This window comes from Phaethon lepturus, unplaced genomic scaffold, assembly GCF_000687285.1.
Source record: "Phaethon lepturus isolate BGI_N335 unplaced genomic scaffold, ASM68728v1 scaffold10990, whole genome shotgun sequence".
In the NCBI taxonomy this organism is placed as follows: Eukaryota; Metazoa; Chordata; class Aves; order Phaethontiformes; family Phaethontidae; genus Phaethon; species Phaethon lepturus.
Genome location: NW_010509852.1, coordinates 33,583 through 100,489, shown reverse-complemented (window position 1 = coordinate 100,489; position 66,907 = coordinate 33,583). Strand labels below are relative to the sequence as shown.

Below are 66,907 nucleotides of genomic sequence, written 5' to 3'. Positions count from 1 at the left end.
GGAGGCCGGGGCGCTGCCGATGTCCGCCTGCGAAATCCCGGGACAGCTTCTCCCTCGCCATCCCTCCCGCCTGCACCGGGCCTGCCTCATCTTAGAGGCTGAAAATCCTGCCATGAGGTGGCTGCACACAGCCTGGGCTGCCGGCCATGGTGGGCAGGCCATGGTGCTGGGGACTGCTGTCCGGCAAGGACGCCCAGCTGGAGGTCTCCGTGTGGGGCTGCTCTGCCTGGCGATGCAGCCCTGCGAGGGGCTGAGACAGAGAGCTTGATTGTTCCTGCCAGCTCAGCCAGGGGATGGGACAACTGGTTTTGTGTGGCCAATTCCAGTGAAGTAGCACAGGCAGCTTCTTTTCCTTACTGGTAATTGCCTGACAGTGCTGTTTTATGACACAATTACAAAGGAAATTTTTGTGACATCCTCTCAAATCTGACTTGGATCACCCACGGTCAGAAATGCAGAGAGTCAGAGGCCTGCATGCAAAACCTGCTGGAAGCAACAGCCCTGCCACGTGTTTGGCTGTGGGTTTGCAGCTCCAGGGCTGGCACTGGTGGCCTTGCCAAGTCGCAGTGGTCCAAACGGGAGCTTCCAAGCCAAGGTCCCCAGTCCGGGGACCTTGAACAGGAGCACTGAGGAAGGTGAGAAGTGTGGTCAATGGAGCACAGGGGACAGCTTCATGAACTGCAGTATGAAATGCTGAATGAACCTCCGTAACCATATCTCAGCCCTTTGAAAACAACGCAACACTGGAGCAAAACAACTTGTTTATGATACCAAAGGTCTGATCCAGTGAGAAATAGATGAGTACGCAGAGACCCAGGGAGTAGTTTTTCAAGATAATATCAAAGAAATCTTTTTTCAAGTGAACCATGTCACAGGCCAGGTACTTCCCTTGTGGTTTGCAGAGAGAGCATTCGAGGCTGTGGGGTATAGTCACAAGTATCACATTACCAGATCTTAATGTGACACCTAAGCTTTGGAACAAAGGGAAGTTGAAAGTTGCGTGTCCTTAAATGAACAGTCCCAGGTGACAGGTAACAGTTAAGGCATATCTCTAAAGTATCATCAATTTCTTCCATTCTGTTTAATTACATTCATGATCCAAAACTTCTGATTAATTTCAGAAGATTTTAATCCACCACCCGTTTCTGGTTCTTTCAGGTGACATCCTTAGCAAATCACTGAAATAGATTTCCCTTGTGGGGTTGCACCTGCTTACAGAAATTTGAAGAAATAGCCTGAATGGAACTAGGTAAGTATCTGCATTTATGATAATTTACTTTTTATGGACTAATAAAAAAATACAATATAAAGTTCCATTCTTAGAGCTTTATCCTGAGAAAACGCACCCACACATCCTCAGGAGATCTCTTTTTAGGATGAGCACTGAGCTGCAGAATGACTAGCTCCAGTAATAATCTCCCACAGTGGCCAGTAATAGCACACGTTTCATCAGCTATCATGTGTTTTTCCAGGGAGTGGCAATGTGTGATTCATTCCAAATGCAAGTGTCTGGTAAAGCATATTTTGAGAAATCAAGCCAGGAAGTTGCACTGAACCACATTACCATGGAAATATTCACTGTGGAGGAAGGATACAAATAAAAACAGTGAAACTTGCTAGTCATTTTAAGGATGTTACTGGTAGTTGTGTGCACGCCAAATAAAGGGTGCCCACACCAGGAACATTTCAATTTTTTTGAGAAAAAACTTCGAGCAGAAATCACCTCTCCCCTTGAAAGACACAAGCCAACGTAGGATAGTTTTCAGATGCTTCTCATTAATTAGAAGAGACAGAAGCATAGGTCTGGGTATTAGCAAACCGTTTTGGGGCTGTGCAGCAAATAACTTAGAGGCTTCTAAGACTGTTATCAAAACTGGCTGCAAAAAGGAGACATTTAGGATTGAACACCCACCTTGAGCTTTCAGTCTTTGTGGAAATGCTCTTCAGGTGTACTGCACAGTCAAAACTTACAGCACACGGTTACTTCTTGACTGACTGGGATGCCAGCAGGGAGAACATCATTTCAGAGAAATACACACTGTGAGTGTGGTCTGCGTTGGGATCTGTCTGCCACACACTCCATCTCTGGAGCTGAAGGATGAAGTGCAACATTTCTGCATTAGAAGATCCTTCTGCATTGCTCCTGCATGAGAAGATCCTCTTGCAGAAACAGCAGAAGGAGAAGACTAGAAAACTTGCCTCTGGGGCAAACTGCTTTTGGTACGGGACAAGATTTGGCTACCTCATTTAAATAAATGAGACAATCGAGATGAGAACTTCACAACCACAGCTTAAAGAAATGAGTAGTGCACATAATAAGTGAGTAATAACACAAAAGATAGTAGTCTGAAAGGAGAACAACCCCAACACAATAGTTGTATGGTCTCTGAACACCTCTGTGTGAAATTCCTCAGGTGTGATATTAAGATAAGAAATCATTGAACAGGCCACCACAAGATGTCAGCATTGCAGAATGGTTATTCCTACCAAGTACAGAAAGTCTTTGCATCCTATAAGCATTTGGCATTATTTTTTTTTTTTTGTATGATGGCATAATCCAGCCTTATTTTTTTCAACCATTGACATTAGGATATAAGTCCAAAATTGGCTGTAAAGGGGAATTTCTTAAATGGCTACTTTTTTTTTTTCCTCTTTCTCTATCTTAAAAACTTTTCTAAATGCTTTAATGGGATCAGTATTAACTGATATACTAACATATAATGCCTTGTAGCCATCGTGAGTTGTTTCAGGCTGCATCCAGCCTGGCTAGAAAGTGCTCACTGAAATTCAGCCTGTATATTGGTGTGTCAGGAGGGTGTCCAAAACTCTCTGTTGCTGCATGCTAGGCTTTTTTTAAACCCTCACACTGGCTGGAGAAGGGTCTGCTGGCTTTAGTTCTGTGGAGGAAATGGGAAGAAAATGTGGAACTATTTTGGGCTTCTATACAGAAAAGAAGGATACTTGGGGTAGCAAATTTTTTTAAAGGTGTCCAGCAACATAAGCCAAATCACCAGCAAAAGAATGAACTTCTTTTTTCCCACATTTCCATTTGCAAGAATAAGAGATCTGGGCAGTTATTTTGTTTGTTTATTTCTTTCAAATCAACTAACCAGCCTTATTTGTATTTTGCATTAGAATTCATCTCCTGTTTTGGTGGGATGCTCAGTAGTTTTTGTGTATACCATTCAGTCCCCCTGAAACATTTTCTGTTGCAAAGAACAGCTTTCTTGCTATCCTATACAGTGCCAGCAGCTAGTGACAAGCTTAGCAAACAGCAAATTACTGTGTCCTTGCTTAGGGGAGACCAGTGGGAGGGTGCATTAAGTCAGGAGGGACCGTGGGAGTTCAAAGCAGCCAGAAAGCCATTCTGCTGCATTTTCCTACCCGTTTATGTGAGATTCTGTCCATTCGGCTCTTGACAGTGGCAATGGGAAGGTGGCATCTTTAACCATCTGAAGATTTTGCCCGTGAGATGAGTTTGGCCACTGTTTAGAGGCTACCCGTTTTATTGTCACCTTTAGGGACCAATATGAGGAAGAGAAGAGTTCACTTCTGAATCTTTTAGTTGCTTAGAAGGACAACGTGAGAGTGCCATGCCAAGACGCAGAAGGCAGTAGATGTGTTCAGTATAACTCAGTGTAACCTGTTTGCTGTTAACTCAGTCAGATCTTGGTGTCTCGAGTATTGATGTTGGCATGGGGAGAACTGGCGCTGTATCTACCTTTCTGTACTAAATGTGTTGTGGTACAGGGCTCCCCTCTGTCACTGTAACAGCTCTCTTATCCCTGCAGTGACTGTGTTTTAGGGTAGCTGTAACTTTCTAAAGATATACCTACAAAAACCTTGTGATAATTTGATCATTTTCCCGTGATTTTAAGGAAATTGTCAGAGAGAGTAGGCTAGGATCATGACTAATAGACTGTGGTTATCTAAGGAGTCATCTAGTGATGTCTCTAACAGTAATAGGGAGGACACTTTGCATGAAGCTGCAGGAACGAAGTGCTTCTAACTTTAAATAGTAGATTAGATGGCAGCCACAGAACTTTATTTCTTTTACACTAATGATAAATGAAGACTTAGGAATAGCTAACGTTTCTTGCACGTTTCAAAAAGTCTTTTTCCATACTAGTTTATTATGAACCATCTGGTCTCATGAATGTTTTATGAAAAACCATCTGGCTGCTATATTGTTCAAGCTATTCAGTAGTAGGATTTATAAATTAGCCGAAAGGAATGGCTATCGAATGCTTGTGTAGGAGCCCCAAACATTTATGTAGGTCCTGTATAAACAGTTATTTTAAAAGCAGATTATTCCACATTAAACTACAAAAGTCTGAAATAAAGCTTATTCCCTATGCTTCTTAATTTTTCTTCTTTTTTTACATCTTTGGTTCTCGGACAGTTGGAACAGGACTTAGAAAGTCAAATGACAAACTGTATTAGGATAATTTTTTTTTTCAATAAAACATTGCAAACAGAGGATACCTGTCACTGAGCCTCCAAAAAATGAGCCACTTCATCTTTGTATCTCTGCACACATACACCTTTCAGACTGTAAGCACTCTGGCAGGGTTCTTTAAAATATAACTGTACAGCACATGGCAGTATTTATATTATTTATAGTATAGCTGTACAGTGCCTAGTACTATGGGCAGCTTAGGTACAACTGATGGTAAATGATTGCATAATACACATTGACTTAATAAATTGTACTTCCACTCATAATTGTTCTACTGTTACATTTTCAGATCAATAAAAAATGTGATCCTAAAATCAGTGCGGTTCATATTGATTTTGTTATTTATAGACAACCTTAAAGTTACAGTGAATGGAAGAATTAAGGAAGGCACATTTAAAAATACATAGGAAGTTTAGGACAAGATTGGCAAAACAAGAGGAGTTAAATGATCCATGGGGAAGAGCCTGTGACTGAAGGCCCCTGTTGAGAGGAAAACTGACCATAAGGAACAATGTGTTTTGATCAGCCCCCCAGGTTTATTCTGGTTCACATAGTTCCTCTTGCATCCTCTGAATGGATGTGTATGCACAAGCGCCCTCAGAACCACTCGCTATCTGACTGCAGGAGCAAATGATTTGGGCAGAATTTTCCGAAGAATCCGCAGTATGCCATTGCAGTTCCTCACAAGGCAGCCAGCCGGATGGTGACGCAGAACTGGAGCACGGCTGTAGTCAAACCTTGCAAAATGTTCAGAAGCTAACATTAATATTTCATTGAATAACACCAGATGCATGTTTTCATCTACTATAACATTTGTAGCAATAGCTTTATTATGATTTAAAACAAATTTTGTCTTTCCCTTTTGTTTTTTGTGTCTCTTTTGTTATATTTTGCTATTATTTTGCAACTCCTTAACCCCCATTCTCATTGCCTGTTAACTGTCAGCTCAGTCTCTCTTTCAGAACTGAACACCACCTGCAATTCCTGTTCCAGGAAAATCTGAAAGGGTTTTTTTCAGGAAAACAAAGTAAATGCATCTTTTAAGTACCCACAAAGATAGAAACCGAGAATTTTGTTTAGAGATCTTTGAAGCATGCCATGGCCCACACAAGTAGCAGATAGACTGAGGAGAAAACCACAAATGGCAAAGAAGCCAGTGGCTTCAGAGGGTCCTGAGGAGCTGTGAGGCTGCATTGCCACTACGGGGTGACTCAGGGCTCCCGCGGCTCCCCAGGGTCTCTGCAGCAGGAGCTGCCAGCAGCCGGCTGCACCTTCTGCTGCGGAAATGCACACCGCAAGGGAGGACGGAAAGAAAAAAACCCACCCCATTTTGCACAGGGCTGATAATTCAGCCCCACTGGGTACCAAGACTAAGGTTTCTTTTTAAAGCCATTTCATTTTTTAGCTTGCTATTGCTTCCTCTTAGTTTCAGGATGCAAAGGATCTGCTTTTCAATGTCTTGCAGACAGTGGGTTAAGAAATGTCTGCAGAACTGTCTGGGTAGAGAAGCAGGGTGAAAAGAACACCGTTGTTTTTGAAAGAAGGAGCAAGGGCTGAAAAGAACACCGTTTTGAAAGAAAGAGCAAGGGGTGGCAAGCAGCTCAAAACTGTGTAGGCTGCTAATTGCATGGGAGTTCTTTGTATGTTATGCAACAGTGTTGCCCCAAAAGACAGCACGGTACCATAAACAGGATGCTGTGGGGTCAAAACAGATTGGTAGGTGTAAGAGGCTGCAGCTGTCCTTCTGAACAGAGGGGGAACCACTACCCACCAGTGATGTCCTGCAAATTTGTACAGGTGGTGGCTAGGGCTAAAGTCACACAACCCCAGGTTATGGACGCTGTTTGTTATATTGCAGTTACACATACAGACCAGGTCTTCACTATGCTGGAAAAAAACCTCATGTATGAAACAAAGTGCTGGCCTGTTCTCTGATAGCTAAAAATGTACTTTATTTGCTCTATCATAGGACTGAAACTGGTGTTCCTTGCTGCTTGTACTGCCCCTGTTTGTCTGAATGACGCATCGCTTTGGGTGAGTAGCATCTGTAATGGGTGATGCAAATAACCTTGGGTGGATGTCTTGCTTATTGCCAGTACCACCCTCTCTGCAACTGGGAGATGGGAATGCACTTCCACCTACAATTCCGGTCGTAGTCAGCTTGAGCTGGGGCTTATTTGGTTCTTCTGCGGTTACTGTCCAGCCTCACCAGTGCCAATACACCACAGTGTGAGCAATGCAACTTCTAAGAGAGAAGGAAGACCAGCTGTGTCCTGAGAGGAAGCATTAGTGTGAAAGGAAACAATGAGGAACTGGTACGGGGAAAGCATGAACTGCAGTCAGGCTCTTGGCTAGGACCTTGTGACTGCACACTTCAGTACTGAGGATCTTATTTCAACAATACATACTCTTTCCTCTCATTCCTTTCCCCCATTATTTCAAACAAAAGAATTCCTGTTGGTATCAATTCCAAAGCATTCACATGAGTACCAGCTTTAGGAGGCTTTGCAGCTAGATAAAATACAGTGGAGCTCCTACTATGGACTTTCTTGCAATGTGGAACATCCAGATCTCTTTTCCGGTTTCTGATACCCACAAAAGGTGCGAATATAATAGCCTTGAGTTCTCTGCCCTCCATCAACTTTGGTTGAAGTTTTACTCTCTCTCCAAAACGAGGAAAGGGGACATGTTAATACAGGCTAGGCTCACCATCCCGTGGTACCTAAAGAGCTGAGAGAGAAAAAGTCAAAGTTGCTCTAATTGACCTACTTGCAGTGCTCCTTCTCAGGCAAAGTCTTCAGTAGAAGTTATTCCCACAGGGAATAAAGCCTTAAGAATTTGGTGTGCTATTTTTGAACTTCGTAAGAAAATTGATTTTCCCATCCAAAAAAACTGTATAGCTATTATATAGCTCTAGTTGCTCTCACAAGATTTGTTTCACTGACTGAAGTGCAAGTAACAATGGAATACAAGTAGGATGATCTCTTGACTTCACTCCATCTTCAGTCTGTCAATGGCTGAAATGATAACAAACCTAAGAGTAAACAAAACAGTAAATCTCTCTCAGCTATTAGACAGGTTCTCATCTATTGATAAATCTACATAATATTCTTGCTCTAGGCAGCAATCTAGGCATTGCAGACGTATCCTCATAAAACCTCAGAAGGAAAGGGTTTTTCAAGGCATGTACTGCAGTAATTCAAACTAGATTTACTGCAGCCTTTATCATGGCTTCTATATATATATTTTTTTAAACACAAGTTCAAAAGTAGGAAATTTGTAATTTAGAAAAGCAAGTTTTTATTAAAGGAATTTTAATAAAGAAAATCAATGGTAACTATGCAAAAAATCATGTTTTCAAATTCTAACAGCTGCTTTTATTACAATAGCAAGTGAAACATCAGCTCAAAAAATCCTCAGAGGGAAATAGTGCCCTAGCACATTAGAGAAAGCCAGTAGTTCCTGAAGTCTGTAAAATTACAGACAGAAAAGTCAGCTGATATTCATACACAACATCTTGTCTTCCAGGAATTTATAATTGTTCCAAGAGACTCTAAAAACCTACATCAGTGAACCCAGAGTCAAATTCTCAGTTAACTTAAGCCTCAGTTATACTCAGCTCAGTGGAGCAATGTTGATTTACCTCAAATTAGGGTTTACATGTAGCAATTTCAAATATTTCCCTTGGTACAGAGTATGCAAAGATACAAATTCGTAAGTACATAGCAGAATTTGGCATCTGGCCAGCTTTTAACCCCATTTAAAAACTCAGAGTAACCCTACAAATTCTTATGCATCTGCTGCACTAGAGGGGGCCTAAGTTAAAAATCAACAAATTGAGCATGGAGAGCAATGTATGCAAGATGGAAGAAATGTAACAGAGGCATTAAAAAAAAAAAAAGATAGAAAAAGAAGCCAAGATATGTCAGTTACTATGCAGAGCAAGCTTTGCTCAGCTGTCGGTGTTTTTCCTCACGCTATGGTGGTTTGAATCATTTTGCAGTAAGCAAAATGACTTTAAAATAGAGATTACTGTAAATGAACAGACAACTGAACTTAAACACAAATTGGATGCAAGGTCTATAGGAGACAAGTTTAACTTACACTTCTGTAGGGCAGAACAACCTGCTTTGTCTGGGTAGCACTGACCACACTGTGGGTACTTGGCATGTTATTAGCTCCAGGGGCAATCATGAGGAATTCACCCTACATTCTTTCCTCCTACTGCTCTAGGTGTTCATGATCATGGCACCAATAATGAGGATCCCTTGCCATCTTCCTCTCCCTATTATAATTACAAAAAAAAAATATTACTGCTTCTGTAAACTGCTATCCTCCCAGCAACTTGAATTAAATGCTAGTTATTTCAGGTACCAATTAAAGCACGTTATATCTCTATGAAATTAATCAGCAATGAAGTGATTCCCACTGACGTGATGAGCCGGTTCCAAAGTCCTTAACCCAATATAGAACCAAAATAGCTGGATTTCAAAAAACAGGAGCTGATTCTTCCCACTATAAAAGCTGTTTGTCTTTGGCCTCTATCCTTATTCTGCCATGTACAACAGCTGAGGAAATTTCGCGTGGTAACAGATTTATTGATCCAATTTTCCCAGCTCTTCCTGGAACCTCCACGCTCCCTCCCACCAAGTCTTTGTACCCACTGAGTCTGGGAAGTGCTGCAGAACTGCGGTCAAGAATTACAGGTTGGTCAGGAATTACACTCACTGCACTCCCACATTTTTCAAGATCCTAATCTGTCTGCATTGCATCTTACGCACATATGGTGAGACTGAGAGATATAGTCGAGTTCCGATTGGCAAAGCTGTCCTGAATCACCACCTCTGAGGAGGAAACACCACATTAATACTGTTTCCTTTCAGTTACTTATTTTATCCGGTAAATACTACATTTCCTTGTTTTTAAAAGTTGTTGTACAGAGAACATGTGGTTTGTGGTCTCCACATTGATGTTAAAGCATAACATATATGCTGCACATCTGTCTACTAAAAACTTCTTTTAATAATCAACTTCCAGCTGTAAATTAATTCCATCAGCTTACCCCTTTCCTTGCCCTGGTGTGTGACATAATAGCCATACGACAGTGCTGTACAGTGTGTGCAGGTAAGTGGTAAACAACTGGAACATTGCACAACTACCAGACAGATTGTAAGAGTGATTAAATAAGGCTTCTAGCAGATGGATGCTCTTTCGTACTTGCCATTTTGGCAAGTGTAAAAAGCACAGATCACTACAGCAGCTAGAATTACTTCAGCTGTGACTAACAATCTTTGAAGAAAGATGCTTACAACCCCTGGGAAAAAGTCAGGGTGCTCTATGACCTTTTGCAAGTATGATTTATTAACATCCAACTAAATTGGTTACAGAGACAAAAATAATAAATCAAATTGCGCGTCAAGGTGCTCCAACATTATTACAAATTTTTGCAGTAAGTGAAGCAGAAAACAGGAATGATCCTGACTACAGAAAGTTTTCTCAAAAATCTGAAAGTCAGTGATGATTGTAACACATAAGGTAATCTTTCTTCATCCTGAAATCACTAATGCCCTATCAAAACAAACAACAAATTCAGCATTTAGCAGCTTTGTGTATGTAATACCTCATACATGTGGAATGTTTTTCCAATACTGGAACTAGTAAAATACTGTTAACATAAATACAAGGCTGCCTGATTCTCAGGGATACCAGCCATCTCAAAGGTGTGCTACTGAAGGAGCTCATCACCTTTTGTGGATCAACCTCCCAAACATTCTCATAAGCTTTAATACACTTTGTTTTAGACAACAAAAACACCAAATCTGCAATTTATATAAAAAAGAAACCACTTAAAATATTTTTTTAACATACGGCAACTATTGATGTGGAAAATTTCTCTTACTGCTTTCAAAAGCTGCAGCAAGAACAGTATCTAAGAACTGAGCAGTATGATAATATATTTGGTGGTAACTTACAGCATTTACTAAGTTTCAACAGATAAGCCAGACAACGTGCAGTTTCTTATGAACCCACAGCTGCTGGAGTAAGTTGCACCTATCAGTAGCTAGAAAATAGAAAGGATGAGTTAATGAATACTATGAATTTTAGTTATAGTAGGCATAATCCATGAATGAAAACTCACTCATCCAAAAAACCCCTCCATTTTAACTTCAGTCCTTTGAATAGCACCATCTGACTCCAGCCCTTGTAAGAACTATTCAGTTATATGGAGAGGTTGGATTTCATCCTCTCTGTTATATATGCACTGTGGGCCAAGTTTTGCACTCCTCTTAAGCTTGCCCCCTCTATATGAGTTGTACACAAAAAAAAGCTGTATTGAACAAAATAATATATGCTGAAAATTTCTTGCTCTGAGAAGCTGGTCACCTAGAGAGATGACAGAAGACAGTTACATAAAAGCAGATGCAAGGACATTAATTGGAGTATGCTGAGCAGATATAGCTGCACATTTCCGTAGCATGCTACCCTTACCAGGCTGTGGTCTGACTCCAGAGTGCAAGTGGGAAGAAAATCCTGTTCACAGTCAAGGAAAAGGTACAGCAGTAGGCCACAATGTTTATGGGGAAAGTTTTTAACTACAGCTTTTAGGCATGATTTGCCATTTAAAAGCTTGTTTTAACAGTCTGTTCTGGACTGTTTTCTTATTCTTCTGATTTTTTTTTTTTTTTAATGAAGAGAAAATGGGACACGGAATAAGGACTTTGAGATATGAGGGGCCACGTAGAAAATCTAAACAGGACTGTAAACATCTGAGGGAAAGTGGGGGCATGGGAAGGGGTGAAGTTTTTCTTAGGTTGTTTTTTTTTTGGGTGTTTTTTTGTGGTTTTTTTTTTTTTTTTTTTGAGACCAGCACTGGACCTTTGTGCAACTCCAAAGCTGTCCCTGGTTGTACATTCTGGCCTCATGAATTTGTGTTCCTTTCCGTACAGTGATCCAGCTTCGACACTAAACTGCCAAATAAGGCGATTGTGTTTGCAACCACCACCTCCTTCAGGGGCTGGGTTTTACAAGAAAGGAGCAATCCTGCTTCCAGCCCCTTCGAAGAAAACTTGTTGATGGAAGAACAGATCTCTAGGATGTTTCCTTCTCAAAATTTTGGCTGTTTTCACTCTTCCTTCCATGCGTCTAATTTTCTGAGCTCTATATAAAGAATCTAAGTACTTTACCAGATCTGTATTTCAAAAAGCATCTAAAAGAAGTAGATCATGCTGGCAAACTAACACAAAAAGCTTGTTTCAGAGAGGAGAGATTAAGAAATGAATGCAATGATTAATGGAGCACTGCAGTTCCACTCAGTCTTCCAAAGTGCATTTTATGCTATCAAGAGTAGTCTCCTAAACAAGTTACACTGTTGTTTCATAATTCCAAACTTATAGTGCACCAAAATGAGAAACTAAGTGTCAGGTCTGCAAATCTGGAAGTAGAGCTGTGGGTTTCTGTTTCTATGAACACTATTTCCCTGTATTTTTTTCTTTCTTTGCTGTGTGATTTGAAAAACGAGACAGTGTTTTAACACCCAAAGGCCTGAGCTGCTCCATCGTCTTGACATTAAGTTTATAGTGAGTTTTTTACTTTGTGAATGGGTACACAAAGAAAGGCAGTGCTAGATGAGTGCTTCTCAAGCTGCCCTCCAAAGTCATATTAAGTAACGTTTATAAAGTCATCAAATAAGAGAGCTTTAACAGCAGGCAATGGTCATCAGGAAATTTTAAGACTGATCCATTGAGCTAAACAGCTTGGGGATCACTGCTGCATGTGAAAGGAAGCAGTAAGCTGCCCGGTACGTTGTTTTTACCATTCAGAGTAGAAACTGGGGGGAAAAAGTCCCTCAACGTTAGTTATTGAAAACAAGAGCTGTCTTAGTTATATTGCAGAAAGCTAATGTAAGTTTTGTACCCATTAACACATCTAAAGTTTTGGGGAAGAAAATTATCAAAATTTTGTATTTTACCAAGAATAACTGTATAGAGTATATTAAGGTTTGTGAATGATGAATATATTTTTATGCAGAAATACACAGAAGTAACATCAATACAATTTTCTTCCACTTCTTAATATACAGTTCACAGAAATTTAACAACTAAACCCAATTGTTTTGTACAAAAGTAAGCAGGGACAACTACACTGCAGTTGGAAACACGGGGTCAGACGATCTTTCACAACTGGCTACATTGTGTTTGCAGGTGTGTATCAGAGATTTACAAAAGGACCTATTACTTCTGCAATGATTTTTCTTCATGTATTTAAGAAATGTCCTGGATTACTCCCAGGCATTATTTTTCTAGAGATGATAATAAAATTCTGAAGTTTACCTTCTGGATATGGGAATTTTGCTGAAGAAAATTTTATGTAAGGCACTACTCAGCCCAATGCTTCTTGTCATTAATCAAATGTATTTTAAACATTTTAGACTGAGACATGGTTTAGTGGGCATGATGGTTGGACTGATGGTTGGACTTGGTGATCTTAAAGGTCTTTTCCAACCTTAATGATTGTGTGTGTGTGAAAGATACAAGGCAACGCTACCAGTCCAATTTCTCAAAAATCATGACTCAAACACCCAATATGACACTAGTTTTGTTTAACACCTGCTGATTTTAATGCATTACAATTCTTTAACTTCACCTTTTGGCCTCTAATCCTTTAATTTCAGATACTGTCAACTATTAGGAAATCCCCTCCATACACAGAAAATACAAATCCAGCAATCAGATCAGACAGTAATCACAGTAGCTACCAAATATGACGATAAGCAAGTTTAATGCATCCTCCACAAATTTTTCTCCCTTTCTTAAAAGCTTCCCTTACCCTCTTTTGTTGTTAAATGAATGTTATTTTTAGTATAAATGGTAATTACCAACAGCAAGGATAATTACAAATATCAACTAATTTCTGTGCCAAGTTTTGACAGTAAATACAAAAATAAAAAACAGGAAGGGAGCCAGCCATGAAGAGATCCTCACTTTCCTTGAAAAGCCAAACAGCCCCCCAAAGGCTTTCCTTTGGAACCAAAGCCCAGATTTTGTTTTCGTATTGACGCGAGCCTTGCCTTATTGTAAGCTGCTGGCATGGTAGTCAAGTCTTTAAAAGACTTCTTAAATAGAAAGAATTATGCTAACTTCTTTGGTAATAAGTTACAGAAATGATAGTGAGGCAGAGTTCCTGGGCAAAATGAAAAAAGGTGGAAAAGCATTCATCTGCCTCTAAGACAATGGGGTTTCATGGTAACCAAAAGCAAAATTCAAATATACATCTGATCTGACATCACAGATTTGGTTTAAAATGGAAGCATTCATAGTATTTCCTTCATGTTACATATAATACATGGATCAATTTTTAATGGATTTTCTTTAGAACAATGCAGCACACAGTAAAGTGCACGCTTTTCTAAGCTACTAGCCCCTCTAGGAGTCTCCCTTATCCATGCCCTGTCCAATTGTTCCAGTCATAAGCCAGTTAAACATGCCAACAGCGTTTGGGTTTATTTTGTGTCATTCAAGTGGCATGTAAGAAAAAGAAAGAGGAGGTGCAGGTGGTGATAGAATATAGGTCTAAACTTGGAAGCTGTGTTGGTGCCAGAGTGTCACAGCCACATAGAACAGATTTGAAGAATCATAGGTCAGGCTTGAGTTGCAGATAGGCAGGCATGCAAATTATTCTGTAGAACAGATCTGACGAAACATAGGGCAGGCTTTAGTTGCAGATAGGCAGGAATGCAAATTATTCTGTTAATGACTGTGGCATTGTGATTTGATGGAAAAAACCGAAATTACTGCTTGTCTCTACAATCTTCACTCAAAAGTGCCACTTCTGCTACATTTGTTTCCTGCTATATTTCTGACCTATGGTTTAGTAGTTTCATAAATCTAGCCATATGTATAAAATCACAGGAAAGAGATGCAATTGATTTAGTGCAAGACACTTGAATATTTATCTGAACGTAACAAACAAACAGAGGAAGATCAAAGACTCCATACATTTCTCCATAAGGCAGATGGTAATTTTTAAAATACAAGATCTTAAATATGCTGTTTATTTCTTAAGAGGTAGAAAATATCAAAATACTAAGAAAAAATGTCTAGCTTAAAACAATCAGTTCGCTTGCTTTTTAAAAAGTCTTACTGTTGCAAATTTCAGGTTAATAAAAACAAATGAAGCTATGGAAGCACAGGATTACATGCTCTGTATAGATTTTACTTACTGGAAAAAGAGAGCTGCTTCAACTAGTCAGTGCTCAAGCACTGACTTATGTACAAAGGATCTCCTCCTCTTGCCCTGTTAGGGGCTATAAAGTCTGAAGATTCCCAGTGGAAAATTTTGGCGATTCCTGAATTTCTAGCACTACATTAGCCGGGTACAGTTTGTGTAAGGCAATAGAACCACTGATGTAAGCTCAGAACTACTTCTTCCATAAAGCTAAGAAGAAAGCTAACAGAAATAAAAGCTTATTTAAATCTTTTTTCCGGACAGCAAAGGAAATCATACTCAGATTCCAACACCAGCTGATAGTCTGATAATAATTTATACTAGCCCAGAGACAGCTGAACTGCTCATTGAACTGTGGAAGCCTACTTACAGTTTGAGTTACGAAGGCTTGCACTCTGATTTCTCAGCACAGCTAGGAGATGCTGATGCTACTGTCTCCAATGCAATTCAATAAGGCATAAGTTAACTCAGAACTGACATTATTACACATTGGAAAAGTAGTGTAAAAGCTCCTCTTTTCCCTTTTGCTGTTAACAATCAGTACTATTTATTAAATATTTTATAAAAGGAAGTTAGGGTATTTATACATTTGAACAATCACTGCAATAGAGTAAAGAAAACAAATTAATTATCAGATTCTAAATTATGCACAATTCTGGAGATATGCACACTTACACACATAAGCATGCCCCACACATATATTTTATGTGTGTATGTGTGTGTGTGTGTATATATATGTAAATATATAGATATATTTTATATATACTTCTTTTAAATCAGATCCAAGAATACAACACGGAATATCTTCACTTGGCTCCTCTTTCACCAGAGGACAGGATTGTCCAGTTTGGAAAAACCAGGTTCTTTTCTAAGCTCCATGTAGGTTCCATTGCTCACCCAGGAGTCATCGTTGGATTTCCTATCAAAGATTAAACAAATGTCTTAAATGTAAAGCTTATATTTTCCATGCACATGCTGTGTAATGCAGTGTAGCACTATGTACCGACACCAAATCCAGCCCATGAACCAGGTGCAGTGCAATTCAGTACAGTCTTCAAACAAGGCAATATAGCTTGGGGAGTCGAACTGGTGTGTCTGCACTGGGCCTTGGAGACGCAGCTCAGTAGCCTATTGTTCAGCTGAGATCCACACTCTTATTTCACTGTCACATGCCAGTACTTAGCACTTAAAACTACAGTCCAGGTTTATTTCATGGTCTCAAAGGCAGCTTTGAGTGGACAGTGGAAACTTTCCATCTACCTCTCCAAAGATGGCTCACCATGGTAATTGCATAAAGAGAGCTAATATCTCTCAGTCAAGAGGCAAGACTCATTGCACTAGGTACCGTACCCTGAAGGAATCAGTCTGCTTTTAATCTAGTGCACAACAGCAAATTATTCTTTTAAGTAACTCAAGGCTTGTGATTTTTCAAGAGAGAAATCACTACTGAAAAGCCAAATACATAATTCATATCAACTCTAACATTGGGTGACACTTTTGCTATATAGTAATTAAATTTTTTATTCTGTTATTTAAATCTACAGCACAAATATAAATTTTCAAATTCTTATTGTGAAGGTTCAAATCCTCATTCGCATTCACAGTCCTCACTGTGAATATACAATTACGAAGGATTGGACTTTTTCTCTATCCTGTCTTTTTAGCCTGCTGGAAGCAACGTTTGCTTCTCTTTGGCAGGTGTGATAGACATGATGAGTTAGCTCACCAGCTCCTTGGACAAGTAGTGGTCTGAGGCATTTCGTTTTTGCACCTATTTTAAACGTTTCTGTGCTCGTCAGAAGGACTGTATCTACCTATCTGGAAAAAAAATAGGATCCCAGATCTGTTAACTGTAATACATAGGCCCATAGAACATTCACCTTGGCTCCAACTCTTTCACTGCAGGAGAACAGAGAAGCTGGAAGGCAAAAGGCCATGCCCTCACTAGCATTCATTTTTGTCTTTCGATGGCTGAAGTCTCCCATTAATTGATTTACAACAGGAAGAAATAAAGTGCCCTCTGAATGATAATTCTCTACCTATCACATAAAGGAAACATGTTCAAAAATAGCCCTGGAAATTAAAGGCTCCAACTGTGCACACTTCTGCACAAGGCAATCCCACTGAATTCAGCAGAAGTTCAGCAGAGGTAATTAAGCTAAATCTAGCTACTTCACCTTGCTTGAAAAAATCAAAGATGCTACATGCACTCAAGCAAATTCAAACGTAGACTAAATATCAATCACCAGCAAGGTAAAAAAATAGAAAGAAATTCAGGGATGCATTAATAGTTAAAACTCAGGGTTATATGTTGTTTTTTCAATACTGGAGTGTTCTACATTGCTGAAGTACAAAAATCAAGAATATAGAAGAAACCTGGAAAAAACTGGAGCCTACTCTATGGCAGTTTAGAACCAGAACTCTAATAAGAATTTCAATAAATGATAGTATATGCTAATCATGATATAGTACCTGAAAAATCTAGGCTGATGCTCTAGATTGTTTTCTTCCAGCACCTTCCGTCGTTCTCTCTGTAGCTGCTCGATCCTCTGCTTTTGCATTTCAGCTCCTTCAATATTCCCTTCTTCTAGAAACCTGCAGCACCAGTGGTGATAAGAGACACAATTCATGCTCCCGGCCCCCATCTTTGCCAGGTCCTCCAAAACTCCAGAATCTAATATTTACAGCAGGCAGTTCACTGGGTTTGAAAGGTAAACAGCTACATCTGCAGACAACTGCACTATCAAAAAGCACTTAAGGAAAAGTAACTCTCATAACAAGCTTGGGGTCATCACTGTATTATATTCTTTCCCTTGGAAGTTAGCAACAGCAGAAATTCCACCACAGAACGAAATTTGAAGCATCTCAGTTTTTGACTATTCAAACACAGTACACTTAACATCCAGTACCTGAAGTACTGAAGTTTTAACATCTTTGGAAAGGCAGTTACCTAAAAGCATGCAAGAGCCAATTTTAGGAAATGCTGGTCCATAATGACTAGACCATCTCTTGATAAGTGATTAAAATGTCTGTTTCAGATGTACATTAATGTAGAAGTAGAAACACACTGCAGGTATCTATACAAAATAGTCTGAACTTAGGGTAAAGTGAGCATACATAAGATTAAGAACTATGTGAGGAAGATATTTAAGTGTTAAAACTTTTTACCTTTGGTCCGGCCTAAAACGCGTATCAGTGGATGGGAGTAATGACCTAGTTTGCAGATCCAGTTCATTTAACTCAAGTGCAAATTGCGTAAATCCATACCACTGTTCATAATCTTTAGGCATCGGATCTACAAAAGAAAAAAGTACATTCAGAATTCCAGTTAAATGCTATTATCTTTAGAAGGAAAATTCCAAACTCCTCTCAGTCATCTATTCATCTCTTAAGCACAGTCTCAATTCTGGGGGAACAAGAGGTTTTAAATAATGTGACAAAAGAGAACATCCCCCTTGATAATTGTACTGCAACGAAACAGATTTCTGTTCTCTCAGCTGAATCAGAGTACAACTGTGATGAAGGCCATGGTATTACCTTAGTGCTTTTTCACACTATAGTAGACAAAACCCCACAAGTTCTGGAGAAGTTCAGATATGGCTGTCATTATAGAATCGAGCTTTGTGGGCTATTCTCCAATGTTTCATACATGAAATACACTACACTTCTCTACACAAAAAGTGGGGGGGTTTGTTCCCTTTTTTTCTCCTTTATTTCCTTTTCGAGTTCTCAGTACCCACTCCATGCCCAAATATGAAAATGAGGGAGTATGAAAATGCAGAAAGCCATGGGATTAAGTTCTCCATATTATTTAAATGATGTATTCTTCTGGTTTAAATTTTAAGTTCTTTACAAAAATCTAGTATTCCACATAGAAATAACAGGAAGTTGGGGCCTAATAAAGAGATGAAAATAGTAAGCTTGTTCTCAGGCAGATCTTAAGTTCTGTACGTTAGCCATTCTGGTCACTAACTTGCTCTCCATATGCAGTTTGAAGATGAAGTTGTTCCACAGTATAAACTTTCATGCCATTTCCCAAAGAGTCGATGCACAACTTTCCCAGCTTTATCCATGACACTGCCTTCAATCTCATGTGCATTTGGATTCCAGTACTTTGCCTAGAATTAAAAGAAACAAGGGGAAAAAAACCTAGGAGATCAAGCGTGAGTCATTTTGCCATGTCAGTAGCACCATGCTGTAGAGTGCTTTTCTGAAATGAAAACTATACACTTAGGTGCGCGTTGCAATATCCTATGCAAACAACTGCTGTTAGTACTATTAATCAGCTTATAAAAATACTAATGTTGAGAATCGTATTTATTTTGTTTGCTTTTTTGGGGGGCAGTAGTAGGTGAAGCACAGCTGGCCTTGAATTTTGCCCAATGACAGGTAACACAGACTCCTGACTTACCTACATCTTCCCCAAATTTACAGAAGAGGAAGAGAAAGAACTGATAACAGTAATCTCCACTTTAGACAATTTACAATATCAAAGGTGTAAGATTTGCAGGCTCTCATTTGAAATTTGAACTCTAAACATACATTGCAACATTGCAAATACGTTATAGTACTTTCAAATAAGTATTTGAAAATCCCACCCTAATGCTTCTTAGAAAGCACAAAGTATTCAGGAAAACAAAAAAAGGAAACTTTACTTCTGCTGCTGAGCATGCCATGCTGCGTAGGTACTTAGCTTGTATCTGTATGGTCTGTTTCTATTTAAAACACAGCCTTTCCCCATCAATCAGATACAGAAAATGCAGGTTAAGGTATGTCTCCTAGCATGCTTCGCAGAACTATTCCCCAGGTTAGAAATTCTGGCATCGTTTTAGTTTTCATTGATTTTCCTGTACTAGGAAGATGTCTATTGCCAAAAACTAATTTTAATTTCAGTTATAAGGGCATTTCCTGATGAAGTTGTATCTTGATGCCTCGTACTGAGGCAAAAGCTTTGAGTAACACCACAACCTCTCTCTTAAGCTCCTTTGAGTACCTGCAAAGGGCTAGAAAAGAGCATTGGGTGAAGCACCCCACATAAGCACAACTGGTTCTACAGTTGCTGAATGAATGCAACCACAGCACATGCCAATGCATTAGCAGGAGGTATATGGTAGACCACCTTGTGCCTACCTCTCCCATCAGACAGAGTAGGTTTTTAATCGTATTTCTTCCTTTCGCCATACTTTTCTGCATCTCAAGTGGAATCACCTGAGAAAGCTGTTGCTTCTCTTTCTTGACTGGCTCTATCTAATGAGTGGCAGTTCCTTCAGAGTTAAGGTTTCTCAAAGAATCACAGGTAATTACAGCAGAACTATAGGAAAATACAGCTTCTAAGCAGTTGTACTGAGCTTCAGTAGAGAGCATCCACCCACTGCTGTGTCTGTTAGAAAAGGCACTGCCAACATTGCTGTGGTTACTGCTCTGATTACCTTTATGAAAGTCAGTTTACAGTGGCAAGTGTCATCGTGAAGATTTTTGATGATGATCTCTCCATAGTGTTCAATCCATCTTTGCCCACTTAAGATGTTATGGATGCAAGATGTCACCTTGTTCCATGCAAAATGGTCTTTAAAACTGCAAGAAAAATACACACAAGAAAAATCTCATGCCATGTTCAAACAACCTCATAAACTTGTGAAAAAAAATTGCAGAGAACTTGTATTAGAAAAGCTCCACAAAACTATTTTTTTCTGGAATGCCTCCTCTTCTTGTCCCACACCATCTCAAAAACAAACCCTATGACAACAATACTGTCTCCCAGAAAACACTTTTCACTTCTGCTATAAACTTTGATCTTGAACTCAGTTTTCTCTCAATTTATTTGTCCCTCTTTACCAGTTTTAAGTTTCTAAAAGTAATCATTCTGATATCTTCTATTGGCTGAAATGCCCATTTCATAGCTTGTGACACAGTGACAACTGAATACACAAGGACATGAGTCACCAGAGTCATCAAAAGGCTTATTGAGTGGAATGACCTTGGCTCGGGCTCTCAAGGCTGGGAGCCTATGTGTGTGCCTCAGGCAAGAGCAAAAGTTCTCATCAGGTAGTTCAAGATAAAATTGCACACTGTGAGACAAGGAGAGATGAAAAATACCCATAGGTAATATATCATTTTACCTTTTATTAAAGAAGTATATGCTCTTATAAAACACCTTTATAAAACTTCAAGTAAAGGAAAGTCTCATGAAGACTTATATTCTAAAATTAGTTCTGGGTATTGATAGCCAAGTCGCTACTTGGTAAGGTACAGGGTAAGCTTACAAAGCACCAGTTTCCCCACAGCAACTGCCTTGCACACATCCCATGAGGATATAAGAATCTTTCCTTACCTCCCCTTAATCACTTGCTTTCACTTTCTGCTTTGTAAGAACATGCACAAGGACAGTTTTTACAGACTAGCAGATATGCAGCCAATTTAAGTTAAGCTTAAGCCACGGTAAGTTGTTTTCCTGCCCCTTCCTGCAGGTTACGGTATTTTTAGCGTGCATAATACAGCATGTATTTGCTCAAAAAATAACCTTAATACTAATGCTTCATTTTTACCTATAGCCTCAGTACCCTTTTTGTACCCAATTCTATATCAGATACACAGGGATACAAACCGGCACATGGAGACCACACATGAATCAGATAATTTTCCAGTTCATCAGCCCACCATGGGCCCTCATCCGTTAGTTACCTTGCCTCTGAACCCCCACTCACATCCTGAAGACCTTTCACTCCACGGCTTAGGCTAGCCACTATGAACACAACACATTTTATACATTACCTTTTGGATACTATCTTACTACATCGCAATTTTACCCACTTAAAAGAAAAAAGCATGCTTAGGCGCTTAGTCTGGTAAGTGCTAAGTTCTTGCGTTATTTTTCTTTTTTCAGATGTCAGAATAATTAATTTTGTAGACTCTCTTGGGAAAATAGATTTAATTGGACACTACTCAACCTTTAGATCTCTGGTTCTGCAAACACAGCCAAATTTTAAAGGATTGTAATTGTTGATCTGTAACAGGCATTCTGACAAGCCAGCATAGGAATACTGCAGATTTTTATTAAAAAAATAAATTAGACTATACTCAACACGTAATTACACTGGCTGCTCACTTCCTGGGATAATAAACACCAGGTATGCAACTGGTTCTATTTAGCACTTACAATAATTATTTATCAGCCTCACCTACAGACCAGGACCCCATGGTGTTAGGGTCCGTACAAATATAGGTACAAAAGACTGCAACAACACCACCACCCTCTCCCTCAAATACATATTCAAGCAAAAGAATTCATAGCTTCCTCTACCACACAGTTTTTCCCTGTGAGTTTAAAATGCATATGAAGCTTGAAATTCAACTGAAGTATAAAAGTACCAACTTTGCTTTTTTCAAGATACTTAGGAGTGATGTTTTTTAATTAATCTTTTGGTTTTTTATAACCCTTGGAAAGAGTTAGCACGTCTGTTATATGCTTCTGGTTTTGGTTTGTTCCCTCCTCTCCTTTCTTTTTAAATTAAATCATAATCACCAGTTCTTCCAAAGGTCTAATACAGCACAGCACAGCTTGTTCTCATTTGGACAAATGTGGCTCCAGTGTGTGCAAGTATGTCTGTGCCTGTGTGTGAACAGCAATGCACGACGCCAGCACTTACGCTGGAAGAGTCACATGTGTTGTACCAACTGGAACAATTTCCATGGACTTTCCCCAGAATTTGTTTTTCCATCTTACATCTGAAGGAGGAAAAAAAAGAAAAGGCAGGTTTAGTCATAAGCATGGGTGAATCATTCTATTTCTGGGTTCTACTTTACTTTCAAGAAAATAACAAAGTGCAACATAAAAGTGTTCAAAGAATGATGTGGACCTTCGAACATGGTTTTGTTTGGTTTTTTTTTCATTACATTATCAGTTATTAAATAGCAAAGTAAAAGAGGTTTAAAAGTTCTCTCTCAAAAACTTTTTCAGAAGAGAGGAATTTGAACAAGCTATGGACAGGATATATTTATCTACAATTCAGTTGCTACTGAATAAATGCAGATATTTCCAAAAACGAAAGCAGAATTTCAAATACAAAAATATAGCAACTAAGAACATCCACAGTGAAGAAGCAAAAGAATGTTTCAAAGGGCACAAAATTGCAGAGGGATTTAGTCCAACTTCCTCTGTAATTTAATTGGCCTTCTGAATCACAGAAAGACGTGTCCAAGCCTCATGTCATTTCTCAAAAATAATGCAAGTTTAGCCAAATTTATTGAGCAAAAACACCTGGAAGAGAAAGAAACCTGGACAGAGAAGCACAGCAGAAGGGGCATAGCATTAAATTAGACTAGATAATCAGACAGCAACTTCCATTGTAACTTCAGAGATCAGGGGAATAGTATCCTTGCTGTACTAGATGCTGGGAACTCCATCCCCTGCCCAATCTGAAAAAGAGGGAAAAAATAATCTCTAGTCTCAAAAAGATGCTAGTACTAACACAAGGAAAACCAAAACACTTTTTCCTATGCAATGTGGGGGGAAGCTGTTAAGCTGGCTGTGAGACAGATGCTCAAACCATAGTTAGGGGATTACATATCTCCTCAGTATATATGTTCATGTGATAGGACTGAGCCACACCAAGCTGCCTACCATTGCAAAGGCTTGGATGGGACATAGGGCAGAATTCCTCATGAAAAAAGTAACCCTCTTCTTATCACTTGAGAACAGGACCTTTTTTTTTTAATTTTGAAGTTTGATGTTGGGCCTGCATCCTTAGTGACAGCAATTCTTTTGTGATTCCTATACCGCACAGTAAGAGTTCCAAAACTACCTTTGACTATGATGGTGTTGAGCCAAATTCTGTACTAGCTTTCTCTCTTCTGCAGTGGGATGGAAGAGAAAGGGCAAAGGCACACCCTGCTGAGTTCAACAGTTAAAACCTATTATCAGACTGTGTTATGTTCCATGTTCTCATAAATGGCACAGCTGTCCCACAGAGATCAGTACATGGGAAACATCTTGGGAACCAGTGTGTAATTTGATTATGCAAAAATTTTAGGACAGGTAAGAAAAGTGTTATTTTCAAAGCTATGCTCAGAATAATTCAGGCACAGATGCTGTAATAGCTGGAACTTTCTATTCTGCATTTCCATTGTTCATGTATCCACACTCCTTTACAAAAGCAGAGTCACCATCGTAAGTCAGGGAACACAATTTCCAAAATAACTGTCCCTGTCGGAACCCAGTCTTCTGGCTCACTAGACATGATCAAGACGTTTCTTGATGTTGAAGCAGATGAACTGAGGTCAGCGTCTGGTGGGATGACAGAACTACTCTAGCAATGTTGCCGAGGACCGTCTCCTTTTTAGCTGAGGGGATAATACGGTAAGTGAAAAGCTCTTTGCACACAGAAAGAACTTACCTCATTGACAAGCTATCTTTATGAACTTGATATTAATCTTTCCATATAAGTTAATATAGCCCCATAACAAAAGGCCACAGCATTTACAAACTGCCCTTGCATTGGAAAAAAAATAATTGTCTAGATCTCCCATAAGCTCAGCTAGCCACATTTAAAAACAGAAGAAAACAAAACCAAACCCCAAAACCCTGCAGTACGCTGATTGAGTCTCCTGTGCTCATTAGGACCAAATCTCGGATTCTTTCTCATTGATCAGATTCTCAGCTCTCACCTTTACAGAAGAGCTTTGTTCTCTAAACAAATCTCTCTGTTGTCAAGATCTGTTAAACAAATCAGTCTCATCAGTTCTTACTAAGACAGGCTTCTATCTAGTCTCATTTATATAGTATTCAGTTACTGAATAAATTTTTGTTCATCTCTGCTTTTTGGCTAAGAACAAAAGGACTCTTGTACCTGTATTTGGTTACAAAGCAAGGAATTATATTGAATAATGAAACCCATACTAATGACAGAGTTCCAATTTCTGTTCAGTATGGCTCCATCTGTAATAACTATAATCAAGTCAGCAGAGTCAATCATAACAGAATTAAAGGTTATAATATGGCTACACTGTGAGTTGCAAACCTCTGGGTGAAGGAATTTAACTGAGTTAAAAGGCACAGTTATGTTCTATGTACGCTTCCAAAAATATCTAACCACACAGATACTGTGACTGGCTGACAACTTCACCAACATTACACAGCAAACAAAGCTCCAAAACAGTTTTTTTGAAACCGAATTTTAGTAGTCAAATAGCATAAAATCTTACATACTGTAATAATGCCAGCAGAGAAAGACATGGTAAATATATTTATCCTTTCTGTTATGCTTATTTTTGGAAATTTTTTGCAGAACAGGTTTACAAGATCTGCCAAGGTTCAGGATTTAACCTGTAGTTTTTCAAGCTGTGTTCTAGCTTGTTTGTTTTATAAATAGCTTGAGGTACAATTCTTGTTTACTAAAGACCCCCTGCAATAAACCTGATTTTAAAGAAATGCACGGCACCTCCATGAAAAAAAAAAAAATCAATGTTATTAAAAAAACTTGAATGTTTTTATAATGGCAGAAGATCCAAGTAAGAAGCATGCACGTAAGTATAAGCTAGCATTTCTTAAAGCCATTCTAATACAATTTAAGCAGGGAATTTCACCTTTTCCCAATTTCTGGATATTTCATGTTAGACATACAATGAAAATATTATGAACACTGTAAAAGTAAATGATAGACTGAAGAGTTACCTTGCCAAAAAGCAAAATTCACAGATTCAGCATGGCATGCAGAAATAGGTGGATGGTGACTGACCTAATAGCAAGACATGAAAGGAGAAAAAAAAAAAAGATGGAGATATTAACAATTGAACAGTCATTTTGGTTTGGGTTCTTTTTTTTTCCCCTTCATTTTTTGTTCATATATGGCATATTACAAATTGAACATTTATTTTCCTTTTACAGTTGTGTCCTGAAGGGGGAGTCAGTGAGATTAATAAGGTACCGAGACCTAAGAAGCCGTGAAAGAAATGGGAAGCACTTATTTTAAAAGGCCTGTGAATTTTGTTTATAGAGCGAAAATCTAATGATACATTTTGTACATTGTCTCTAATGTGATAATTACATTTAACCTTAGGGCCCCCTTAATATATTAATGGAAACCACATATAGACAAAAATAAAAAAAAAAAAGAAGGGCCAAATTCTTCTGTGCAGTAAATACCCACAAAACCCTGACTATGAAGGAGAAGACAGTGATCAGCATCTCTGAGGGGGCCACGGGTGGAGAAATCAAGCCATGAAGTCCCATCCAGCAACCTCTACTACTGCAGTCATGACACCCCAGGTGTTTCTAGTGCGAAACTCTAACCACACACACTGCATTTTATCAGCTTTGGGTAATAGCACATACATGAATTAGGGCAACCACCAAAATAGCAAAGCAAGGACTGTAAGTAAACAAACAAATACATAATGCAGACCATGAAAAGGAAATAGTAAATAATAATGTAACTGCACAAAGTCAAAGCAGCCACTCCTCCTTGGCTGTAAATTCTCCCTTCTGGGTGAACACGACTAACAGCTGACCAGGACCAACTCTTTGATGTGTAATGCTTACTGTTCTTTTGACAAAAACAACTTTATTTTCAAGTAAAATTGCTATTTCCCACCATGAATCTAATTTCTTAACCACCTACATGGCTCAAGTACAGTTTTACTTTCTTCTTTATTACTCATTTTGCAAATCTGTTACTGAGCATATTTTCCACAGGCATCCAGTTATTTACTGAACATCCTCTATTTGGTTAAAAAAAAAGAAGAGAGAACAGTACTAATTACTCTCAGCTATGCCCTAATCCACCAAGAGCAACACTCTCTCTCACATACTGCACCCAGATTAACCCCACGTCATACTATAATTCATGGGTTAAACTTAGCGCTCTCTTAAACTGTTATAATTCTAGAGTAAGGTCATGGTGCTAAGTGGAGTTATTCTAAACTCACTCTAGTAATATAACAGAATCTCTGTTATTTTATACATTTTCTCTATCTATCCATGGATTACATACTATCTGCACTAACGAGTCATCTAAATTAAGCATCAAAATGCTTGCACAAATGAGCAATAAGCAACAGCTCCTGATGCAAAGAGAAATATTTAATGCTTGCAAGCGGCATGAAATTTCTTTCCTCCTATACTGCCCTTCCTTCCTAATATTACTCCATCCCATACTATTACATAACTTCACCACTCGATAAACTCATGTCACTTATTGCATGTCTTAGAACAATAGTTGTTAACAGCCCAAGCTCCCTCATGTATTAAAATTCCTCTTTAGAAAAAATAGCCTTTGTACTGATTTATCTAATATCAGGGGAAAATCTCTTCCTTTAATTCCATCTAACATTAAGCTCAGTACCAACCTTTATTTACCACTTTGTCACTCCAGTTTGATGATACAGTGGTAACTACAGTGCTCTATACACATCACCTTAGAACTGAAGTAACACAATGAAGAACCAGATATAGGACTTGAACTTTAAATCTTATTTTTGCTTTGACTGTTTTGCCTTTTTTTTTCCTCCTTATTTTTACTCTTCCCTGTGACATTTACCAAGACTAAGGGAAGATCACATAGCACTCCTTTTTGTCAGTTCTAAAACATAATGTACAAAATGTTGTATCTTCAGAGGTGGTCTTCCTAAAGGAATCCTCTTAGAATGCTTTCTCTGATCAAATTTCTAGGTTGTACACCCTTGCCCACTGCACTTTTTGCATTTTTTGGAGGGGGTTATGTCTAGACAGAACAAGACAGCTTTCAATCATTCTTACTCTGCTAGGCACCAGATTCTTTAAGTTTTACCTCTTTTTAACATATGTGGCAAGCTTAGCAATTTTGGCAGCTTGGCTGGTTTAAATTTAGTATTTTTGATCCATACTTAATAATAATTCTCCTACTGGGGAATTATTTTCATAAACACTCAGGCCTTGATGTGTTGTACACAGCCTTCACCTACTAAGCTGCGGTACCAGATCTGAAAGACTTAGCCCACAAAGTGCTTGGACAGGAAGCAGAAATATTCATGGCACCATAGAAAATACTAGCAGTTGATTGACTCACACAAGGGATGTATTTGTTATAAAAGAAGACATTAAACAGCTGAAGATACAGTATTTTTAATGATCACACAAAAAAAAAAATGACAAGAATGTGAATGCTTGTTGCAGTTGTGATCAGATTTCAGCATGGGGAATGGCACTCTACTTAACCAAATTACCTAGTTACTGGAGTAGGCAGCCTGCCAAGCCTTTCCTTCTCGAGTGTCAGCTGTTGGTTGTCATGTTCCATCCCAGAGTTAGCAGACTTCCCTCAAAAAACAATTTCCTTCATTTATGATTCTGCAACGTCCCTTGAGTTTTGCTGGGCTTAGGTTATGTAAAGTAATTTTGTATTTTGCTATTAATTCCAGAGGATTCCAGCCATGCATTTAGAATTAAGCAGTGTATCAAGTAGCAAATCTAAGGGTTGCAGCATAACAGTACCTGTTCTGCAAAGAACTGGAAACCCTTATCTTCACGAATACATTCATAGGTTTCTCCAAGCACAGGATTAAATGGCTTACTTCCAGCTCGGTAGTAACTGGATGCATATGCAGAGACTGCAAAGGCAGCTATATACACCTGGGGATAACATATGTGGAATTCTGATTAATTAATTTACCACAGCCATGCACAATTTTTGTTATACATTCTGATTCAACAGAAGAAAAAAAAAAAAGGTCTTATCCTGACATCAGAGTCTGCATTTTTCCCATCATTTGCAGACTACAAACATGCATGCCTTTTGCAAGTTAAGCACTAGCGCACACATTAGAGAATTATTCATTTTTCAGAGAGTCATTCAATGGTCCAGGAATGGAGTTATTAGGGTCAAACACTTTCATCAACTCAAAACAGCATTTCTGAAAACTGTTCAAAACAGCTTAGCATTCTGCAACACAGTTCAAAGCAGTAACCTTAAAAAAATCACTGTTTGATTTTGGCTTTTGTAGTTATGGTCTGTGATTCTATGGATCTACCAACTGTCCTTTTCCTAAACATGGCACAGGAAGTATTGGATGAGTTTTCACCAACTTTGATATTTCTAATGCTGTCTGAATTGAATTCCCTTTTATCTACTGTGTGCTATTACCTAATTATGAAACTGTTCTTGATTATGACTGAGACACAGGTTAACCCCTTCCAAATTTTTGCAGTCAGCTCACGCATAATTCCTTCTAAACCTGAGGAATTAGAAGTTGGGGTTGTTCGGTTCAGGTCTCTTTTCTGCCACTTTTCTCCCTTTTCATTCCCCTTTCCTCATCTTGTGAAAATGTAGATGCTCTCCTTTCACAATTTCAGAAACTGAATTCACTTCGGAATGGCTCTTTTATGAACTATTGCAATTACTATGCAACAGCTAGCATTAACTTTGCCTCACGAATTTCTCAAAGGCACAGAATACTCCATTTCTGAGGTAATTTCCAGATGCTTGGGTATGGGAAGGAGGGAAAAAGCTTCTTTTCACTCCCATATGAACTGCTACTGCTCATTTCCTTTTCCTTTTAACATACGTTCTCAAGAGAACAAAAAAAGCTATGCGACGAAAACCCCAGTTAATATCCACACCCTCTGTCCTGAGAACAGACACTAAATTGTAACCCTTGCAGAGTGGCAGAATGGAGCAAGAGGCTTTTCAAACACTGTTTATAACATGACTATTTACATTCATTAATAACCTCATTTTAAGATATCTTGAGTTGAAAAGGCTTAATTCAGTTTAAGGGACAATCTATAGCTTTCTTTTAAGAGAACTTACAGAGCTTTTAATCCTTTATTTATGGGCTTACATATTAGGTAGCTCTTGTGCACCTGGAAGCAGAGCAACTGAAATGCATTTTTCTCTCATTCTTTTGCAAAATGCTGGATTTGGGGTTCTGCACTGTCAGAAGATGACCCTGTTACTTAACCAACATATATTCATATTGCATGGCTTTGAGATCCTGAACATTTTTGATCATCCCCAAAACTTCACAAAACCAGTTAATAAAACAAATGGAGCTCATTTAGTTTATATAAAAATATCACAGTAGTGTAGGGCTGGAAGATCCAGCATCCTCTACGCACAAATATGTTACCAGATTAGACACCCTTAAAAGAAGATTTATTGTACCTTTCATACTCAAGAGGGAAGTATGTACATTCAACCCCTTTCCCTTTTTGCTGTAAACTTTTAATCTTACAGAGTAAGAGCTGAAAAACAGAACTAAACTACTTCTTTGTTGTACCTTGCAGGACAGCAAGGTACTTGAAGAGAGAGACTTCCTGACAAAGCAACAGAAATTTATAGAAGAGTCAAAAATAGTGGGTATGCAAGTATGTACAGACACACATTTGGAGCCTGCCTCTCTCAGACGGGAAAAAAAGAAAAATGGAACAGAACATTTTCATTTCTTTGGCAGATTGTTTTTATATTTACTCTATTCTAATTATATGGAATGTTACTAAGTATTTGGAATAACATATTTACCATCCGTTCAAATGCGTTAGGCGTATGCGCTGCTTTATCTAGTAGTTCACTGTACTCTAGCTCCTCGCAGAGACGCTGAAGGGTGTTAAGTGGCTCATTTAATTCAACAGGCATGGCCACTTTGGAGAGATCCTTTCCTATGTTATTTCTCAGGATGTTCCATAGGCTGATGTTACTTGTATTAGGACACGGAGCTGGTAAACATGTTCTTCGTTTAGAACTGCATCCCATTTCACTTTCAGAAATACAGTCTGAAAAGGAAGGAAGTGGCAGAACAAGTCAATTCACTGTTTACTTCATTTCAACCCCTTTGCAAACATATGTTAAAACACAACCATCTTTTTTCTGTCAAAACTTCCTTCCACCCTCACAATTCATTCAAGCATTTCACTTGTGGTTTGAAGATAGTCTTTTATAAAAATAATAAAATTAAGACCAAGATTTTAATTTCTGTATGTTCACTGAGGTAAATGCCAGGTACAAAAGATGCATGAAAAAAATCACCTTCCTTCACCTTGCATGCTACAAGAAAGGTTCAGGCTTTCCACTGGATTTGAAAGAGTAAGTATTGTAACTATTTTATTTTGTAACAGACATGGATTCCTAGCTGTTTAAATGACATAAAACCTCCCTCCTTGCCAGAGCTTCAATTAAGTTGACATTTCTCAGAAGGCAATGCGTAGCTTACAGATCCAGGCATAACAACAACTCCTACATATCTTTTTCTACTTTTTTGAATACTCCTTCCAGGGAAATTTACTGCACCACAGATTTACATCAGGCTTTTCCACAGTGCTCCCCATAGTGCTTAGCATTTAAAAAATTTTAGTGATGTTAGATTTTAGATATACCCATACGTTGGCAGAGAAATGGCCTGTTTCAAACATGGAAAAGCTGAAGCAACTGTGAAGCTATGGGTTTGCTGAAGATTAAAAAAAAAGACTCATGTCAAGGGTCCTTGACATGAATATCTGAGGTCTGTGTTGCTGTATCAAAGCAACAAGAATGGGATAAATAGTTCAAAGTGTGCCATGAAATGATTTGTGGCAGGATCAAAACTAGCTCAACAGAGCTACAAGCTTCTGTAACAGGCAGTAGTCTAAAGTGATTACATTGCTTAGTTGTACATCAGTCTTGTTTCAGAGAGGAATATGGTTGCCACTACAACAACATATTTTATCTCTACATGTCTTTAGAAGCACCTAGGAAGCTCGTGCCCTAGAATCAGTTACCATTTGGAAACATTCAGGTATAGCCCCAGTCTGTCAACCGCTGTCCTCATCTGGCTTTCCTCACATAGCTTTGTCTTGGAGGAATTAAAACAGCACTGGGCAGCCCATCTTTCCTGTGCTGCACATGCCCAAAGAATCACTGCCCTTAAGCACACAATTTCAACCAGTACTTCCTCTGCCGGTCCACTGACATAAGCATGATATCAGCAGCGTTTCCAACAGTGACAAAGTACAGATAACCACAAGGGCTAACTTCTCCATCACTGCCATGTATGCTAGCCCATGCCTCAGTTGGAGGTTTTCAAGTGTAATCAGCAGCTTCAAAGTTTTGAGGAAGAAGTTTCCATCTTTCCTGCCACTCACAAACTAGAAGTCCTAAAATCTCATATGATCAAGTTACTGTAATAAGGACAGGTGAACTATTTGCAGTCTAGTGCCTCTCTCTTCCTTTTTGCATAAAAATGGCACAGGCACTACAAATCAAAAAATCTACCTGAAACATTTAGACTGTTAAGAGTTAAAAGGTTGGCTCCTACACTTCCCTCTTGGAAGAATTTATTTAATATCAGAAGAGGCCAAAAAGAAGGCTGTTCCCTTCGATACCTCTGGAGATGAAGGAGGTAAATGCTAAAAATTTATCCTTGTCCAAAAGAGCTCTCTGAAATGGGATTTGGCTATGTCCTTTGACAGCTTCTGGTTAAAAGCAGAATACTAATTGACTGAACTACATATTCTGGACTGGCCCATTAATTGAGGTAAACAGTGACAAAACAGACCAGAAAAACAACTAAGATATTCAGATACCAATTTTTCCATACAGTGAAGTTTGCCCCACCCCCCATGAAAAGAAAAGCCCGTGCGGTTCTGGTTTGCAAGAGTTGTGACAAATGGCCAGCAACAATACTGAAGGAGATCAAGACATCTGACCTCCAGCTAGACTCAATGACTTTTAAGGCCAGACTGGACCATTATCATCATCTGGTCTGACCTTATACATTGCAGTGGCCAGAGGATTTTATCATAATCCCACAATTTATGGTTCAGCTAAAGCCCTGTGGGAAAAAGACATCCAGTTTGCTATTAATGGGAGTGGCACGCTGCCCAAAGCACAGAAATAGCAGGTACCAGAAGCATGTGGAGGTGCTGCTAATACAGAAAAGCTTCAGTGATAGTCTTTGTTAAAAGAAGATGAACAGCCACACTAGTACAGTTTTCTAAGGTCCAGATCATGAAATAAATCAACCTGTATTCTTTCCCATCTTTCAAAAAATACCCTTCATTTTTAAACAGTTACAGAATACAACAGATCTCCAGGCATATCAAACTACCCAAGTTCATAGAGATCCACTGGTCCTTGAAGATGATCAGGAAACAGCTGCTAGTAAGAAACCACTGTTCAGCACTTTTGAAGTTAAAAATATATTGATAGAGTGGGAAGAACACCCTGTTTAACTGAAAGGAGTTGAAGGCACAAAGCCAATTAGTTTGTTATGACCAATTTTTCTCCCTCTTCTTTTGATTCTGTCTCTAATTAGCAAGGCAGTTAAATAAGCAAATGTACTAACAAGACTATCATGATTAAAACATGCAAAAAAGAAATCCTTATGGTCATACACCAGGCCTGCCAGCGTGTAATTATTCTCATGTTCCTTTAAACACAGAGTTCTGCTAAAAACAACAGAACTCTGACTGCAGAGTCTAAATTGCAGACTTAAAAAACACAATGACAAGAAGAAAATTACTTTTTGAAAAAAAAGAAAGCAGCTAGGCCTTGCTACTTTGAAAAATCCCATAGCCATGAGAGGAACTGAAAAAGAATGGGAGTTGCACCAAAGAAGCCAAGAAAATGGGTGTTTCTCTGCTCATACAGAACCACCATCCTGCTTAATCAACAGTGCCTGGGCCCTGTTAATCAGATTAGCCAGAATGTGCTGTTCAAAACCAATCTGAGGCTGTAAAAGAAAAAACACAGGCTGTTTACATCTCAAAACCTGTAAGATCAAATTACTTCTAGGAAGAGGGAAAAAAAATATCCCAAACAAAAAGTAACAAAGAAAAATCTCAGAACATAGTATAATGAAACACTGAAGTTACCTAAAGTTTGTCTTTCATTCTCCATGTCATTGCTTAGGTTATCTTCTGAGACATTATCACTGATATCACTTACGTATGAGTCATCATCTGATACCTGAGTGTGGGGTGGGGAAATAAGCAAGATATGTCACTCATTAAAATAACCCCATATGCACAAGTTACTTTGCACTGCAATTATTGTTTTAATAGATCTGAACTGTTTAAGCTGTGTTTCAGTATTACAGGAAAGTACTAAGAAGTCCTAAGAAGACACAGCTGAGTTTGGGAGAGATCACCATCACTGAAAATTCAACTATTCTTTTAGTGGAGTCGGGTTTCATCTTCTTGGCCCCACAGCGAATAAGGCTTTCCTCATATCAAAAGCCACGTTTTTTATGGAGTCCGAGAGAGATGACAAAATGAACCATTAAGTTTCAATATGTATGACATCAGCCCCAAGGCACCTACAGGTACCACAAGGACATGTATGAATATATATTTGTATGATACAATTTCTTAAGCACCTGTTTAACAACTCAAGGCAGACAGTACAATATATGCAGTATCTGCATACTAGCTACCTAATTGCCATTTGCCTCAATGTGCATTTAAGACTTCTCCATAATAACTGTTACATTTTACTGTGAAGAGACAATGACAACAAATACACACATGCAGAATATTAATTTCTAAATGTTTTGAAAATTTGCATTTTCTGGCAGTCTGATATGCAGTTAGCACTCAGAAAGACTGCACATCAAGTAGCAGATAAGAAACTACAAGAGAATGATGTCACTCTTAATGCTCAGACCTCATTTTCTGAAGAGCTAGCAGACAGTAGGACTTCCTGTGCATCAAAAAATTCTGTGAGAGAGTCAGCTATAGACAGTCTGCTTTCATTGGAGACCTGGTGAACCAGACCTCTGCTTTCTTCTCTTGAATTTTCCTGCTTAAAAGAAATAGAAAGTTTTGAGAGAAGAAGTACCACAAACAGCATTCATGCATGCAATTCCACAGTCACATAACTTAAAGGGCTGTAAAACACTGGAAGATTGCACATGCTCCTCTCCAATTTAGTGAAAAGTAGCATGTGTTTCAAAGAGGGATTTAAAACCAAAGTAAAACAGATCAAAGAGAAGAAGAAAAAAAGGGAAAAAAAGCAATGCATATTCAGTAAATCAGTTATGGCGCTGCATGTACCTTTTTATTAAAAAAAAAAAAAAGTAAAAATGCTTTGATATTTGAGTGATTTAGCCAGATATACAAAAATGTATCATCAAAAAGCCCCCAAAAGAACAAAACTCACATCTCTCTATATTACAACCCAGTTTCACATTCTCTTCTGATCTTAGCAAATGAATTAGTCTTTTCCTCCCAAGCCTACCTTAATGCAAAGCCTGCAGTGCAGTGGCATACAAAATTCAGAGAGGCCAGGTTGCTTTCTGTGTAACAGCAATGTTTTCCTAGCTCTCTTTCTTCACTAGATAATTTTCTATGCTGTGCTTTGTAAAGCCTTCCTTCATATCCACATCCGAGATAGCTCCATGTTAACGAAAACCAACATATTAAAGCCACATAACTGACATTGCTTTTGCTGCTGCAGGCACATTTGACTGCCATGGAGGTCTCGGTAACTCCTCTTCAGCTCTACAGATCATTGGTGTAAGCAAAGTTCCAAAAGGTGGCCTAGCAAAGGTGGGGTGACCAGTAAGACTTGGTTCATTCTGTGGATGCAGTAAAAAAATGTTGGAGAACACTGTGCACTATTGTTTTGCCTGGTAACTCCAGCAATGCTAAGGAAAAGGAGTAGCTGGCCCAAAGGAGTGTATTAGCTACTCTCAAGCTTTTCTGCCTGAGATGCTTTACTAACTTGTAACCATGACTGCCCTATCATAATTTCGCAGGAAGTCTAGTGTTTTACTTTCAGAACAACATAATGAACAATCTGACAAGTCTACAATCAAACTGACAAATCTTCTTTCAAAGCTTTTCTGCTAGTAGATTTTACTATAATACAGAATGTTATTCAGTACATGCTGATAATGATGACATGGTAACAAACCAAACTGTTATCATACAAAAGACTATTTTTAAATTTTAAAAAAATACTTCTGATATAGCAGCAAGAAAAGAGGAAACCTCAACATTGTCTGTTCTGTGGGAAGGAAGTTACACTAGCCTACAAGTAAAAAAATAAGTCTTACACGCGCAAGCATTGCTACTGGGATTGTTTCCTATCCTATTATGAACCTGAGAAGGAAAGTGAGCAGGAAAGGTTCATAAAAGAACAGCAAGTTTTTGTATCTTTCACATGAGAGTTTCAGGTGTCCTTCTTTCATGTTCCCACTCTGGCGTGATAAACTACAACATAAACTGCTCATTAGACAAACTAAACTTTCACCTTATGCAAGGGCTTGAGATACTAGTTTATACTGCTTCAATTTTCACAGGTCTGTCATAGCACCTGATGTATCATTTAGAGCCAAGCTTTGTGCAGTGGCCCTGTCTTCCTCACAGCAGCACTACTGTACATAGTCCTCAGACAATGAAACTTCTCCAGTATAAGTTACTTCATCCTTAAGTTCCATCCCAAACCATGCCAGAGGGAATTAGTGAATGAAATCTCTAAAGGACCTTTTGAAAGCTATTTTTGACTCGTGTGTATATAGTGCATGGAACAAGTTTCAGAAATAATCCACTGTCATTGCAATGACCTCCACTAAATAAGAAAAGAACTCCTGAAATTAAAAAACAATGCATTAATGCTTGTCTGGATAGCAGTGTAAGTGCTGTTCAAATTCACATGGGATTAAAAGCAAAAGGCATCAGAATAATCAACTATCTTAAAGAAAAAAAAACAAAACAAAACCTAACAGCTAGATATGACCAAAAAACAGCTCTATTAAAACTCAACCAGAAGTGAACAGACAGAATGACTAAACTGTCTTTAAAAATAAAAGGAAATAATAAGTTGTATAAAACCCCCAGTGTTACATCCACCCAAATTCTAATGAAAGACGTATACTGCAAGCACAGCAGAAGTCTCTCTGTGAGTTAACATTTAGGAAAATCCATCAGAAATAACACAGTTCTTGCTTCCCTCACTGGCACCATTAACACCTAGATCCGATGATCTATAAATGCACCATACTCACATGCATTCTGCAGCAAACCAAAAAATTGTCTGAACATCAGTACTTCTCAAACTGGCTAACTGGATATGTAGAAGACTCCCTGGCTTCACAGAAAGAAAACTAAATGGCTGAAAGGGCTCTTGTACATCTCATTTCTGTGATCCTTTCATGGAAATGTCCGATAGCTGTTCTGAACCTTACATGAGTCACACTGGTAGCCAGCGTTCTGGGCTCACAATATTTAGACAGGCAACAGAAAGAACTACAGCACTTTAAAGTTAACAAGGGAATAAGGGGGAGAGAAACAGTAGCATGAGGGTAACAAGGCGGCAGCTCTGTTCATGCTGAATGGGAAGCGAGCAGGAGGTGAGGGAGAACACCAGGAACCAGTAGCAAAAAGCAATGGAAGTGTGCTCAGGAAAACTGCTCACAAGAGAAGTCTTTGAAATCAAATACTACACAATGCATCATCAGAAATGACTCATAACCATGAAAGCGGACTCATTTTGCTAACACAATACACCATAGGGAAGACAAGAAGAGCAGGACAAGATGCAGCTATGCAGCACTGTCTAGATGTAGAGGTTTGAGGAACAGACACCACTGAAAGGGGAAATCCATACCCACCTTCACCAAATCTGGACTTGATTTTGCATTAGATGCTGAATCAAGGATCATAGATTCGGCATGTATTCTGCGTAACCGGTCTTTAAGATCTGTGTTTTGTGCTATTGCCTGGAATATTTAACAAAAATATGGGCGATATCAAGTTCTCTCAACTAACTTGAACGTGGCTTTACTATGTAAAAAGGGGCTAAGAGTATTGAAAGTGCAGTATAAAACATGACCACCACACGATTTTTTACTGGTTCAGCAAATCACTTATAAATGCTTCAAACCTTGCTCCTTATCTCTCAAATTAAAACTATTTTTGTTCAGTGTGAGGGAAAAAGACACTTAAATGGAGAAAAAAAGCCAAAGATAGCAGGGATATTTCAAGTTACTGGGTTTTGCAAGCTGATTTAATAAGTTATAAAATAATTTTGTGCATCTTTTTTCTTTTCAACCTCCCTTCCTTCACACCCCTGTTCTCCAGCCTAGCCTCTCTCAACATTAATTCTTACTCTTGCCACATCCAATTTTTTCCCATCAGCCTGGTATACTGACAGTTCCCTTTGTCTTCCACTGACAGAGAAATAAGACTTAAATTCAGACAGTTATAGATACAGTATGTATCCTATCAGCTTATAGTGGCAATGATCAGAATAAAAAGACTCTACTGCAAACTCATGTTTGTTTTATGTAATTTACTCATGCTGGGTGCATCCGATGGACAGATATTAGTTTGAGTAGACTTGTAGGAAGAGAATACTAATTTTGGAACAGTACTGAAGACTTGCTGCCCATTTTAGTGATCTGAATCTATACTAGAATGCGGAGAACCCTGCTGTTTACATACCCGTGTTGTCCCACAAATACTTCTGATTTTGATAGTAATTTTTCTTGGAAGTAGTCTTGAGGGCAGGAAAGACAGTAAGCTCAAAGTGATGATGGAGGGGAGAAAGTAATTTCTGGCTTTACATATGTGTGGTCTGAATTTGCCATACAGGCACATATCACTTCTGTGTCAAGCATTCAAAGGGACAGTACTGTGTCATACCCACAATATCAAATAAGTGCAAAAACAAATTTACACAGATTTCCTGTAATAGCATCTTCCAATTTTCATTGTTTGCTACAAGGTGCTTTCTTCCTTCTATTGTCTTCTTCCTCCCCCCAAAATAATAATATTGTACTTTTCCCCATTCTGTATTTGCTTTTCTTAGACTGTGTGTAGGTCAAGGATACTATCTTAATGAGGGAGAAGCAGAGAGAGATGCTAATTTTGTGGTGTTTTATTCACTTTAAATCTGTTCACTTTTCTTCCCCTGCCAGGCTGATGAGAGCAAAATAGACTTATGTTTGACAGCTTTCAACCTGTAAGTCTGATTTTTTGTTCCTCATGTACAGAAAACAAACTGAAATGAACAACAACAAACACTAAATCAAAGTCATCAACACAGGACTCTCTTGCAAGGTAAGTCTTAGAAATACGTCAAGTTTATCATATTTGTACTTCCATACGTCTTCAAAAGGAAGCTTATTCCTTTCTCCTGCAGGATCTCTGCTGTACAGGGTGACAAAATTTCTGTTGGCATCATGGCTTTAGAGATCTGCAGGCTAAGAATAGCTCTCACAGGTACTAACCTCTGGCTGAAACTGCCAAGGTTAACAGATTACTCCTAGATGGGCTACAAAAGGCTTATTAAGTATCAGGTAAAACCTAAAAATATGACTTTTAAAAGACATTTAGAGGATGAAGATGGACAACAGAATTTTATTGCTCAGAAAAAAAAATCATGCTGAGTGTTCACTGAGTTCAGAAATCTTAAAATTGACTTTTTCATATAAAATGGTAGGCAAATAACACTGGAAAAATAAAAGTCACCTATTCAAATATCAGAAGTGGAACATCTGAAAGCCAAAACCAAAGAAGTACAAATGACTGAATATAGTTATTGTGCAACACGTTTCAACTTTCTCTAAATACTATGAAAATATCACTGCCTCTAAAGGTCTAGGCAAAGAGGCATATTGTTCGCTTAAAAACTGTAACCATATGCAGCTTTTGTAAAGCAAAGGGAAGTTTTCATACTGAAATAATTCTAAGATGATCTATACCATGTTTATCAATGCCAGAGAGTCTCCCCTGCCTCTGATTAGGAATCTGCAACGAACACTGAAATTTAAGACCATGGTAATGATGGCCTTCGCTGCTCTGAAATCACATCACTGTCTGGTTGACATGTTCAAACATGACCAGCCTGAAAGTTCTGGTCTCAACCAATTACAAAAAACACACCAACCAAAATCCCCCTCCTTTTTAAAGAGTGCAATATTTTGTCATTTAGAACTCTGCCCTAACGGCTCCATTGCTGCTTTTAGACAACTAACAGATAATTAAGGTTGGAATTCAGTATGAACAGGTTGTACTTGAATTTGCTTTGCAGCGCCTTGGTGCAGCATGGTGAAGCTCTAGTGCATAAGAAGGGACAGCTGAGTGCTTTCAGCCACTCTCACCTCTATTTTATGCCAAGTCATACAGCGAATACTTGAGTGCTGTTTAGGAAAAGAAAAGGAAAAGGAAACCCACAACCTACAAGAACTGAGTGATTAAACAGTGTAAGTTTCGAGGAAAGTAGACTCATTGTCACAGAGCAGTCCTCTGATTCTGAACATGAAATGATACAGATTATACTATATACCTAAATCAATCTATCAAACTTCAGTGATTTCACAATACCTTTAATATTTAAGAAAGAGTCTTTGAACACCATATATAATAACTTACTATGATTCAATACTGCAAATTCTAGCACAGAACAGATACTAAAGAAACACAAATTAACTACCATAAAATTTTATGGTAGTATCTGATGACAATGAAGCTTGCTGAACTTCAGCATGTCACTTACGGATGTTAAGGCATTCTTCAAGCCAACTATTTGTGCAGACGGAGATGAGGATGCATCGTGCTCCAGCATCTGCTTCAGCTTTTCTCTCTCTGTAGATATGGTGCTGAAAGCTGACCTCAAGGTGAAGTAAACTAGAACCATTTCATAAAACGTGACAGTTAAAAACAGCTAACAATTGTATAACAACCAATTATGTAAAACTTCAATGAAACATCATTTATGGTGACAGAAACAAGAATTTAGGTTGAGAGATCCAGGATGGGTTACTAAAATATTAATAAAGGTTATGGGGTAGATTTTTTTAGTAGGAGAAATGTTTATGGTGAATGCTACTATATTAACTATATTAGCCACAGTCAAAATTACTCTGATTATTTGTGATGGATGGCAACAAAGCTAACTAACCACTTCTGCTCTTCACTTGCTTTTGTTCCCCAATTAGATTGAATCTTCAGATGGTCATGACTCGATTCCACATTCCTTTAAAATTCCAGTGGGGGAGAAGAAGAGAGGGAGGAAAAAAAAGAAAGGGGGGGGGAGGGGAGGGGGGGATCAAAAAAGCAGCTGTAACACATACTGTGCCACAGCTATAGGGTTAGTAGTTTCCCCACAAGCAAGTTCAACTTGTTAGGTGATTTAGTGACTCAAAGGGTCAGATCCTGAGTGTTGTTCACAGTATGCTGCTACTTCTACTCCTTCCTGAGCCAGTGTCACTAGCCCGAAACTTTTACATCAGACAACAGATCATGCAATTTTAAAATCACTACATTTTTAAAAGGGGAAATGCACTTTCCTCATTTTTTTTACTTTTAAGACATTTAATCTTTTCTTTAACCACAAGGAACAAATATTTATTTCAGTAATACTGGTTTATGTAGGATTTCAACATTGATCTAACTGGAGAATTAGAGAATTTCTGAAGGCCTAATCAAGCCTTGCAGTACAGTCATGAAAACTGCCAATGCAAAAACATATCCATTTACAGGGAAATTAAGATATAAAATCTGAGCATGGATTCACGGAAAGGGCAAAGAACAAGAAATTTCTGATACCTCTCTCTTCTAATCATCCACTCTGAGTTAACCTCACTTCACTGAGTATTTGATGTAACCTAATTTACTTTTCTAAGAAAATATTCTTAAGGTATGTTTCAACACTGCAAACCATTACCAAAGCTAATTCTCATACTTTAACCTACCTGAAGAAATCTTTAACAGTATGACGGGGGTGGGGAGGAAGATGTATCCACTATGATCTATTTTGTTAGCCTTTCATATGTGCATGACATGACCAGCATCTTCAGTGACCTTAATGTCATTTAGTAAATTGTATGCTAACTTAAATTTTCAAGATTACCTACTAAAGTACTAATGTTACATTTTATTTAATTTGTATCAAAAACTAAAGCAAAAGTTTTCTTCACTACCCTTTTCTGGAAACGGTGGGGTAAAAAGCAACTTTGGAAAAAAATCTTTGTACTTTTACTAAAACAACACTGTATTAAATGGTACCAAGTTAACTGTCCCCTCAAATGCATGGGTCAATCAAATGAAAATTTCCAACATGGATGTTTCAGGTAAGATGATCTTGAGTAGGTGATTTCTTTGCTCTGCTTAATAGCAACTATTCTGACTGTGCCCCACCCCCACTTCTTTTCTCTTTTTGGAAAACATACATCACATTTGGCTATAATTGACTTTATAAAGTTTACTACTTAGATACATTCCTTACATAACAGACTCAAGATACATCAGCACCAGAGGGGAAAAACAAGCAAAGAATGCTTATTGATAACATCAACCATTATCTTGTGCAAAAGGGGACGAAGTCAATACTCCCAAAAGTCTTTCAGATATAAATACTTAAGTGTCTTCCTCACCAAGACCACTTAAACAATAAAAACGTTTCTGTGGTGAGGGTGATGAAGCAAAGCACTGCTAATGAAAAATTATTTTGAAAGAAGAAAACATTTCTAGTCAAGCTGCCCCTCTGGCTGCTTTACATGATTTTACTCTTCTGTATTCACTAAAAATAGGTTACTACCATAGCAACCCTTGCATCACCAACAAATGCTGACTCTGAAATACAGTGAAGCACACCAAATAGACAAACATACATGTGCTCTTATACACACACATGCATGCAAACACAAAAGAGTATAATCTGCGGTTGTGTTTATAGCAACTGATTTGAGGCTTTATACCTTTTGGCAAAAAAATACAGTCTAGGTTTTTAGCACATAAAACAAAGGGCTGTCCTTTATTAAATAAAGTTTTTAAAATGTGATGATTAAGCCACTTTTTTCAAATTACTCAAGATCTCAACATTTGCCACTCCTCAAGTGAGTTAAAGGTAGGGAGAGCGTTTTCTGCTTTTTCTAAACATTAAACAGGAAGCATTCTCAGAAGTCACATCATTATTTAAATTGTCATGATACAAAACCACATATGAAAGATAATTTCGTTTACCTTTATGTGCAATGTGAAATAAGTCCTCTTGCATTTTAGTAAATTCTGATGATGTTTCAGAGCCATCAGAGTAATTTTTGTCCTCTACAAAATCTATTGTAGATAAGTTCGGATTGGAAGCATGCAGTCTCATAGGGGCAGAAAACACTGAAGGCACCTGTAAGGAGGACAGCCATTTGGGACGCTTTTAGAAACTGTAAAGAAAATTTTGTTTTATTGTACCCATCTGGGTTACATGTTGGAGATACGAAAAATGGAAAAAATACTGTCAGTTACCAATAGGCTTGGAATGGATGACACCTGGCAAATGAAACCACAGATATAACTTTGCCTCAGATATCATAAGTGAGGATTTGGCAAAACTCCAAGAAACAAGCCCATTAGGAGCTGTAGTATATGCTATACTATTTTTCCCCACTTGTAAGTATCTAATCACATGGCCTCTGGATGCAAACGTGCACAAAATTATCTGGAGAATTTGCAAAAATCTGTACTGATAAAAAGCTCCAATACCACAACCCCCCAAACTGCAGCGAGACTGAAAACAGCACAGATCATATTGCAGATATTAATGACAACATATTTGTGTTTTGTTTTAATATATTACCACTTAAAATGAGCTAGCACAGGACATTACTTAGAAAGGATTCTTATTTCCTAAACTGGTCACAACAGGAAGTGATCAATAACTAAGATTTGGAGAAAGATGGGCACTGAAATGACTGAAGTTACCTGTAACATTCCTTTAGCCTCCTTCCCAACAACTCTGGATCGCCACCTCCTGTGTGTTCTCTTTTCCTTCTTTGGGCTTTCGAAAGGTCCAACCTTTTAACAACACACAGGATGAAAATAATACAGATTGCCATAAAACTAGCTGAGCTAGGAAAAAATACCTTGATCCTTTAGGATTTAGGATTGTTTTTTGGAATTGCAAGGTTTTGGTTTTTAAACAACAAACCTGCATAGCATTTATAGCAGGTGCTGAATATGTCCTGTGAAGAACATCCATGCTCTGTAACAGTTGGTTCATTTCCAGTAAATATGTGTGACAGTTGGAGAGGTCTGTTTTGAAGAAGAAAATATTTTCAGTTGCCCTAAAGTAACAAACACACTGAAAGTTTTTTTCTTTGTAGGTTAGTCTTATTTTTGATTGTAGCTAGCTTAAGTTATTCACTGACTAAAAGCACATTATTTGACGACTGGATAAAAAGCTTGTATCCTTCTATGTTCAAGTTCAAATTCAAAACATTGAAAAGCACCTATATGGTGTGTATAACGATCATAATATTTTATCCTAGTTGCTTACTTATATGAGAATTGCTTATTAAAATTGCTTAAATATGCTTATTCTTATATGAGAGTAATGTGAGAATTACTGCAGTCTGGGACTAGTCAGAGCTCCTCATGGTGATGGTAAAAATGCCATAGGCATCAAGACTGAATTGTACATTCAAAGCAAGAGATGAGGCTCCTCTATATTAGAGCTGAAGCTCACTTGGTAAACTTCTGCCTAGCAGTAAGTATCACATAGACACTACCAACATGAGAAAGATCTTCATGCTCTTTGGAAAGCATGAAAACAGAAGGTGACTTTGAAGTACAAAGACTTAGAGCTTTTTGAATGACTAGATTTTGGATGCTTCTGTTTTTTGAATTCCCAGCTTAAGAAAGTTCAAATCCTGCTACTGAAGGTGATGTTTGTATATAAAAGAAAATGTACTGAAATATATAGGTTCCTTGAAGAGATGCCCACAACTGATACTCCCACATCCCAAGTCACTAGCCCTTTGAAAACGAGTAGTCAGTTAATCAACAACCACCCCTTTCCTCCTTCCATTTTTAGAGAAAACTCTAACTGAAATGACTACTTACAGTGTAGCACTCTTGTCGTCAAGAGAACTAGGGAAAATATGAGGCTACTTTCAACTGCCTTCAAATACAATTACCTCTTGAGCATTTTTCCATGTCTTCAGAGGACTGTAGCCAAGATGAAATCCTGGACTCATTACTCGAAAAGGAAAATGACAGGTTACCTCCAGTTGACAATGAATTCTGTTTGGTCAAGCTGCCCGCCTGTTCCAAAGAAGAACAAGTGGTTACTAACAAACAATATTTTAATGTTGCATGCACAAATTTTGACAACCAACAGTTGAGGTCCATGATCACAGACAAGGACTGAAGGCACCAATAACCTGGAGGAAAAACTGTTATGAACTAGACTAGGTGTACAGTCATTGAGCATAATGTCAGGATATCTAATGTAACTGTGGTCCACAAGCAGTAGAAATACTAAATGAACCATAAAAATTTGCTGAAAACTAGATTTTGAGGAAGGGCAAAATTCTGCATAAATTAAGCCAACTTAATACAATTAAAGCACCATATCAGAACAGGACCAAATTCAGACATTCTGGTCCTTCTCCATGCTCCCCAAAGAAGCCCCAAAAGTAACTTAAATGTAACATGCACGTATTTGTTAAAGCTATTTTTCAGTGAAGTAAGCAAGATCTACTAGACGTTATTTACAAATTTTACTCAAGGTTGTATGATTTTAGCATGGATTTGGCTTGACGGGCCTTAATACATCTGTGACCATACACCTCATTTGTGTAAATACTACCCTTTTACAACATCTCAGTAACCATTTTCAAACTTATCTCATTTTCAGCAGTACCCACTATCAGACACTTCAAGAGATGCTGGAAATTCTGTGTAAGAGTGAATTGAGAAGTACAATTAAGTAGATTCCAATGGGAAGAAATTTCTACCCAGTACTGTTACCAGTTGATTGTGGCCTATAATGCTGTCATCTTCTCCAATGAAACTACAAATAATAGCCATCAAAATGCCTAATTACTTTTAGACTTTACTAAACCTTTCATCTTTAATAATATCTATGTGAGGAAGTTGCACAAATTGCATGATTTGTCAACATCTTGTTTAAAATCAGTTTTAAAATGTTTCATCTCAAGTGCCATTACATGATGACTTTACTGGTTATGAGAAAAGCTTACTAAATTGTTTGTCTCTTCTCTAAAGCATACACTTTACAAATTTTGTTACCTTCTGCTCACCTTATATCAAAACTCAGGTAGTACTAGTTTTAAATCTATTCATAGGAAACACATCATCCGCATCTCAGTCAGTTGCAGTTTTCTTAGTTGGTCTTTTTAAATTTCCAATGTGAGCTCCAACTTGAGTTGCAGAATAAGATGCACTATCCATATGATGTCATTCAGTACTGTGCCAATTTTTATAATTAGTATGCAATAGTAGTAAGCATCAATAAGCACACTTATTTTTAAATTAAGCTATGTAGTTTAGCTGTTTTATTCCTACATAAAGCTGTATGAGCTTTAGTCATCTATATATGTATACCCAAATAATAATCCCAGCACCTTTAAAAGAACGAGTAAACTGAATTTAAAGATGAGCAATTGTATTGGCATTTTGTGAACAAATCCCACATTTATCTCTTCAGAAATCTGATACAACCAACTTTTCCAGAACTCATATACATAAGGGGCATGAGCAAGAGGGAGGAAGGAAGTAGGCATTGCCAAGAAACAGACAAGAGAGAGCTTGTGTAGCTCCAGTTAGCATAGTTTTGCTTTTGATGAGCACGGCTAAGCTTTAGAATCCAAGCATTCCACATAAACATATGTGTATTCATACACCTACCTCCCAACAACAACAAAACAATGTGAAAACCAATCAGCAAATAAAGGAAAAAGCAAAAAAAAAGGCGAATAAAATGCAATGAAAAGTTCACTCGATATATTTTTCTCAAAATAACCGAACTGCTGGATTGCTATCAACTAGCATCAAGCTAAGGATGGTGTAAATTGGAAAACTTCCATTTAGCTTCAGCAGAGCTAAGGTGATTAACTGCAGCTTAAGAACTATCCTCTTCTATTTTTCACATGAAAATAAGTAGGGCCTCTTTGCAGTGCAAATCTGGATTAATAAATTAGAAGTAAATTAAAGTTTTTCATGCCAAAGAAGAAATGGTTAGTTTCCTGACAGTGAGCATGGATTTTAGATATGCTGGTCATGTGGATCTCTTTTTTTTTTTTTTTGCGAGCACAGACATAGATATATCATGGGCTTTGCAATGTTCCACTTTTGCCCTCGATATTCTTCTCCCCCTCTATGTCTGCTGTCTGTTGGGAGAAAAGAACTAAATGGCTGCAGGAGGTTTGCCACTTGCCTGCAGACACAGCCTTGGAAAAGCAGGCTGTCAGAGCCTGCTGGCACCACAGAAAGCACGCAGACAGCTCTTTGCAGAACAGCCCGGTCACTGCAGGGTGAGTTACTGTTTTTTCAGCTGCCTGCTCGCACAGATCACCTCCCTCTCAGCCACTAGCAAAAAGCTGTTCATACACAATTACAGGATAGTCCTACCAAAGCGATGAACTGCACGTATTGGGTACCAAGCCCACTCAGACCATAGAGCAATATAGCCAGGGAAAAGAAAACCTTAGATAAAAGGATAACAAAGAGGTGATTGCTGCTTAGGAGACACTTCTGGAGTTGACAGAAACATATAGCTGTTTCAGTTATAGTAACACAGTATTGCTAAGACAGACATTACTCTCAAAACACATCACTGGTTCCAGACTGGAGCAGAAGAGCTTCTCTGGGTGAGCATCAGCCAGTCAATGTGCAGATTGCTGCAGGCACAGAGGTTTGTGTTCAGGCACAGAACACATTCACACTTCTGTGAGACTGCATCAAAGAGGTCAGTTACAGTGTTGGACTGAGCATTTGTCAAGTCATTTGTCAAACCAACAGTCACAGACTTCAGGTAAAGAAGTACACTGCTGGCTGGATCCATAAATAGTGGCCACAGGTGATGGCTCTGGGATAATTCCTATATACTCTTCAGGTAAGCACAGTCAGATCCGTTAATGTAAAAAGGGAGAGGTTTTATTAGCTGGAGGATAAATGAAAAAGTGCTAAAGGGAAAATCTGAGTGCTCTTCTGTGACCCAGACTTATATTCACCAGCACATAGCAGACAAATACTGATATATGTCTCAAAAATTATGAGGATTCTAACTCAATATCCAGTTTTAAAAGTCATCATGAAAATACAATTTACTGCATTAAAACAATGAGACAATATTATAGAATTTAACAGCATCATAGAGAAAACTGCTTGGGAGTAAATCTATAAATAATATCATTTTCCTCTTGACATTTGAGATCATAACTTAAACCCCACCACAAACTTCCATTATGCTCTTTAATTAATAAACAGAAATCAGACTAACTTAATCCCTGATGAAAGCTCATTATTTATAAATCATAACTATTACCTTTCTACCTGGAGTAGAATCACAGAAACCAGGGACAGAGTCCGCAGTGGTAGACACAGGGAAGAAAAGATTATTGACGTCATGTGGAAACATGGAGATTTCATTCTGGCGGTACATTCTGTGATGACGAAGTTTTGCTACCCATTCATCAAACAGCTCCTGAGATTTCACCTACACAAAATTTCAGGTTTTATAACATTCACATTCAAAATCATTAACGAAGAAACTAAGGTATATTGTGCTCTACACAGCTAGCCTGGCTGACATTTATTGGTAAAATATATCAGGAAAGCTTTTCTAATGATGTTCCTATGAAAATGCACACCATATGAACTTAAGTACGATAGGTTAATCACAGGATAAAGTCAAGAAAGAAAGAAACTTCAATTACTATGGTTATGACTTCCAATCAGAACACAATACTTAGCTTCCAGATGGAAAAAACCCAAACCAATATAAATAAAAAATATTTAATTAGTCATTTCTTAATTGCCATTTTTAAGGTTTAGTCAAGGTTTAACTAGCCACAAATGCAAGTTTGATTTTGGTGATGTATTTTAAAACAATTTATTCCACAAGGATAGAGAAATCTACACATTTGACTGTGGAAAATACTTCTTATAGATAAGACAAAGAGCAATATATATAGCTACTGAAAATAAAAGCACTTGCACAAACAAGTGCATACCTTTTGCTGAAAAAAGTGCTGCGTGAAAAGAGTTCTGCTAAACATGAGGCATCTTCAAAGTTTCTATTCAGAATGAGGTTACTGACTCTGGAACAGTACAATATGGCCTTTCAAGTTATGAAGTGTAAACTAGTCTGCTGAGACTAAAAAGTAAGTTATTAGTATAACTAACAGACCTCCTACTATTAAAAAACCCCCAAAGGTCTCCACCATACACAGCTAATGTTATTTTAGGAGCAAAGTTGTAATAATCTTGAATACCTACCTTCAGATGGTATATCTGCTCTTCTGTATCCAAATCTATACATTTTGTTGATTTCTTTACAGACATGACAGAAAGTCCAACATCAATACAGCCATGAAGCTTCCCTCTCTCTATCTGCAAAAAAGTAAAAAGAATAGTCACTCCAGAATAAAGCAAAAGGATAGATATTACCTGCTGAAACCATCATTTTCCTCCCTTCAACCTACTGTTTAGAACTGCTGATACTCTATTTCCCATTGCCAACAATATAGAATTGTTGTTATTTTGGATAAAATAGGGTTGTTACCTTATAATGGCCTTAAAGGGTTTCACTTACATCAGCTTGGCATTTAGAATACTTCAAAATCCCTCTGTCCAAAAAGAAGTATCTCTGTAACCGTAAATGCAGAGAATTAAAAACAAACAAACCAAACCAACCCAAGAAAAGCCCAAACAGAAAATCCACCACAACCCTCCCCCATATTTCTTTGGAGAACACTTTCTTCGCTCTTAAGTAATGTTTTTGCCACAAAACCACGCCAAGCAAGCTTCACTCATACCAGCATCAGGCTTACAGATACACATTCGTCTCCTACCTTGTGCCAGCCCTTCAAAGGCCATTTCCTCTTTTTCAGCAAGCAGCCCTCCTGCTTCTGTGGCTCCTGGGTACAATTCATTGCTCCCCGGAGTCCTTCTACAATTTCCCAGCTGTCCTGCTTGAATAGAAAATCCAAATCTAGATCTTATTTCTTCCAAAGAACAGAATTGCTAAGAGACATTCAAGAGTAAGAAGGCTATAAGTAAAAAAAAACAAAAACAAATGCTGTTGAAATCTAACCTTAGATCTATCTTTACAATTTGGTGTCTATCTTCCAAGACACAAGATTCTTTTTTATTTTGATAGAAACAATGCAAACTAAGCAAAATACTATTTTTATGATACCATCCTTCATTGAATGTATGTGCTTACCAGAGTTTTATATGTATATTTTTCTGTACATACATACAGACACACAGAGTGTATAGCCACAGTCTAATCACAACTTAGCATAAAAAACTTTCTGCCATCACAGGCAGAAACAGCCTATGCTAAAAGGATATGTTTTGTAGGTTATGAAGCAGAAATAAAAGACACTGAAAATTAAGATCTTTTCTATGAAACTCTTTTGCCCATATTCAGTAACTCAAGGTTTTGTGTTTGGTGTGAATTGCAATCTCCCTAAAGTAAAAATAATCAAATAAAAACAAATGAAAAGGCCAGGGAAGTTAACTCAAGTACTATGAGGAACATGACATAAAGAGAGAATACAAGAAAAATAAAAAACACCCTTCATCAGATACACCTCTAATTAAAAGAGGATCTCTCTTTTTTTTGCCATCAGGAAATCTTAAATGAAAGACCCTGCACCAACATAACAGAGAAGAGAATAAACCTCATAGTATTTTTACAGTTCTTATTTATGGAACAACTGCTGATGACAGTGTAACATGAGTTTCAATATTTCTGATCAGAGATCTCATGAATTATTTATCGCCAGCTACCACAGGATTCGGCAGATCTAAAATTACGGACAACTGACAGGAAATGGCACATGCTAATACCATCCCCATATATTTGAAAAAGACACAAGAATGCTTTAACATACAGACTTTAATGACAAAAAAGGACTAGTATGAAACACTTTGGGGAAACAGAACTATACCAGGTGGGTAAGTACTTCTGGTCCTCCCTGTAGGATACACAAGAAAGTATTCCTAAAAAGAACCTGACTGACTCAAAAAAACTTTAAAACAAAAATGAAACTGAAATCTGCAAGAGTGCTAGTTGTGCTCGTTTATCCATCTCCAGAATCTTTAAATTCACCCCTAGAAACCTAGAAAAAACTTACATCAGGTAATATGCTCATTAGTTCAGTAATAAGGTGTAACAGCAAACCATCGTTGAAAAGATGTTCATTAAACAGCTTAAGGAATGCGATCTCTTATTCCACCATGTTACTGGGGGCACTCTACTATTTTGTTACTATTTCCCTTGCACTGCACTTTATGGAACAAACTGGAAAGTTGCTGTTTCCCTGGCTTGAGTTCATTCTGCCAGCACTCACCACACAACAGGCTGCAAGCAGTAAAAACGTGGGGGTGGGCAGCTCCCATCATTCAACACCCTACAGCCCACCCAATGATGTTCTACTGCCTGAAGGTAAGTCAAAACTGCAGTTGTGCTAACCAGAATTGTTATTATGACACACATTTTGTGCCCCTACAGGTTTGGGGTTTATCCTTGAGAGTTTTGTAACAAATAGTTCCTTTACGCAGTCCAGTTTGGTATATTTTGACAGCTACTTAAATACCATTATTTCTAACCAACAATTACAAAAAATCATATTTTTCCTATTGAAAAGCAGAAGTTACACTCCATATTCTTTATTTTTTATTTTTACTACTTTGTGACTCACTTCAAATTCTCAATCATTATGAACCCTTTCCTGCTCTGGGGTAAATAACTATGATATAGTTATGGTAAGGTTGGAAAAGACCTTGAAGATCATCAAGTCCAACCATCAACCCAACATCACCATGCCCTCTAAACCATGTCCCGAAGTACCATGTCTACACGTTTTTTGAACGCTTCCAGTGATGGTGGCTCCACCACCTCCCTGGGCAGCCTGTTCCAATATTTGACCACTCGGTGAAGAAATTTTTCCTAATATCCAATCTAAACCTCCCCTGGTGCAAGTTGAGGCCATTTCCTCATGTCCTATTGCTAGTTACTTGGGAGAAGAGACCAACACCCACCTTGCCACAACCCCCTTTCAGGTAGTTGTAGAGAGCAATGAGGTCTCCCTCAGACTCCTCTTCTCCAGACTAAACAACCCCAGTTCCCTCAGCCACTCCTCATAAGATTTGTGCTCCAGACCCCTCACCAGCTTCGTTGCCCTTCTCTGGACACACTCCATATGGTTAACAGAGTGGTCTGCTTGCCCGAGAGAAGCACAAATTTGAGCACAATCAAGACGAACAGAAGAATCCAGATTCACCTTTTTGTAAGGATAAGCTTACAAAGAAAAGGACTCCTGAAGTGAGACAGAGCCATGCTACATGGAGCATATGAGGTGAAGAGAAAGGAAGCAGCTGAGAAATAGCTCTGCCAATTACACTCAGCTGGAATATACACCATGTCAACAGTTTTGATCAAACTTTTAAATACAGAGCATTTAAATACAATCCTGTTCTGCAGTACAACTCCAATTTTGTCTGGGCCTCTCCTGCAGTCCAGACACAAGGTGTCTCCCACTTTCCTGCAGGAGAGCCACATTTCTTAGTGTTCTTCAGGTCAGTGAGGTGGCCAAAAATGTGCCTTTACAAGTAAAAAGTGTGAAAATGGGAAGAAAAGCTGAAGTGGGAGCACTTCCCCCATTAAGCAGTCCCAATGGCCACCTCAGGTGGTGAAGGCACGTCTCCTACTCACATGTCTGCCCTGGGAACCTCACACTTCAACTGCAAATTTTACGTAAAGGTAGCTTAGTTGAATTAGAAATGATCCTTTCAAAAGCACAAAACTATTTAATAACTAAGTTACCCAAGGAAAGGCAAGGAATAGCTCAGAGAATTAACAGTTTGGGGACCTGCTGGATACATGCAAGGTGCAACGCCGCAGTAACAGCATCTGGTCCTCTTCCACGTATATCCATACAGAAGCGTCCAGTATTTCCCACCTGAACCCCTGAACTCCCACGTTTTTCAAAACTGTGCTGCTGTGACTGCTTTTGGATTCATTTGCTCTTGACCTAGACCCTACGGGATTTTGATTGGTATTTTGTTTTGCGAGAGATTTGACACATTTAATGAGGAAAAAGCATCAGCTGGCTATTGCTGGAAGCAGCTGCAGAAGCGAAAGAAAACTGCTTACTCTCTAAAATGAAGGCAGATGAATCAGGTTGGACGGTTATCATCTGTTCTCATCTGTCTGAAATAGCAGAGGAGCAAATGGAGATACAGGATTTCCTGAAAGCTACTGGAAGCATTCAGATTATGCTCCACTTTGCTGATTCTTATCCCACAACAGGGAACTGAAAGAGATACCCCAAACCACAGCACTAAATAAAAAAAAAAAACCCAACCACCACACCCCCAAACCCAGCTCCCCCAAGCTCCCCGCTGAACGGCACTAACAATTCTAGCATAAGCCTGATGCCCAGGTTGGTAGTGTCTTAAGGTCATCACACTACGAAAAATTTTGTACCATTATGGGCTGCTATCTGCACAAAATGATCAATACTGCGTTTGTTGCCCTGGCAGAAATTTCACTCGAGGCTGAGTGAAGAACATACTCTTTACTTTTCTCAGGTCCAGAGGTGCTCATTTCAGATCAGCACTGGAAATTCACCCTGTAGTCACTATTTGGCTTATACCTGCTCTGTGGCTGAGAAAAAAACCCATATGCTTTGGTCTTCAGAGATAAGTCTGTCGTTAGTTAACTGTAGTAATTTTCTTTATTTAATAAAACAAAAGCCTCCTTGTTTTCTGCAATATTCTGTACCATACAGCTCCTCAAGGCTAATTATTTCAGGAGAAAGAATGAAGTAATGAGTTTGAACAGCTCTCAGGCCAATGCTTGCACTTGCAGCTCCCTAAACAAAACACATGACAGTGCCAGAGTTTCTTCCAGTGTAAAATGCAGTCAGTTGTACAGAATATTCTGAAGTGCCAAAAATATAAACCCGCTTCGTGGAGGATAAGGGCTGGCATCAGCTGCAGATAAAGCATTTGTTACGGTTCGTAAAATTGGCAGCAATGATTTAATTTTCTTTTTTAGAACATGAGTTTTTTTAAGCAGCTCTCCTGACATAAAGCTTTTCCCTACTGAATCTATTTTTAAAGTTAGTTAACAAATTAGACTTTAAAATAACTACCACAATACATCTTCTTTTGCTCACACGTCAATTTAAATTTGAAGATGATCAACACCAGTTTTCCTTCCTCACAAGACACAGTTTGACTTAATGGCTTTGTGGAAATGATCCCTTCCCATGACTGAAGGAAAGAGGCAGAGAAAAGCAGAGAGGCGGGATGTGGCAGCAGCCTCCAACCTGCTATGAACCTTCAAGGTGAAGGTGAACTTAGTGGAACAGGATTAACTGATAACGTTTACAGTTCACTCTGCAAATGTGTTGTGTCTGGCAGAAAAAGGGCACCGAGTTTAGCAAAAGAAGGCGTAGGCCCCTCCACATCCTGCAGCCGTGTTTAGGTCAACTCTTTTTTAGCACAGTGGATCATCTTCTGCATCACAGGACTCTGTTTCTGCTCTACAGCACCAACACACGTTGCTCTGTGAGGAAGAATAACTAAATTTTAGCAGGCACAGCAGCCTGGTACTATGGGGGTTCCATACCCCAATCTCAGGTAGCTTCTTATTACGTGGTGCTAGTGCGTACCTGCAACAGAGTCTGGAAATCAGAGACTAGGAAATCAGAGAGACTCAAAAATCAGACCCCACTGTTTTGAGGGGAAAAACAACTGAACTGTCCACGTCCCTTCCCCTGCACATTTCAGAAATTCTTTCTACTTAACTAGATTAAAAGAACTGGTGTGTCAGATCAATAGCACAGAGAAAAGCACCTGCCAGGCAGCTCTGTTGTTAACCTGCAAGCAATGAGCCTAGCTCTGAAGGCCCCTGAAAGCGATGCAAGTGTTTGAAGGAGGAATAAGAAGCCCTCCATGGAGCTGGAAGATGAAGGAAAGAATATCAAAATTGGAGCACTTCCCTCCCCAATCTGCACAGCCTATGGCAAAATTATTTAAAGTTTCATCATAAGTATCAGTATCAGTAACAGTGTTACTTGTACTCTTGTACCAGAGCTTTGGAAAAAAAAAAAAATCTGTGGTACTTTTTGGATTATGGGACTTTCAACAGATTTAAAGGACTTTAGATTGTTGCTGTTTTCTTAATAGAACACCTGAAGTGCTGTCATTTAAACTAACATGCAGGTGAAAAGGGTAAATTAAATAAGTCTCAGATGGGTAGCAACTCATACCCAAGTCTTGTCAGGACTGAGTAGGTAGATATTAGTAGCAAAGCTCCAATTTACCCATACAAGAGGCTCAGTAAGAAAAGAAGCAATTAATGATACGAACAAAACTAGTTGATCAGATGTGACAAGAAACCGTCTGTGGGAAGGGGGGAGCAAAGGAACAGGACACAAGATCTCAGCATTCTCACTGCTCAGACCAACAATTTAGATTTTATTATATATGCTATACCATACAGTTTACACGACTAAAGAGAGCGTCTATCTAGCAAGGTAAAGATCTTTACAAGCTGCAAAACCAGAGCCTTTGGGGAAGCAGGAACAGGGAGAAGATATTCATTCCTCACCCAAAGCACTGTTATGTCCAGGCCAGTAAGTCTTGCACAGTACTGCCTCTGTTAGACCTCAAGGTCCCTCTTTCCACATGCAGCACAGAAGAGTGTATCTAACAAAATATTCACTGAAATGTGCTACCATCACAAACTATAATTAACAAATGAATTTAAAAAAAGGGAAAATGGCCCACAGAAGTTATCTTCAAGTAAATATCCAGAGTGCATACTGCATAGGATATCTAAATCTGTTTTCTCAAGCAAAAAAAGATTGTTCTGTAAACTTCAGGACAACTTCAGCGTGAAAAAACAGCCATGTACAAAACACCAAAACCATACGGGAATTAAGTAGGGAACAGCAATACACAGCCACGCACATAAACACTGACAATGCTGAAAGAAAATGCAATTTAGAACTAATTTTTTTTCTTTCTAAATTTAGCTACTTTGAAAGAAGACCTCTAGATCACTTCAGCAGAAGCAAAGTTATAGGATAAGCTAGAAAGTTATTGCACTTGGTAAAGAACAAAATAGAGAAAGTATTAAAGATTTCCTTATAAATATCAGAAGTCCCCATTTAAAAAGAAAAATCTCAGAAAGACCACTGGAACCTTAAAAAGCACATGTAATTTCTGAAAAACATGTTTGTAAATTTTCAGACTATATAAAAAGCAAGCAAGCAGAGCTTTTAGCCCTGCTTAGTGATAATTTCCCAGCACATAACAAGAAGTCACACAATCTCCCCAGCTTCTGTGGGCTTGCCTCTATCATTACCACCCCCTGCAAACATGGACAATCAGTCAACCCATGCAGGTTCCCTAGACGCAAAAGAATACTGTTACTTACTTTGTATTACAATGATTGACCATGAAAAGATTAATAGTGAAATATTAATTGGAGATACTTATCACCATGCCCCATACTATCACAAATATCGACTGTATCACCTTCAATATACATTGGGAAACAACCTACTTTGTACCTTTATTTAGCTTGACCTGATAGGTGTATGGGGCAATTTACCATCTGCCTGACTACAAGGAATGAGCATGGATGTACCAAGAATACAAACAAAACACCATGTTGCATCTCTCACCTTGGTCAAGTACACCTTGCATTTTTGTACAAGGATCAAAGACCAAAAAATGGGTGATTGACAAGATGACATTAAACCTTACTGAATGATTCCTTTTCTGCAAAGAGAGCGTGTGAGAACAAAATGGATAAGAAATAGGACCTGCTAATAACAGTATCAAAAGCCTGAACTAGATAACAGATTTGATCATGTTAAATGGCAGTAAGCAAGGTTCTTGCAGAAATTGCTTCTGCGTAAGTCTGGTTGCTTATACTGGCTGTGTAACACACCAGTGGACTTAGTCATGCTCACATGAGATTTATGTAAATCTTATTATTTAAGTACTACATGATAACACTTGATAGACATGCACTGTTGAAAGAGACAATACCAAATGTTTTAAATTACACTTTTTAAAGGTAATCTCATACTGAGGATATGAAAAATAATGTTGCAGGGGAAAAAAAGTCATCCTAAAAGCAAGGATTTCTTTGCTTCGTCTATTAGAAATGCACAGCATTTTCTACAAGCACAGCACTTTAAAAAGCATAGATTGTTCAGAGATTTGTCTGCCTTGCCAATTGTATGTACAGGGCCAGAAGTCCCAGAAAAGCAGGTGCTATTTCAAAACACAGCTGAGGTCTCCAAAGCTTTTGGGGGATTGGGATGCTCAATTCTAATTAAAATTTCAACCTGAGGCAGTTTCAAGAGCTCCACTAAGCCAGCATCTGTACAAATAAAAGTTTATGTTGAGCATGTTGCTCATGGTTTTGCAAGCATGGATTGAGCGTGTTTAAGCTTAATTCTCAGTGTGGCTGCAGGTTAATGTTTCTTGCCCACAAACAAAAGCTGTCTTTAGCAGTCTTACTTGTCAGGTGCACTCGTAGACATGTCTTTTAAAACCGTAAGGTTTAAAGAATAGCATCATCTCTGCAAAAAACAAAGCATCCTTTGCATTGGGCACCCAGATGCTTCACAAATACTTATTCTTTTAACTACAATTCTACAACAACAATCAGCACACACAGGCATTCATAGGCTCTTTTTCATTGCCTAAGAGGCCCTATGTCAAGTTCAGAAAAATGCATTCTCTTTCACATATGCACGCACACCTTTTCCTGCAAACTTGAAATAAGCAGAGCAGTTACACAATATTCCACCACAAAAGTGGTACCTTACAGGGAGGATTTGGGATTTCAGGATCAAACCACTGCTACAGCAGCAATATTGCACTGTAAAGACACCATACATACAACATGATAGAAATTCAAATTCACTGTTAGCATTCCAGTTTTGCAAGAGCCTGCTATTCAGTCATGTGTGTTTACTGCATTTGACTCAAAACAAGATTCAGTTACCAAGAAAAAAAAGAAGAAAACAGAGTAAGGAAAACAGAGACATGATAAAATAAAACAAGCAAGCACCAAGAAAACAGAGTTTAAGAGACGTGCCTATATTCAAGAGCAAAAGTAACAGCCAAGCTTAGTAATGCTTTCAGTTTGGTTAAAAAAGTTTGTATTACCTGTCGACTTCCCTGCTTGGAGGAGCAGCTGCTAGTACTTCTTGAAGGAGACAACATTTTCTGGGATACACTGAAGCTTTTTTCTTCGCTCATAATCCAATACCATTTGTTTCACATAAGCTCACTTAGAACACCATTAAAAGGTAATTTAGAAAATCTGTTGGAAGACTCCTGAGATAAATGCAGAACTCATCCTTTACCCATATGCAGTCCAGTGGCATGATCTGCATCCCATGGAAATTCCTAAAAGGGAAAAGAAAAACAAAAAGCCAAGTTATCAGATGCCATCTCTTACTGCTGTCCTGTAGCATGGATCATGAAATCATAATAAAGCCTTCAGTAATGCAAGCTGACTGCTTTACTGTATACTGTTGGAAACTAATTCAATAATCACTTTAGGTTAAATTTTCAAACCTCAGACAGGAACAATGAGAATTTTGGATCCTAAATGCATAATTTAATTGCCACTATTTATTCAGAGAACAAAGTACAGTATCAAGCATGTTTTTAAAGATCTAAATTAATAATCCAATTTAAAACAAAAGACACACACAGAGTGTAATAAATATCAATATAAAAAGACCCCAAATACCCTCAAAATTAGAAGAAAACATCTAATAAAATGTCTCGCAAAATGGATGGTGAGTAACCCCTAAAAAATTTTTTTCCCAGTTCCTTAAACAAGTAAGCATGGCTATAGGTAGTAAGGAAAAAAAGAGAAATCTCTCTATATAAAAAAAGCAATAAATAAAAGCAGTGAGCATGCAAACTGAGCTGCATAGAACTGTGCACGACCACTCTTACCTGGAATCAGAAAGTTGTAACTATTGTCACATCAGTTGTCCAAGTCAATGACTGGAACAATAATTAACAGTCTGTTTAATAACAGTGCTGTTTGCAACATATGCAAATAAAAGCCATGCCAGAAACTCCCAATAACGAAATTTCCAGTGTGGGCAAGAGTTGTCATAGTAACTGCATATTTTTTTAAAACCAGAGGACATAACAAAAGGGTGATGCTTTCCAAAAGTTGGGGTGGTGGAAGAGCTTTATAAATTGTGTATCACTTCAGATTTTATTGTCTCAGGCACGGAATTTGCACATTAAGAAGAGTGCAAGAACCACCACTGAGGAAGGTAAGGAGCCTTCCACAAAGAGAAGAGAAATTTCATTGCCGGCACAGGGAGGCACTATTTCACAATCCCCTCGCTTGTGCTGTCAGAACACCCCTGATCGGGGCTCACTGATTACTGAAGTTTGCCGTTCACTTTTTCTTGAAGAGACTTAAAAACCTATTCTGAGAGAAGCAGCATTTTCAGATCCCTGGTAAAACACTTTGTGTGTTTTAAGAATTCATTTCCCTTAAAAAAACCCCACAACAAACAAACAAACAAAAACCCCAAATAAAAACAGGTGCTACATTTAAGATTAAGGCAACACTATGCTGCAGAAAACCTCTCTCCCTACTGCCAAAGTCTGAAGCATCCAACTTCCAAAGACCTTTTCCAATCTCCAGTGCCTCTTTGGCAATATAGTTTGCTGTAACATTTCAACCAACATGCCCTCTTTTCACCCGAAACAAGGTCTCCCTTCATGGCATTTACCTTACCTAGTTAGAAATACTCAGTTACCCTCAGAGCAAATCTCTGCTCAGCAAGAGTAATGAAACAGCCCCAGTCTCCAAAAGCCAGGTGAGAAAGCGAGCTCTGCTGAGGCTCTTCCACTGGTGCGTCCGTTCAGCAATTACGTCCAGGTACAAAGCCAGCGAGCACAATGCAAGAGCCTCAGAAAACCAGAACAGCACAGCAACGTGATAGAAAGGTCTGAATTGGGCCTAGCACACGAGTTTTACACTGAAATTACTACTGAGAATAGGAATAGTGCATTTTGGAGAAAGCATAGTGGCTTCCCATCAGGAAGACAAATTTGTGTGGCAGTTCATTAAGGACTAGCACTTTTAAGAGGTTTAGATTTATCTCTATTTATGCAGGTTTTAAACTGTGGCGCAAGTATAAAGTATAACTTTCTTGCTTAGTTTCAAGCTGCATTTATTAAAATAGTTTAATGATAACATCTCTATTAACAGGCAGAGGTTAAATATTTACAACAGGGACAGAAACACACTTCCTGCAAACTCATCATTCAGATACCCCCTTCAAAGTACCACGCATCAAGTGCTTTACTTTTTTGGCACATTGTTTGCTCAGATAACTGCCTGTTCTCTTCACTGCTCGATGTTCAAAATGAGCACTTTATCACTGGAATTTCTTTGGTGACTATCTGGCATTCTGGCAAAGATTGACAGAGTTCATGGCAAGAAACAGGCTCTAATTTAGATCAAAATGCACTGAAAGTTGCTGTCATCAGTACCTTGCAAGTGTGTCTCCAGGACGCTAGATTTAAGTTATACAATGCCCTCTGCCTGTTTGAACACGGCACAATGGTTGCGATGTCCTAGAAGCATCAAGTAGCTGAAAAAAACTGAGGTCTCATGGACTTCAACACAAACAGAAGTCATATAGTCGTAAGAGTATTTCTATCATCATGTTTTTGGTGTGGAGTCTAAATGGAGTTAAGTTGTGGCTACATTAGCATTTTAGGACAGAGCAGAAGGGCACTTCTGCTGGAAATCTCCTGGTCCCCTCTCTTGCCACATTTTGGTTTGCACTGCAGGACAGTCTTGGCGCATGGAAACCAAACGCCTTTTGGATGAACTGTGCTCCAGAAGTGCATCCAGTGCTCACAGCATGGAGTCCATGGCACCAGACTAGAGCTGGTCCTGACCAGTCCCATCTTGGTGTAGATGTTGGGTCCTCACCTTTAGCTGATTCACTACAAAGGTCCACTTTTACTGTACTGCTCTACTTGCTAACATTGATGGCATCTAGACATAGACTTACACCACCTAAGTAAGTACTTAAGATCTCCTAGGGCAACGTCATTTGTTCTTTTCAAATCAAAAAGAGAGATGGGCACTTTTCCAGAATTCAAGTGAGTTGAAGATGACTCAGCCACCTAATCAGAGGTGCTTAAAAGAGGGACAGGAGGCAAGTGGGGTAAATCTGACAGAGAGCACCTGAAGTATTTTGTCAGTCTGCTTCCGAAATTGGGCTTTTGAATTTTCCTTTATTCCTTCAAACCAACTTACTACACGGGCTGAAGAAAAGGCTTTTGTCACCAGCCCTGAAGAAGGCATGAGTGAAGTGTGCCCTCTCTACAAAGTGTTTTTTTATTATTTTATTGGTGTTTCCCAGTAATTTAACTTATTACCTTGAGACTTACAGATTTGAATAGGAAAGTGTATATGAATAATGAACACAGCCCCAACTCATCTGTGAAAACTGCTGCATGCTCTAGGAACTACTTTGTGCTCCTTTTTTAAAAGTCTCTTGAAGTTCAGGAAGAAAAAAAAAGAGAACTGTGGCTGTCCTCCAACAATAAACCACTTATTCTTCCAGGAAGGTGTGAAAACACTGATCCTGCATCCCAAACTGACTCTCTTTTTTTGGCTGCCAGAGCAGTGACTGGGCCTCTCTAGGGCATCTGATATTTTACATTACCTGTGGAACTTAAGCCTACCAGGTACAAGAGCAGTTACAACTTTAAAGCAGACATAAAAATCAGTATTATGCTAAGCTGAGATTGCAGCTGAAATTGATGTTTTGAGGTCGTCAGGTCCAGTTACTTCAGGTTCAATACATTTTTCCTCCTCACCATGGCACAGGACAGTCTCAGAATTGTGTTTGTGTCCACCTTTCTTCTGGAGCACACAGTGCCACTGACTTCAGTCTATTCCAAAAAGACAAGTTAAAGGTGTGAGGCTGAGGCAAATCCAAACAGATTTAGGACAGGAATTTTCACAAGTACTAAGTATCGGCCCAATTCTTCACTATCAAGCCACAGCAGCAAAAGTAGGCCAAGAGAGTACTTTTGCAAATGATCTCACCAGGTGCATTTTAAAAGAATTAAGAATACATGAGTATAAAATATTATTCATAGCAACTACATCCTAACCCCATAAACAGCACTTACCTCTACGTATCATCTGTTACTAAGAGCCTTATCACTCTTCATCAATTAAAGCTAATGTAAACATATGATAATATGTACAACAGGAAGACTTTTTTTTTTTAGAAAGTACCTTCCCAAGTTGTTCTCAAACCTTTAAAACTGGACAAGTTCAAAGCAGCTCCTCAGTATCATAATTCATCTCTTGCAACTCTGAAAGCAATAAGCTTACAGCAAAATCCACGTTTTTCCATATCTTACAGAAGAAGAAGGGCAGAAATTTAGTTAAAAAAAATTGAAAACGACACTAAAAAATCAACTTTATGTAATTATTTTTGTTATGGTTCTGGAAGAACTTAACAGCTGCTTCAGAGCTGAATCAGCAGTGAAAGAACACTGAAGAGAGATTTTGAGCAGCAAAACTGGAAGCATACATCTCATTCTATAACTGCAGTCAATTATGATTTTGTGGATAGAAGAATAGGAACAACAGAAAGCCTGATGAGAGTCACGTGGACACAGCAAGCACAGGACTGAACCATCCAAATCAGAATTGCAAGCAACATTGAATGACTTTCACAGAATTAAAAAAGAAACTGTGCTGAAACCTTTGCTCTGTAGCTATTACTAAGTTACATTCACTCGTGTCCACCTGGATAAACAAAGCAGCAGTCTTTGCCAAGTAACGCTTTCATGGCTTTCTCTGTTATACTTCAAATTGTCAGCTTTAATCTACCCCAGCATCTCATCTGACTCAAAAAAGGGAAGAATTATTTATAGACTATAGATACGCCATGTACAACTACAGGAGATGTCTTTTCAAGGAGGGTATTAGTTGTTCCTGAATTACTGTAAGATTCATATTATTGAAGGACAAAGCACACAAATACTGTTGTATTGTGAACACCTGTTGCCAGGTGTTCTCTTTACAGAAGAAAACTTGCAAAAACAAACATAAAATAGTTTAAAAACCTAAGTTACTAGAACTATCTTTGAAAGCAAAAGTTCAAACAGCTTGGGGAGACTAACAGTAATACGAAGTATTTCAGAACTGCCTTCCATCAGATAGGATGTGATTTGGACAATGTCTAGAGATGTCACCTCTGTTGAGCAGATGCTTTTATTAGCTATGGACACATACTACTCTCTGAAGTAGTTTGTTATGCAAAGAAACAGTTAGTTCCATCTAGCCCACCTCCTTAAGGAGGCTATTGTAGTAATTAAATCATACTATTTCAGTGACCCAAAAGAGGAAAATTTAGTTCAAGCAAAACTCTCCTCATTGTCTAATCAAGAGAGACACAAACAGAATGGGAAAGGGAAAAAACTAGACAAACAACAAACATACCGCATTTAACACCAGATTAGTTTTCATGTATAATGTTCATCATCTGATGAAATAAAATCCTGTGTACGGAATCCAGTGTACAGAAAGCAAAAAACCAAAACAAAAAACCAGAAACAATCCAGTAGAATACATCCCAAGCAAGGTATCAAAGAAGAACATGCTTCAATGTCAAGTACTAGACTTGTAGTACAGACTCTCCTGAAGCAAGGCAAATATCTGCTGTTTCACTAACCCTTGGGGCAAATAATTCAATCTTTCTATTAGAAAAATCTTACATAAATTTAGAAATAGGTCAATTGGCATCCTGAAATATATCTAAAAATAGCACCTTTCCCTCACATCCACCATAGAAACTAACTATAATACTGCATGTGACATGATTCATTTTAAATGCGTAATCTTGACACTGTTTCCACCCCCCAGGGAGATCTGTGATAGATTACACTTGTATAAAAAAAAAAAACTTGCTGGGCATATACTCCAGATAGATATGTTAAAAATCTTGGTGACTAGCAATACAGAAAATACATACAGTAATGACTGTATTATTACGGTAATTAGTCAGCTGTCATGACACCTTTTCCACCAACTTTTAATAGCAGTCAAGAATCATAACTAAGGGGACTGACCTAGCTCACAGTCAGGTCCTAAATAATTAATAATTCTCCTTCTCCCCACACCCCTTTCAGAAGGAGCCTTGCCTAGGGACAGCCTGGCACCTCAGGGCTCTCTAGCAGGAGCTACCAATCTGAGAAGGGTCCCACATGCCCCCTCCTGCTCTTAGCACGACTCTCACACACTTGACTGAGAAGCCAGAAGCTGGGGGACTGTAGCCACCAGTTTGTGACCCAGTAACAGAGGCCCACAGTCTCCCTGTCAAGAGGACGGAGCAGAAACTAACAGCTACTGAGCTGTGATCAAATCCTTCGCTGGGAGCACATACACTGCATACAGCAGCGCTAATGAGGTTGACAGCTCTCCCCGTGCTCAATTAATAAAGAAGCAGTGGGTCTGTTTGCACTGGAAGTGCCAGTCATCGAAGGAAGTCCTTACAAGTGAAAACACAAAGGATGATCAGGCAATAGAAAAGAGAGAAAGGCTTTTTATCATTTGCAGTAAGGAGACATCATTTTACAGTCTGTACTAAAAACCTTGGAAAGGCCCATCTGTTAGTGATAATGTCCCAAAGTGGGTACAAGTGGAAATGTTACCATCAGAGCTTTGGCATGAGCATGGTTGCCTTTCATTTTTCTGCTGTTACTATTTAAAGCTTTGCTTTGTTCACTAAAACAAAGATACTCCACTATGCCCCAAGGCTTATTCCTTTTTAAAACTGCACTCGTTATTGCTAAAATGTTACTGAAATACAGACTGTTTTCCTAGATTCAGTTTTGATAGGCACAATGTTAGTTCTGGAAGTCAGTGCTTTCTCATGGAAATGTCTGTCAGTCTGCCAACATGTAGTAATTCAAGATCTTAAGACAGCACTATCTGTACATCAAGAAAAAGACATCACCTTCCGGTCTAACCATTGAATGCATCTGTGTAACTTTGAATCAGACTGTCTCTTTGTGACCTGGTAAGCTGCATAAATCTACCAAGGCTGACATCAAGCAATACATTTTATTAAACCATCTGACATAGTTGGTTCAACTATGGAGAAACAAACACAAAATCAATCAACTGTGGTTTTAGGTAGAACAGCAAATAGGACTAAGTGGAAGAGTTTTGGTGGCCCATGAATGATCCTCACCAAAGTCTGAAGAAAAACATCATGGGATGTGCATGAACAGCAAACACAACAGAGATCCTTTATCTTATGCAGGAAAGCTAGACATGTTCAGTAAAGACCGGCAGGATCCAACAAGCCTGCTTTGTCCTCTTTGATGTGGTGTTTTAGTTTTCACACCTTGGCACCATCTACTTTCTAAAAAAACCCAACCCACCAAAAAATCTAGGGTCCCTGTCCCAGATATCTGCTTTTCCGCGATACACTGGAATTATCATATATGTCTTGTGTATGTCACTTAATTTCTAAAAGAAAAACAGTTACAAAAGAAGCACCACTTCCCTTTGAGAATGTTTAGTGCCTCTCCTTTATAAAGCAGGCTTATAAAAATGTAAATCTCATTAACTTTAATGAATGTGGTAACAAGACTCAGTTCTTCCGAGGACACACAGAAATTCATTTATAAAGTACTTTTTATAAAGTGTAATGACCACAAGTTATGAAAATGTCACATTTCTTCTTGATCGACTTACTTTATCTTTAGAGGCTTCTGTCTCTAAGTCCATTCCAGTACACCTTTTTCAGTGTATTTTACAACATTAGTATTTATAAAGGCAGACAGAACTACAGCTTTCTCTTCAATATTATGCAGATTATTTCTTTACAGAAGGTCTTTCATATTAAGAGAGCTTGAAACATCAAAGGAAGTATGTAGTATTCTGAACAGTCAGGTGGTTCTTAGCACATCAGTGTTAACCCTTTCTAACATCTTAATCTAGGGACCACTAACTTCCCAACACTGTGTTTCTGAACACGCAATGTGTGACTAAACCTTGACTCTTTAGAGATGTGTTGCAGGAAACAATTAACATGTATAAAGTATACTGAGGAGAATTAGTACTACAAGTGCTAAGTATTGCCAAGAAGTAAGAGTTTGTTAACTCCAAGCTTTCAATTTTAAAAAAATGCAAATATAAAGAAAAAACTGTACAGAGAAACGTGTTTCTTTTAAATAAAAATTACAGATGTTAAGGCTTGGCCTGGAGCTCTTTAAGGACAGAGAGTACAACACCCCCAGCTGTCCGCTTGCTTGGAAACACCTATCACATACATGTACGCAGGTGACAAGAACCATGAGAAGCAGATCCAAATTGAGTGAACATGCTCTTGGAAGATTTTACATCACAGTTGGTCTTAAACCCATTCATATTTATGACTGTAATGAACACCTTGACAATGGGAACCAGGAAAGAGGTTCCACGGATCAGGTTTTCTGCAACATTATCCTCATGGCATAGAATGAAGATGAACTAAAAAAGACCTAGAAGCAGAAAGATGCAACATGCATGAAACCAGATTATAAACTTGAATGATTACATGCGACGTTTTGCCTAAGTAGCATGAACTGGGAAAGTATCAATCACAATAGCTGGACCAGCAAAAGAAGATGCAGGCTAGAGACAAGGGCCTCTGACTAGGTTAACAGGGTATCTCTTGAGCAGGAAAGAGACCATAAAATGGATTCCCTCCCCATCTCAACTGATAGAACCCCACCAACACCTCCTCAAGTTTTGAAATGCTGGAGAAGAACCTGAATCCAGATAGGGTTACCTTAAAGGCTGTATGTGGACAGAGCTGGTAAGAGAACTTTTGACCATGAAAAAAGAAGAAAGCGAACACAAAGCTGCAGAAGCAACAACCATGCTCAGGAAGAACAGAAGGTCCATTTCAGAATGAGTGCTTTCATGTCAGGTCTTGTCCTGCCACTGTCTAGCTACAACAGACCACAACCTAAAAAGAAGTTAGGAGATTGGCCAAAAAGGAAAGCTTCAATTAAGACTTTGTGAATAATTTAACACTATTACAGATAGCCCAGAACAAGGAAGATGTATAGAGTTTTAATGCACTAAGTTTCACCACCTGAGCCTACTACAGTACAGCATCCCAATGTAAAATATGGCCTGCCTCCAGCAATACAGCTCAGAGTTAATAAAAAGCTGCTGAGAACTTCTATGGGTC

The 66,907-nt window shown here is 38.5% G+C and overlaps 1 protein-coding gene across 1 annotated transcript; it reads right to left on the bottom strand.

The window, feature by feature from the left end:
* Positions 1–15,505: 15,505 nt before the first annotated feature.
* OSBPL3 (oxysterol binding protein-like 3) lies at positions 15,506–57,896 on the bottom strand. The gene is made up of 22 exons (XM_010288759.1): positions 57,804–57,896; positions 49,442–49,558; positions 49,183–49,236; positions 48,867–48,980; positions 47,914–48,084; positions 44,540–44,666; positions 43,552–43,655; positions 43,326–43,418; positions 42,594–42,750; positions 40,126–40,256; positions 37,238–37,345; positions 34,288–34,422; positions 33,498–33,591; positions 30,172–30,422; positions 28,146–28,283; positions 25,353–25,416; positions 22,330–22,408; positions 20,113–20,257; positions 18,657–18,801; positions 17,852–17,978; positions 17,156–17,278; positions 15,506–15,602 (listed from the first exon to the last, which is right to left on the bottom strand). The coding sequence occupies exons 1-22, from the start codon at positions 57,894–57,896 to the stop codon at positions 15,506–15,508; spliced, it is 2,667 nt and encodes an 888-aa protein (XP_010287061.1).
* Between the last annotated feature and the right edge of the window lie 9,011 nt (positions 57,897–66,907).

Excerpts from the sequence above, each read along its gene's own strand:
- OSBPL3 (XM_010288759.1), bottom strand. The coding sequence starts at position 57,896 with ATGAGCGAAGAAAAAAGCTTCAGTGTATCCCAGAAAATGTTGTCTCCT. Across the intron at positions 43,656-44,539 it reads CATGGAAAAATGCTCAAGAG|ACCTCTCCAACTGTCACACA; the intron begins GTAATTGTATTT and ends TCTTCAAAACAG. Across the intron at positions 34,423-37,237 it reads CAAGTCCAGATTTGGTGAAG|GAAAATTCAAGAGAAGAAAG; the intron begins GTGGGTATGGAT and ends TCTTTTAAGCAG.